The 72,089-nt window shown below is 36.4% G+C and overlaps 1 protein-coding gene and 2 pseudogenes across 7 annotated transcripts; 2 read left to right on the top strand and 1 right to left on the bottom strand.

Annotated features, from left to right (window-relative positions):
- Window positions 1–17,724: 17,724 nt before the first annotated feature.
- UAP1 (UDP-N-acetylglucosamine pyrophosphorylase 1) lies at window positions 17,725–61,426 on the bottom strand. 7 transcript variants are annotated; one of them, XM_077156724.1, is made up of 12 exons: window positions 61,219–61,242; window positions 53,227–53,288; window positions 50,808–51,143; window positions 34,666–34,870; window positions 32,469–32,644; window positions 30,429–30,601; window positions 25,896–26,089; window positions 24,788–24,928; window positions 23,875–24,063; window positions 22,732–22,782; window positions 19,087–19,153; window positions 17,725–18,286 (listed from the first exon to the last, which is right to left on the bottom strand). In XM_077156724.1, the coding sequence occupies exons 3-12, from the start codon at window positions 51,085–51,087 to the stop codon at window positions 18,194–18,196; spliced, it is 1,569 nt and encodes a 522-aa protein (XP_077012839.1). In that variant the 5' UTR covers window positions 51,088–51,143; window positions 53,227–53,288; window positions 61,219–61,242; the 3' UTR covers window positions 17,725–18,193. The 7 variants fall into 7 exon arrangements, with proteins under 7 accessions (XP_077012839.1, XP_077012838.1, XP_077012841.1 ...); XM_077156723.1 differs by lacking the exon at window positions 53,227–53,288 and having other exon boundaries at window positions 61,219–61,336; XM_077156726.1 differs by lacking the exon at window positions 53,227–53,288 and having other exon boundaries at window positions 22,732–22,779; window positions 61,219–61,336.
- A 631-nt stretch (window positions 61,427–62,057) lies between these two features.
- On the top strand, window positions 62,058–64,319 carry LOC143680176 (very-long-chain (3R)-3-hydroxyacyl-CoA dehydratase 2 pseudogene; annotated as a pseudogene).
- A 1,459-nt stretch (window positions 64,320–65,778) lies between these two features.
- LOC143680175 (ESF1 homolog pseudogene) lies at window positions 65,779–68,286 on the top strand (annotated as a pseudogene).
- Window positions 68,287–72,089: the final 3,803 nt, after the last annotated feature.

The following is a 72,089-nucleotide window of genomic DNA, read 5'->3' as shown; positions in this document are numbered from 1 at the left end:
CTCTCTCTCTTGTTTGGCTCACTCATGCTAAGGAAAGCCAGCTTCCATGTCACCAGCAGTCCTATGAGAGGTCTATTTGGCAAAGAACTGAAGCTTTTTTGCCAACAGCCACATGAGTGGGTCTGAAATCTCCAGTCAAGTCTTCAGATGATTGCAGCCTTGGTTGACAGTTTGACTGCAATGAGAGAACCTGGACAAGAACCATCTAGCTGAGCTACTTATAAATTTCTAATCCTCAAAAAGTATATTTGAAAATGAATATGTTGTCTTCAGTTGTGAAATGTTAGTACAATTTTTATGCAGTAATACAAAACTAATACAATGTAAAAGAGAGATTTTAGTTTGGAATTCTCTTTTCTTACATCTTTCTCATTTTGGCATTAGTATGATGTTTCCCTCATAATGAGATGGCAATGGATCATCAATTCTGAAACTTTGTATAGAATTGGTACTATTTCTTCTTAGAATAATTGTAGCATTCCCCAGTGAAGCCATTTGGGCCCAGAGTTTTCTGTATGGGAAGATTTAAAACTACAAATTCAGTTTCTTTAATAGATATGGAGCTATTCAAGTTGTCTATTTCATCTTGAGTGAAGTTAGGTAGTTTATATGTTTTCAAGGAATTTGTCCATTTCATCTCCATTTTCAAACTTATTGGAATAAGTTGTTCAGAATATTCCTTTTTATTATCCTATACAATCTCATTCTTGATATCAATAATTTGCATATTCTCTCTTTTCTGAATAGTCTTGTTAAAGGTTTAGCAACTGGGTTCCAAAAAGCACCTTTGGATTTTGTTGATATTCTCTGTAGTTTTTCTATTTCATTGATTTCTGCTCTGGCCTTTATAATTTATCTTATGTTACTTTGGATTTCATTTATACCTCTTTTCTTCTAATTCTAAATGATGGAAGCTAAGGTCATTGATTTGAGACCTTTCTTCTTTTACAACATAGACATTTTAATGCTACAGATTTCCCTCTACATACGGCTTTGGCTTCATCTCACAAAATGCAATGTGTTGTATTATAATTTTCATTCAACTTAAAATAGTTTCTAATTTCCTTTCTGATTTCTGCATTGACCCATGGGTTCATTTAGTAGGGTGTTATATAGTTTGCAAATGTTTGGGTATTTTCCAGATACCTTTCTATTATTGATTTCTACTTTAATTCTTCTGTTGTCAGAGAATATAATTGATATAGCTTGAATATTTTAAAATTTATTGAAGCTTGTTTTATTTCTCCGAATATGGTGTATCTTGGGAAATGTTCATGTGCACTTGAAAAAGAATATCAATGTTGCTGTTGTGAATGGTATTCTATAAATACTAATTAGTTCAATTTAGTTACTAGTGTTGAAATGTCTTGTATACTTACTGATATATTGCCCACTTGTTTTACAATTATTGAGAGAAGATATTGAAATCTCTGACTATAGTTATAGATATGTATATACCGTTCTATCAGTTCTTTCATCATGTATTTTGAAACTCTTGTTTGGTACATAAACATTTAGGATCACTGTCCTCTGAATTAAATGACCTCTTAATTATTATGAAATAACCTTCTTTATCCCCAGTTCCCTAGTAAAATCTGAAATCAAATTGTCTGATATTAATATAGGGCACTTCAATTTTCTTTCGATCAGTTTTAGTATAAAACTGTTTTGCATCCTTTTTTACTTTTAGTTATTTGTGTCTTTATATTTAAAGTGTGTTTCTTGTAGGTATCATATAGTTGGATATTATATTTCTTATCCAACCTGATCACCTCTGCCTGTTAATCGAAATGTTTAAACCATTTACATTTAAGTGACTACTGATGTGGTTGAGTTAAATCTACCATCTTGCTATTTGCTTTTTTTTGTTCAATTAATTCTTTTTTCTCATTTCTCTTTTGCCTCCTGTCATGGTTTGGTTCATGTGTCAACTTGGCCAAGTGGTGGCACCTGTTTGTCTGGTTGGGCAAGTGCTGGCCTGTCTGTTGCAATGAAGACATTTCATAGAATTAAATCATGATCATATCAGCTATATCCACAGCTGATTCCATTTGTAATCAGCCAAAGGGGAGTGTCTTCTGCAATGAGTAATGCTTAATCTGATCACTGGGAGCCTTTTAAGGAGGATTCAGAAGAGACAGGCTCTTCCTGTTTCGGCTGGTGAGCCTCTCCTGTGGAGTTCATCCAGACCCTCCATCGGAATCATCAGCTTCACAGCCTGCCCTGCGGATTTTGGACTCTGCATTCCCGCAGTCACGTGAGACACTTTTATAAATTTTATATTTGTGAGTGTTCCCTGTTGATTCTGTTTCTCTAGAGAACTCTAAATAATACACCTTCCTTTAGAGTAAATGAGTAATATTAATAATTCTATTTCATCTCCTTTGTTGACTTATTAGCTATAACTCTTTGTTATATTATTTTAGTGGTGGTTTTAGGGTCTATAATGGACATCTTTAACTTATAGTGCACCTTCAAGTCATATTATACTATTTTATCTCTAGTATAAAAAACTTATAGTACTTCCATTTCTTCCTTCCTAGCTATTATTATCATACATTTACTCCTATTTATGTCATAAACCTCACAATATACTGTTGTTACTGTTTTAAACACTCAATCTTATAAGGAGATTTAAATAATAAGGAAAGAAGTATTCATATTTACTCATGTACTTACCAATCTTTTGTGTATATTTGTATCAAGTTGGTATCTTCTTGAAGGACTTTTATCATTTCTTGTATGTTGACCTACTGATAAATTCTTTCATCTTTAGTTTTTCTGAAAAAATATTTTGCCTTTGTTTATATTTTCACAAGGTTAAGAATTCTGGGTTCACAGTTTTGTTTTGATTTTCTCATATTTGAAAGATGTTATTCTACTGTCTTATAACTTTCATTGATTCTGATAAGAACCCTGCTGTCCTCATTTTTTTTGTTCCTCTGTAACACTGGTTGCTTTTAAGATTTTCTCTTTTCACTGGTATTGAGAAATTTTATTATGCTATGTTTTAGTGTAGTTTTACTCATGTTTCTTTTCTTTGGGATTCGTTGGACTATTTGGGTCTATGATTATGGTTTTCATCACATTTGGAAAATATGTTGGCCATTATTTCATCAAATATTTTTCATCCCACTCCCCTCTGCCTACCTTTCAGGGACTCAAACAATACATATATTTGACTACTTGAAGTTTTCCCACAATTCACTAGTCCTCTATCATTTTTTTTTAAATCATTTTGTCTCTATGTGTTCATTTTTCATTTCTAGAAATTTGTTTCCATTGTCACATCTATTTTTGGCATTATTTATTTTTATGGTCACTTGTTTCTTGCCTCTATTTCTTATTTCCTTTTAAAAAATATGCCAAGTATGTTTATAAATATGTTTTTGTTACCTAAGTCCATTGTATGAAGTATTTGCAGAGCTGATTGTGCTTTTTTTCAATTGTTGCTTGCTCACGGTATCTTGTTTCTTTATGTGTTTCGTTATGTATCTTTATGTATAAGAGATAAGGTTATGGGAACTTGGTCTTTTATGCATGCTTTTTCTGTAAACCTACAACTTTGCTAAAAACTTTAAAATTAGGCATAAATTTAAAAGGAGAGACACTTGGCTTGTTTTGGGGGATTTTATGGGAATTATATGAGGATATGTTCATGTTTTGTCTTTTCAAATGGATGATGGAGGCTATCAAACGATCATGGTAATTTTATTCCATTGGATGCTTTTAAAATAGCAATGTAACAGTTTTATTTTTAAATGTCAATATATTTGACAGCTGGGAACCACATCATTTACAGTTATTTAAATTTATGATAAATTTTAAATGCTAACTTAAGAATGTGGAAGGCAGCTACACAGTTCTACAAAATTCTTTCAGGAGCAAGATGTTTAAGCCTCTGAGATGAACAAACAACCTCAAAGCAAACATCAGGTTTAGGGCCCCATAACTACCTTACGTTCTTCTTGCCACTTCAGCTCTTGGCCTCTGAGTATCTCGTTAAAATGCAAATGCATTTTAAAGGATTTTTTTAGTATTTTATTTTTGTGTGGGGCTGTTTTGTAGTAGGAGACTTTTCAAGATCTCTAATGGCCATTTAACAGAAAGGAAAGGCTGTAATCTCCCTCTAAGCCTCCTTTTTAACCTCATCGGTATTAAAGGGAAAGTATCTGTGCTGCCCTCAGAAGACCGCTGTCATGGCCAAATGATATATGGACATAAAGCTCTTAGTATAATCTTGCAATGCAATAAGGGCCCATTAAATGGTAGCTGTTACTTTATTTTCTCCTAAAGCATGTGTTCTAGTTTGCTAGCTGCTGGAATGCAACACACCAGAGACGGATTGGCTTTTAATAAAAGGGGATTTATTTTGTTGGTTCTTCAGAGGAAAGGCAGCTAACTTTCCACTGAGGTTCTTTCTTACGTGGAAGGGACAGGATGGTCTCTGCTGGTCTTCTCTCCAGCCCCCTGGGCTCCAACAACTTTCCCTGGGGTGACTTCTTTCTGCATTTCCAAAGGCCTGGGCTGAGCTGCTAGTGCTGAGATGAGGAATGCTGAGCTGCTTAGGCTGTGCTACAGTGCGTTCTCTCACTTAAGCACCAGCCAATTAAGTCAAAGGTCACTCATTGCAGCAGACAGGCCTCCTAGCTGACTGCAGATGTAATTGGCAACAGATGAGGTTCATGTACCATTGGCTTATGTCCGCAGCAACAAGACTAGGTATGCTCACCTGGCCAAGTTGACAACTGAATCTAACTAACACAGCATGCCTAATCAAGACCACACGCACCAAAGGTAAAATTGTCCTGTGAAACTTAACTTATAAATACAGACACATACATAGATAATTAATAGGTATGAAACAAAAGGAAGATGAGAAACATCGTTGCTGATTTTCTAATACTATTTGAGAAGAAACTAGGAGAAATGCCTGCTTTTGACACAATGGATCCTGGAAAACACATCACAAATTGGGCATGTTTTCTCATAGAAATGATCTTACAATTGGAATCAAAGGTTTGGAATCAAATAAATTAGAGATGCCATCAACAGTGTGCGCTTGATCAGAGAAACAATTTAACTGGTAAAGTATGCTTTAAAGCACAGAATTCTACAGTTCAAATGGACCTAAGAAATTATTTAACTCATTTACCCAAATTTATCCAGTGAATTAGTGGCCCATCTCAGTTCTCATGTTCCATTAGCTCATATTAATTCCCTAAAGAGTGTCCTAAGGAACATGAATGTACTGAATACATGTTATATAAGGATGGTCTAGTGTTCTATAAACGTGCATATAGCTATAAAAGTCAAATTTCATAGTATCATAAATTTGTCCTAAATTTTGTGAGTAATACCTAATAGACATTAAAACTCTTAATGAGGAGACAGGATTAATGTGAATGGCCTCTTTAACTTTTTTCCTTTTTTTTCATATATTTATTACAAACAGTAAACAACATAAACATTCTTGATATTCAAAGATTCTTGACATAAAACCATTCTTGTCATGGTTACAATCAATGGCTCACAATAAATATCACATAATTGTGTACTCATTGCCATGATCATTTTTTGAACATTTACATTGTGCTGGTTTGAAAGGAGGTATGCCCCCTAGAAAAGCCATGTTTTAATCAAAATCCCGCTTCATAAAGGTAGAATAATCCCTATTCAGTACTATATGTTTGAAACTGTAATCAGATCATCTCCCTGGATGATGTGATTTAGTCAAGAGTGGTTGTTAAACTGGATTAGGTGACGACATGTCTCCACCCATCTGGGTGGGTCTTGACTGGTTTACTGGAGTCCTATAAAAGAGGAAACATTTTGGAGAATGAGAGATTCTGCAGAGAATGCTGCAGCACCATGAGGCAGAGAGTCCATGAGCCGGCGACCTTTGGAGATGAAGAAGGAAAACGCCTCCCAGGGAGCTTCATGAAACCAGAAGCCAGGAGAGAAAGCTAGCAGATGATGCTGTGTTCACCATGTGCCCTTCCAGCCGAGAGAGAAACCCTGACCATGTTCACCATGTGCCTTTCCAATTGACAGAGAAACCCTGAACTTCATTGGCCTTCTTGAACCAAGGTATCTTTCCCTGGATCCCTTAAATTGAACATTTCTATAGACTTATTTTAATTGGGACACTTTCTCAGCCTTAGAACTGTAAACTAGCAACTTATTAAATTCCCCTTTTTCAAAGCCATTCTGATTCTGGTATATTGCATTCTAGCAGCTCTCAAACTAGAACATGCATCTTTCCATCAAAAGAAAGAAAAGAGAAAAATCTCATACATATGATACCCCTTACTACTCCCTTTCACTGACCACTAGTATTTCAATCTACTTCATTTATTTCAACCTTTGTTCCTCCATTATCTGTTTATTTCTTATCCATATTTTTTACTCATCTGTCCATGCTGTAGATAAAAGGAGCATCAGACACAAGGTTTTCACAACCACATAGTCCCATGGTGAAAACTATATTATTATTCAATCCCATAGTGAAAACTATGTCATTATACAATCATCTTCAAGAACCATGGCTATGGGAACACACACCTACAGTTTTAGGTACTTCCCTTTAGTCACTCTAATACACCAAAAACTAAAAAAGGGATATCTCTATAATGCGTAAGAATAAATTCTGCAAGTTCACTCTTTAATGTTAATTCATATCAATGAGACCATACGGTATTTGTCTTTTTGTTTCTGGCTAATTTCACTCAGCATAATGTCCTCAAGGTCCATCCATGTTGCTACATGCTTCATGACTTTATTCTGTCTTATAGCTGTATAATATTCCATCATATGTATATACCACAGCTTGGTTGGCCATGCGTCTGTTGATGGACATTTGCGCTGTTTCCATCAAACATCTATTTGTGTCCCTGACCTCATGTCCTCTGAGTAGATACCTAGCAATGGTATTGCCGGGTCATATGGCAATTTTATACCTGGTTTCCTGAGGAACTGCCAACTTGCTTTCCACAGAGGTTGTACCATTTTACATACCCACCAACAGTGGGCAAGTGTGCCCCTTTCTCCACATCCTCTCCAGCACTTGTTGGTTTCTGTTTTATTGATAATGGTCATTCTGGTGGGTGTCAGATGATATCTCTGTGGTTTTGATTTGCATTTCCCTAATAGTCAGGGAAATTGAGCATCTTTTCATGTGCCTTTTAGCCATTTGTATTTCCTCTTCTGAGAAGTGTCTGTTCATGTCTTTTGCCCATTTTTTAATTGGGTCGTTTGTCTTTTTTGTTGTTGAGTTGAACAATCTCTTTATATATTCTGGATACTAGACCCTTATCTGATATGTCGTTTTCAAATATTGTCTCCCAATGTGTAGGCTCCTTTTTACTTTCTTGATAAAGTTCTTTGATGCACAAAAGTGTTCATTTTGAGGAGTTCCCATTTATCTGTTTCTTTCTTCAAGGCTCATGCTTTGGGTGTAAGATCTAGGAAACCACCTCCTATTACAAGTTTTATAAGATATTTCCCTACATTTTCTTCTAAAAGTTTTATGATCTTAGCTCTAATGTTTAGGTCTTTGATCCATTTTGAGTTAATTTTTGTATAAGGTGTGAGATGTGGATTCTCTTTCATTATTTTGCATATGGATATCCAGTTCTCTAAACACCATTTATTGAAGAGACTGTTCTGTCCCAGGTGAGTTCACACTTGACTGCCTTATCAAAAATCTACTGTCCAAAGATGAAAGGATCTATATCTGAACACTCTATTTGATTCCATGGGTCAGTATATCTGTCTTTATGCCAGTACCATGTTGTTTTGACCACTGCAGCTTCATAATACACCTAAGATCAGATAGTGTGAGACCTCTGACTTCATTTTTCTTTCTCAGGATAGTTTTAGCTATTCAGGGTACCCTGTCCTTCCAAATAAATTTGGATATTGGCTTTTCTATTTCTGCAAGGTAAGTTTTTGGGACTTTAGTTGGTATTGCATTGAATCTATAAATCAATTTAGGTAGAATTGACATCTTAACTATATTTAGTCTTCCAATCCATGAACATGGTATGCCCTTCCATTTATTTAGGTCTTCTGTAATTTCTTTTAGCAATTTCTTGTAGTTTTCTTTCTACAGGTCTTTTATATCCTTAGTTAAATTTATTCCCAAATATTTTCTTCTTTTGGTTGCAATTGTAAATGGAATTTTTTCTTCATTTCCCCCTCAGATTTCTCATTACTAATATATAGAAACACTACAGATTTTTGAGTGTTGATCTTGTAACCTGCCACTTTCCTGTACTCATTTATTAGCTCTAGTAGTTTTGCTGTGGATTTTTTGGGGTTTTTGACATATAGTATCATGTCATCTGCAAACAGTGAGAGTTGTACTTCTTCTTTCCCAATTTTGATGCCTTGTATTTCTTTTTCTTGTCTAATTGCTCTGGCTATTAGACAATGTTGAATAACAATGGTGATAATGGACATCCTTGTCTTGTTCCTGATCTTAGGGGGAAAGTTTTCAGTTTTTTCCCATTGAGGATATTAGCTGTGGGTTTTTCATATGTTCCCTTTATCATTTTAAGGAAGTTCTCCTCTATTTCCTATCTTTTGAAGTGTTTTCAATAGGAAAGGATGTTGAATTTTATCAAATATCTTTTCTGCATCAATCAAAATGACCATGTGGTTTTTCTGCTTTGATCTGTTGATATGGTGTATTACAATAATTGCTTTTCTTATGTTGAACCATCCTTGCATACCTGGAATAAATCCCACTTGGTCATAGTGTATAATTCTTTTAATGAGCTGCTGGATTCGATTTGCAAGAATTTTGTTGAGTGTTTTTGCATCTATACTCACTAGAGACATTGGTCTGCAATTTTCTTTTCCTGTAGTATTTTTGTCTGACTTTGGTATGAGGGTGATGTTGGCTTTATAGAATGAGCTAGGTAGCCTCCTCTCCTCTTCAATTTTTTTGAAGACTTTGAGCAGAATTGGTACTAATTCTCTCTCGAATGCTTGGTAGAATTCACATATGAAGTCATCTGGTCCTGACCTTTTCTTTTGGGGGAGCTTCTTGATGACTGATTCAATTTCTTTACTTGTGATTGGTTTGTTGAGGTTGTCTATTTCTTCTCGAGGCACTGTTGGTTATTCATGTCTTTTTAGAATGCTGCCCATTTCATCTATGTTGTCTAGTTTATTAGCATAAAGTTGTTCATAATATCCTGTCATTACCTCCTTTTTCTGTGGGGTCAGTTGTTATGTCTTTTCTTCTATTTCTGATTTTATTTATTTGCATCCTCTCCTTTTCTTTTTGTCAGTCTTTCTAAGGGTCCATCAATTTTGTTGATTTTCTCAAAGAATCAACTTCTGATTTTGTTGATTTTCTCATTGTTTTCATGTTCTCAATTTCATTTATTTATGCTCTTCATTATTTCTTTCCTTTAGCTTGCTCTGGGGTTAGTCTGCTGTCTTTTCTCTGGTTCTTCCAAGTGAACAGTTAATTCCTCAGTTTTTGCTCTTTCTTCTTTTTTGATATAGGCATTTAAGGCAATAAATTTCCCTCTTAGCTCTGCCTTTGGTGCATCCCATAACTTTTTATTTATTTTTTAAAATTGTTTTCATCCCATAAATTTTGAAATGTTGTGTTTTCATTTTCATTTGCCTCAAGATGTTTACTGATTTCTCTCGTAATTTCTTCCTTTACCCACTGTTGTTTAAGAATGTTGTTTAGCCTCCATATATTTGTGAAATTTTCTGGCCCTCTCCCTGTTATTGATTTCCAACTTCATTCCTTTATGATCCAAGAAAGTGTTTTGTATGATTTCAATCTTTTTAAATTTATTGAGAGTTTCCTTATGACCCAGCATATGGTCTATCCTTGAAAATTCATAAACAGGAATTTGAAAGAATAAATAGAAAAATAGCAGATTTCACAGAGATTAAAGATGTTACAGACCAAATAAAAAGCATACTAGAGAAACACAACACCAGATTAGAAGAGGCAGAAGAAAGAATAAGCAAATTAGAGGACAGGACAACTGATTTCAAACATTTAAAGCAGCAAATGTCAATAAAGATAAAAAAAATTTGAATTGGATCTCAGAGAAATGTTGGACAAAACAAAGGGCACAAATATAAAAATTATTGGTGTCGCAGAAGGAGAAGAGAAGAGTAAAGGGCTAAGAAGATTAGTTGAGGATATAATGGGGGGGGGGGGGGGGAGATACCCAGCCCTTATAAAGAACATAACTATAAAAGTCAAAGAAGCTGTATGAACTCCAAATAGAACAAATACAAATAGATCTTCCCCAAGACACATACTTATCAGTCTGTCAAATGTTGAACAGAAGCAGAAAATCCTGAAATTGGCAAGAGGAAAAATATCTACATACGAGGGAAATCACACAAGACTGAATTCAGACTACTCAGCTGACACCATGGAAGTGAGAAGGCAGTGGTATGACATATTTAAGATCCTGAAAGAGAAAGACTTCCAGCAAGAATTCTGTACCTAACCAAATTTTCCTTCAAAACTGAGGGAGAGATTAAAATTTTCACAAACAGATCCTAAAAGAATTTGTCAACAAGAGACTAGTCCTACAAGAAATACTAAAGGGAGTATTGCCAGTTGAAAAAAAAAGAAAGGAGAGAGAGGTCTGGATGAGGGCACAGAATTGAAGAGTACCACTAAGGGTAATTTAATGAATACAAAGAGAAACAGAGGAAAGAATATATATAGATCTGACAAATAAAATGAAAAAGATAAGATGTTGGATTCACGAAATACCTTTTCAGTAATAACTTTGAATGTTAATGGACTAAACTTACCAACCGAAAGATACATATTGGCAGAATGGATTAAGAAACATAATCCAGCTATAAGCTGCTTACAAGAGACTCATCTTAGACACAAAGATACAAATAGATTGAAAGTGAAAGGATGGAAAAAGATATTCCATGCAAGTTGTAACCAAAAGAAAGCAGGAGTAGCTAAACTAATAATTGGACAAAGTAGACTTTAAATGTAAAGACATCATAAGAGACAAAGAAGGACACTAAAGGGTCACTTCACCAAGAAGATATAACAATCATAAATGTTTATGCTCCCAATCAAGGAGCTCCAAAGTATATGAGACAGACATTGGCAAAACTGAAGAGAGTGATAGATGTTTCAACAATAATAGTAGGAGATTTCAATATATCACTCTCCTCTATAGATAGAACAACCAGACAGAAGATCAACAAGGAAATAGAGAAGTTAAATAACTTGATAAATGAATTAGACCTAACAGACATATATAGGTCATTGCACCCCAAAGCACAGGGTTATACATTCTTCTCTAGTGCTCATGGAACATTCTCCAGGATAGATCATACACTGGGACACAAAACAGGTCTTTATACATTTAAAAACATTAAAATTATTCAAAGCACTTTCTGTGATCACAATGGAATGAAGCTGGATCTCAATAACCACCAAAGAATGAGAACATTCACAAATATATGAAGATTAAATAATACACTTTAAACAACCAGTGGGTCAAAGAAGGAATTGCTGGAGAAATCAGTAGCTACCTGGAGATGAATGAAAATGAGAATACACATATCAAAACTTATGGAATGCAGCAAAAGCTGTGCTGACACGAAAGTTTATTGCCCTAAATGCCTATAATAAAAAACAACAAAGAAATTTAAAAAAGAAAAAGAATTAATTTTTAAAAAAAGAGCAAACATCGAGGACTTAACTGCTCACTTGGAGGAATTCAAGAACAGCAAACTAACCCCAAAGCAAATAGAAGAAGAGAAATCACAAAGATTAAAGCAGAGTTAAGTGAATGGGAGGACAAAAGAAAAATAGAAAGAATAAATAAAACCAAAAGTAGGCTCTTGAAAATCAATAAAATTGATGGGCCACTAGCAAGACTGACAACGAAGAAAAGAGAGAGGGTGCCAATAAACAAAACCAGAAATGAGAAGGGGTTGCATAACCACAGACCCTGAAGAAATAAAAGAAATCATAAGATGATACTATGAACAACTATATGCCAACAAACTAGGCAACATAGATGAAATGGACAAATTCCTGAAGACACATAAACAAGCTACAATGACTCAATCACAAAAGATTCAATCAATCATCAAAAATCTTCCTACAAAGAAAAGGCCAGGGCCAGATGGCTTCACAGAGGAATTCTATCAAACATTCCAAGAAGAGCTGACACCAATCCTGCTCAAACTTTTCCCAAAAATTGAGGAAAGAGGAAGACTACCTAACTCATTTTATGAAGCTAATATCATTTTAATACCAAAACCGGGTAAAGATGCTATAAGAAAGGAAAACTACAGGCCAATCTCCATAATGAACAAAGATGCCAAAATTCTCAACCAAGTACTAGCAAATTGAATCCAACAGCACATTAAAAGAATTATACACCATGACCAAGTGGAGTTTATACCAGGAATGCAAGGATGATTCAACACAAGAAAATCAATTAATGTAATACAACACATTAACAAATCAAAAGGGAAAAATCACATGATTATCTCTATTGATGCTGAAAAAAATTAGACACAATTCAACATTATTTTCTGATAAAAACACTTCAAAAGATAGGAATCAAAGGTAACTTCCTCAATATGATAAAGGGCATATATGAAAAACTGATAGCCAACATCATGCTCAATGGAGAGAGACTGAAAGCTTTCCCCCTAAGATCAGGAATGAGAGAAGGATGCCCACTGTCACCATATTATTCAACATTGTGCTACAAGTTCTAGCTAGAGCAATCAGGCAGGACAAAGAAATAAAAGTCATCCAAATTGGAAAGGAAGAAGTAAAACTCATTATTTGCAGATGACATGGTACTATACTTGGTAAATCCTGAGAAAGCTATAACAAAGTTACTTGAGTTAATAAACAAATTGAACAAGGTGGCAGGATATAAAATTAATGTGCTAAAATCAGTAACATTTCTATACACAAGCAATGACCTAACTGAAGAGTCAGTTAAGGAAAAAATTCCATTCAAAATAGCAACTAAAAGAATCAAGTACCTAGGGATGAACTTAACTAGGGACATAAAGGACTTGTACACAGAAAACTATGTAACATTTCTAAAAGAAATCAAAGAAGATCTAAATAGGTGAAAAGACACTCCCTGCTCATGGATAGGAAGGTTAAATATGGTTAAGATGTCAGTTCTACCCAAATTGATCTACAAATTCTATACCAATAAAAATTGCAATAACCTTCTTTGAAGACTTGTATTCATATGTCACATTAAGCCTCTTGCAAAAAGGCTTTATCTCAAATTGCATTACCTTGAATTCATACCATATGTTTCCTTCATACATCCCTCTGAATTAAAGAATTGTGCAGGTTTGAAGATGTTATGCACCCTAGAAAAGCCACGTTCTTTTTCTTAATCCAATCTTGTGGCAGCACACCTATTGTTTAGGGTGGAAACTTTGATTGCATTGTTTCCATGAAGATGTGACACACCCAATTGTGGGTTGCATCTTTTGATTAGAAGGAGATGTGACTCCACCCATTCAAAACGAGTCTTAATTAATTTACTAAAGTCTTTAAGAGAGCTCATGGAGAGAGAAAGAGCTCAGAAGCGACACAGATACAGACATTTGGAGATGCTTGGATAGCCAATAAAGAGAAAACTTAGATGCAGACATTTGGAAATGCAAAAGCTCCAAGAGACATGAGGACATGAGGGAGCCAACAGAAACTAGACAGGAACCAGAGCCCAGCGGACGTTGCCACGTGCCTTTCCATGAGATGCTAAGCTAAGAGATAAAACCCAGAGTTTTACCCTGGAGCAGCTAAGTCAGGACCCACAGACACCTAAAGAGAAAGTCAGCAGAACAGGGAACAAGGACCAGCAGACTCCAGCCACATGCCTTCCCATGTGACAGACATCAGCCTTTCTTAAGAGTCCAGGTATCTTTCTCTGCCGTAGTTTGGATGTTTTTAAGGCTTTAGAACTGTAAATGTGTAACAATAAATCTCCTTTATAAAAGTCATTCCATCTCTGGTATATTGCATTATGGCAGCTTTAGCAAACTAAAACAGGCATTATCATATTTCACAAATGAAGTAGCTCCATTAAATATTTAATGTCAGAGATAAAGACCATATTGTCTTACACTGCAATGGTACAGTCAACATTTCATTGTCTGAAAGTACTTTTCCATCCCAGATCCACAACTTCACCATAGCCAATTTTACTTTCAAGGTCCCTGACAGTTGTACCTAATTGGTTAATTTGAACACTGTTGGTTTATTTTTCCTTTGAGCCTTTAAAAAAGATAACAGTGCATCATCCCAAATTTATGAAAGGAAAAAAATCCCAGGCATAATGTCATCACCTATGTACATCATTTTACTTTTTATTTATCATTCATCATTAAACTGGTAATATTTTCAAGCCAAAATATTAACTACTCCCTTTCTCTTCCTGCCTCCCTACTCCCACCCTTTTCAATATGAGTCAGAGAGATAAAATTTAGAAAGAATCCTATTTAGGATGGTTCTATTGGTCTGAGATATTTGCAAAATGGAATCATCACCTGAATGAGCAATGTTTGTTTCCCAGCCCCAACCTCCTCATCCTTTGCTTGTGCTGTTCTTCTAAAGTAAAATGTATTTCTCTCCCCTTGTCTAATTTTTCAGAAACCAGAACATGTCCAAAGTCCTTTATCCCCCTCCCTAAACTAAGACCTGGTTGATTCCTAAACTAAGTCTATCCTCCAGGTCAGTGATTTTCAATCCTAACTGCACTTTGGAATCACCTAATATTTTTATAAATTGGATCCCCAGGACTTTGACCAGACTGAGAATCGTAATCTCTAGAGGACTAGCGTCCAGAATTTTTAAGAAATCTCTCCAAGTGATTCAGATGATCCAAAATGTCTAGAAACCATTTTTTGTAGCAATTACAGTTCTCCTGATCAGGTCTGGCTGGTTCTATCTTCCTTTCTTTTACCACCATCAACCGCCCCTTGGAGTTTGAAAGAATAAAGCTCGCCGAGATGTGAGAACAAACATATTTGTTTTCTGTCTTAATTTATTCTTGCCCTAGGAACACCAGTCTCTCACTTTCTTCTCCCAGTTTATGTCCCCATCTTGGTACAGTCCTTGAACTTTTTACTTAGTCTCTCTGGATTCTCTTGGAGCAATGGTTATCAAACTTCAGTGGGTATCACAATCACCTAGAGGGCTTGTTAAGATACAGATTTCTGGGCCTTCCCCCACAAATATGTAGTTCAGTAATTCTGAGAATTTGCATGTCTGAGTTTCCAGATAATACTGATGTACCTGGTCAGGGGATCACACGTAGAGAATCAATGTTACAGCTTTCTGATTAACCCTATATCTTGGGCATCAGCTGGCATCTTGACAGTTAATGACTGCTCTTCTCCCCAGAATAATTATGAGTCTTCTTTTAATATTCCATTTTTAAGTCACAATACACATTTTTATTTTATAGTAATTAAATGGAATAAATCCAAGTTAATAAAATATTTGAGTACTTACTATGGGAAAAAGATGTTCTGATTACTAAAATATCCTTTGATTTTCTATAATACATGTTATAACTCTGAAGGTATATTTATTTGTTAGTACATAGATCTCTGACCCCATTTGAGAATGGAATAGCTCTACTCTCAAAATGAGGGGCTTCCCTGTTGAGTTCTACCAAACTGTAGCACAGTTCACAATGGTCACCTTTGTTTAACTAAACTTAATTCCATACATTTTAGTATTAAAATAGCTGTCATTGTATTATTTGGGTTAACTTTATCTCTTAAACAGAATCCAAGCATTGTAGGGAGGGGACTCAAATTTCGTATCCCCTATCTGATAGTGCTGGGTGTGTAAGGCATTCAATCCTTACTAGCCGATTCATTCACTCATCATTTCCCAACATGTTTTCCTAAGCCAGGACTGGAAAAAGGGCCCTGAACTCCAAAAACACCCATCACAGCCAACAGAAAAACGCATTTCCAAACCAATTAAATGATTTGTGTTTTAGTCACTTTCCTAGATTATTATACATATTTCCTTGCTTTTTAATCTGGATAACTCAGATCTGACTGTACCATGATGTGTCATAGAGAGGAAAAGCTGGAGATAGCCATTAAGGGTTAGAAATGAAATCACCTACTACCAATGACAACTTTCTGGGAATAGAAGGGATAGAAATTGAAAATGGAATGTTTTCTTGTTCATCTTCCATAAGTGCCACTAACAATTCCCTTCCCAACATCAAATCTGGATAAAACTTGAGGCAAGGGGGAAGCTGAGAAACAAAAATCAGATATTCAGAAAACATTTATCTTTGGGCTTATATATTTGTAACATCAGTAGTTATTAATGCAGTGTCATCTCAAGCAAACCTGATTGACTCACATCAATTCTACCATGCTGTTACTAAATAATTCTATTTCTTTATAAATATTTTACCCAACTTTGTATTTTCTGAATTAGGACAATTATGTAATAAGGACTCATAAAAATACATAATGCTATCACCTCTCAGACTCTTTTCCCTTACTCTATCTAATGTTCCCCAACTATTGTGCCTCCCCACTACCATAATCCCCTGCCTTCATTCCTCCCCTTCCCTGGCATTGCTGGTACGATCTTAAAGATAGGGGCAGAGGAAATAGCAGGTAAAGGTTCAGGAAAAACCTGAAGGTTCAGGTTAAACAGGTATATTAAAACTCGACAGTTCTGACTTCACAATCCATTTGGAGTTTGTTCCAAAGAGAATTCAAACCTCACAAATGTTTTTGAGAATTGGAATGGATAACAAAAGCAAAACTGGGCTGTAACTAAATTAAAATAAAACATAAAATATGCTAGCCACACTATTTAAGCCTTAGTACCAAAAAAAAAAATTTAGGTAAGTAGGTACGTAGGTAGATAAATAGATGTACTTATCACACGCTCTTAAAATTATAATCCTTAAACTTTTACTTCTCAGAACAAAGACCCAGACATACCATTCTACCATGTGACAACTTAATGGAAAATAAAATTTACTGATCTCTTCTCTAGATATAAAGTCTTTCATTTATTTCAAATGTTAATTTTTCTCCTTTTGAAATACTTAAATCTTATGTAAAATATATTTTATATACCCATTATTTTTTCATGAAAACTGTATTTTGGATATACAGAACCCTTAATAATGACCAATGATCTATGGCCCATATTTAAAGAACCATCTTTCTCTATTTTTTAATCCTCTAGCTGAATATAGCTGGGATGGTAGTGATTAGCTTGTCCAAGGAAATCCAGAAACTATATTAATTCTTAAGTATCACCAAATACTGAGGCAAGAGAGAAACCAACGATATAAAGCAGGGTTTGGAACCTTGCCGCTACTGACATTATGGGCTGGATAATTCTTTGCGGGAGAGAGGGCTGCTCTGTGAGCTGTAGGATGTTCAACAACAGCTCTGCTTTCCATCCACTAGATGTCAGTAGCACCACCACACTCTCCAGTTGTATCACCCAAGAATGTCTCCAGACAATGCTAATCCTTGGTTAAGAGCTACAACTATACAGTGAAAGAAAGGAAGTCTTCGCTAGATATTCATTGAAAAAAGTTTTGACTTTGCAATCTCACAAAAGGGTCAATTTGTTTTTATGCACTAGCTCAAAGTTTCTTTCAACTTTCATATTTTCCTAATAGTATAATTTCCTCAATGTACAAATGATACTCCAGAGACATGAAGAAAAGTTTATTTAACTGTCCAATAATTTTTTGAAAAAGTTTAATGTTTGATAAAATAAAACGAACTTTTAGTACCATAGAAACCTTCAGACGTGTACTATGACATATTATGACTATGTGTTTCCAGCTCCAAGTAAAGTGATGTTGAACACCCTAAACTGCATTTAAGTTGACTATACTTAAGTGGTAGGAAATTTCCTTGCTTTGGGAAAAACATTATACAATTGAAAAAATATAAATAAGACTTTCAATGAGTTGAAAATCAAAAAATGCTCTCTGAGCTCCAGTTATGTGGACCTTGGGGGGGGGGGGTTGTAGTAATTATAAGGGTTCAACAGGCAAAATGAAACCCTGTGAATGCTTGAATTTGATCTGCCAGGAGAGGTCCTTTAGTTTCAAAGTCAGTTTATCAAAAATAAAAGCTATACTTCTTGTGGTAGAATATGGTATCTGGTTCACATTCCATTCTTCACCAACTCATGGACTCCATTCTCATCAATGATTAAAGGTGCATGGAATTCTTTATCTGCCACATAACTTTCTAGTCCCTAAAAGAAGGGTTGAAATGAATCACAGTTAGAAAATTGTTAAACATTTATCAAACAATGCTAGACTGAGAAGCCATAATAAATTATATAAAGCATGAATGCCAAAAGTTGGGCTGAGATATAAAATGTAAAAGTCAATAAAAATCTATTTCGTATAATGTTTTATTTGGGTTTCATGACCTATTTCTGGAAGCATAAAACAAACAATAAAAAAGGAAATTTTGATTATAATTTTGAAGTCAATAAGATGATTTCATTCTTCTTATAATTATCACTCAGTACAGTCAACTTTCTAAGCAAGATGGCTGTCTCTGATGTTTGAACTAAACAATACCATCAAGGATCTCCAGAAAAAAAAATTACACAATCAGAAAGGTAGGGACCCCTAAAACTCTAGATTTTAAGAATAAGATTACATGTATTTTGTATATGAACAAAACAGACTCTTTGAGAGGGAAAATTATATTGCATTAAAATGAACCAGCTGATTTATCTAAAAATAAGTCTGATTACATATTTTTAAAAAGCCCATTGTATTTCAATGTATAGGAGAACTGGCCTAAATAGTCAAGATCTCTTTTCATGGCACTAAATCCATTCGAATAAGATAGATGCCAATCCATCACAGGAATTCTCAAAGATTCAGAATAAATAAATGCAGCTTTCTCAGTTTGTTCCCAGGAGCTCCTAAAGGCGGGTCCATCAAAAAAGGCTTCATTTTCTCTAAGGGCAACTTACACACAAAACAACACCAGAATCCTACTTCGAAAGATAAAAGGAGGAAAGCAATGCAAACTTACTTCTCCAGCATAGGAAATAAGAGGAGAAATTTCACACTGGATTGGTGCATCATTGGCATCCTTCAAGCTTTAAACAAAACAAAACAAAACAACATGTTTATGATTTTGTTTCCCATATTACCTGCAAGAGTGAAAATAAAAAACATAACTTCCCTCTGAAAAGCTTGCAGATAACAAAATTCTCCTAGTTAAACAAATAGAAGAGATCCTACCCTGATAATTACTAAATTTTCTGAGGATTAAGTTAACATGAAATTATCATAGAGAGACAGTATGTGGGGCAAGTGCCAGTAATTACTGATAGCTCTTTAAAACACTTCACCAATGCTGATATACTATCTCTATATATGCACATCTCATTTTTGTCATTTCCAAGTTTAAACTGGATAAAGGAAGAAATTATTTGTTGAGTATATACTACGTGCCAGGCCCAAGGATAGGTGTTTTAAATCCTTCATAGTTTATTTTAAACCTCACCACAACCTTGCAAGTTAGATACTAGTGTTGAGAAATATTCTAAAGTGGCACTAATACAGTAGCCGCTTAAATTGAATTGAAATTAAAATTAAAAAAAATTCTGTTCCCCAGTCATAATAGGCACATTTCAAGTGTTCAATAGCCATGAATGGCTAATAACTATTGGACAGCACAGATACAATATCTTTTATTGCAGAAAGTTCAACTGGAAAGTACTGTTCTAAAGGTCAGTTATATTATCTTCTAACACACGTGCTTCTGTATACCCCAAATCCCCTAGATTAGATGAGCTGATTTATTCATATGTTTCAAAGTACCTTGGTTACTTTTACCAAGTTATTTTTTTAAAGAGCTAAGGTAAAATGCGCCCAAATGAAGGAAAGGCTAAATTCGACATTTGCTTCCTCTGGGTCATGATATAACATTTATAGCCATTTGCAACACTTAGTTTCTAAATTCTCTAACACAAAAGTCAATCAATAGTGTTTCCAATAAGTTTACAGTAATTTGACCTCTAGATTATTCACTATTCAAGAATTTTACCAACAGGACACAAGGCACACAAAAATCTAGTCTCCTGCACTATCAAACTAGTTTTTTTCACTTTACCATGTAGTTCCAGACTTTGGTGGAGTCCTCAAAATCAGAGGGCTTCTGAGTTCAGCCACAGGCCAACCTTTCTCTAAATAGAACCCTTAGGCCAGGCATTCCAGGTGCTCTATTTCTTACACCAACTTAGTTATTATCCTGCTGCTACTTTCCACTCAAACCAGGCCAACAGCGCTCTCTTTGCGTTACTCCAAGCCATTCTCAACTATGCTCTCTTTTTACCCACCCATCCTCCAAGACTTAGCTCAAGTCAACCTTCCCTTAATCTCTACAGTTCACAGTGCTTGTCCCCATTCATTTATTTATACAAAAATTTAAAATAAGTTTATTGGACAACTGCCAAGTCACCAACCTACTAAAGTAATTACTATTTGTACCACACATTTAGCATGTAAGCACATACCTCCTGATAATGTTATTTAACTCATATTATGTATGTGCATCTTAAACCTCCTAGAAGGTTGTGAAAAATAACTTACTTCTCTTGTGTAATATACCTCAGCACAGAGCACGTTGCTGAGGATGTTAGCAGGCCTACTAATGTTTGTTGGCTGAATGAATACATGAACTATGTAAGGAGATGATGGCAGACTAATGCTGGAGAAAAAAGGACACACAGAATGGACACACATCTCTCTAGACCCAGACCCTCTGGTCCAGACTCCCTGGGACAGCTCAGAGTTATATTGAACCAAACTAGAAAAATGAGGGCCTATCCTCTTGAGAAGATACATTCAGTCCTGCCCCATCTGCACCCTCGGGGGATTCAGTATACTGGGATCAGAGAGTGGTTTTGGTCTTGAGAAACACATAGCTGGTCTGAATATAATTTTTCTACTAATGCAACAAAGATATCCCCAAGAAACCAAGAAAGAAAAACTTTAATATACAAATGGACACACTAGAAGGTAGAAAGCAGAAGCTACCATCACCAAATGTAAATCTCAGGATACAGACAAATGAGCCCAATAACACTATTGTCTCTCCCGCCTGTTGAATTTTTTAACCAAACATCCTTTTAGTATCTAACACTATACAGTAGGCATTAAGGTGAAAAATAACATTTTGAAAAAACTCAGCACCCTTTCTTCCACTGCTTCAGAATTTCAGAATATCTCCAAGCTGTTTCTTCCTTCTTTTCATAAAATACTTCTCTTTCATCTCCCACTTTTCTTTTTCCGTTTTTCCACTGAGGGCATCCTATGGTGGTAAGGATTTCTACTGTTTGAGTCTATGAACTCATTTGGAGTCTAACTGTCATTTCAGTTTAATAATTCTAAAAATGGCTGAAAGGAAGTAAATGGGGGAGGGAGGGAGGTACTAAACAAAAGATCACAAACAAGAACTAAATAATGTTTAAAACTTTTTGTTATCTTGGCTGGGATAGCAAGATGCTGTTTTCAGGTATATAATTAAGAAACTTTCATTTTTTTAGGGTACACAACTGTGGTTCAATAAGAACGAAACTTAGGATGAAGAACTTTATTTCTTAAATTATAAAAGCAGCTTGTTTCCAAATATCAAAAACAATAGATGGGACACAAATGTGACAAAGGTTTTGCATCCCAGTACCCATGGCATAAAGGGTAGTAGCCATCTATGTCTCCTAAAAGAAAGTAACCAGGTCTGTAAATCCTCTTCCTTGTCTACGGCCCCGCATCACAGAAGTGTGGGCACTCGCATGGACTTGTTGCTATGGGCAAAGACGAGTGGCATGGCAGGAAAAACCATGCGGATAAAACAGACGTGCTACTCTATTTTAAAAATAATTTCTATCTCCAGATCCTTTGTCCTGTACACATTTCCTCAATTATCTTAAAAACTTAAAATTTAAACCAATTAAACCTTTAAATTATGGCAAGAATATCAAACCGTGTCTTTAGCTAGAATAATAGCGTTCTCAACCTCTTTGTGAGTACTCAAAGGAAAAGGATATGTGCTTTGGTTCCCGGGGCCTGCCCACGCAAAAGAAAAAAGGATACGTGCTACTTCTAAAATGACCTACCACAAGGACAAAAAGACATTTTCTTTATGAAAGAATAATAACTGAATAAAATTAATGTACAATGACCAAAAAAGAAGAGCTGTTTGTGTGAGAATTAATCAGAAGAACATTTTTCTCTGTATTAAGAACTATCAGACATGTCAGAAACAGGTAACCTTTTAACAGGCTCAGTAAAACACATCTTCAGAATGTTATTTTTAATCTAAGCTTAAGCATATGCTAAAAGGGGTCATCTGGGATCCAAATTTGTTCATCCCGGCTTGTACCTTGCACTGGATCTTACCTACTACCTATAAATTTGACCCAACAAGCTCAAATATCTTCAGTCAGATTATTTAGTAAAGCATGCTCCCCATTTCCAGCATGCACAGAGGTTCTGAGTTAGTGTCATTCAGACAGATACCTGCCACCAATAAGCAATGCAACCCCAACAAATCTTCAACCATCCTCTCCCCATAGCCCCAAAAGGCAAGAGCACTAAACTACAATGCCAGTTAGTATGGAGAGAAGCACAGCCCCAACACCATGCACTGCAGGCAGGCTGGTATATTTACTTGTAATTGACATCAGCTGTGATGGTCTCTGACTTTCCATTTGTAGCACTGCTATGTAGGAATAAATAAGCATTAATGGGAATGGAACAAATCAAACAATAGTAATGAAATGGCCTTGCAAAATATATTTGACTGAATGGATGTATTTATGGTAAATCAAAAAAACTGGGCAAAGGAGACCTGAGAGGGGAGAAAAACAAACTCAATGGCCAAAGATGAAGCATGAGGGAGGGCAATATGACATGCCACAGAGCAAGCTTATTGACAAGACAGAGCCTAAAAATGGTCTTGAACTGTGAGACAGAGGCTACCATGCCCCTACTTATGAAAACACAGTTATGGAGGGGCAATGAATTCCAAGGCAATGTTCTAACATTTACCAAGGTATTCTAGCACTTTTATGCATGCAACCAGCCATTTTATCCATTAAGAATAAAAATTACATGGCAGAATGTTTTTTACATAATTACAGAAACAACGAATGATTTAGCAAGGGAAATTCTAGGTGCCAATGAAGGTTTTATGATAAAATATAAGAACCTTTCTGCTTAAAAGTCATTATTTTATATTTGAATAGCTTGAGGCACCCTTTTTTAACTTCAAAAATTCAAAATCTTTCTAAAATTTGAGTCTCAGGAAATGTTAACTGGCATTCACTTCTCTTCTTGTCACCCGAAGCAACCATGGTGAGAACTGTGTTGGGCCTGCATCTGTAGGTGGCCTGTGGGTGGTGGACCTCACATAGTACTTGTAGTGAGGCCACAGATACACAGGCAGCAACAATCAATTCTCTGTAACTCAAGCATTTACAGCACAGGGACTCAGCCTGTGGTATAGTGCACTACTGACAGGCTTTAATTATATGGCACACCAGAAGAATAGCTTCTGACCACTATTCAGTAGAAGTCATTTCACTGACACAGTGGAGACATGTATCCAAAAAACAAGAGATTCTTCTTTAAGAGGAAGTAAAACTATCATTCTGTTGGTAATGGGCAAAATGCCATTTCACATCAGAACTGTCCACACACTAATACATGTGCTTTAAAAAAAAAAACCAAGACTCTTTTCAAATAGAGAGGAGAAAGAAATCCAAGAGGAAAAGACCAATCAAGCATGCACAAATAAAAGATATTGACTTACCGAGGAATTGCTGGAAGGCGAGAGCCATTTTCATCAATGAAGTGGCCCCCAGCATTGAGAACCCAGCAGTGATGAAGGGACATCAGAGCATGCCTGGCCGTGGTAGGGTTGTCCTTCCCATTCTGACTGTCTGCATTCTTTAACGGGGAAAACTCATCTTCCCGCAATACTTCATACACCACAAACTTCCTTGAGTGGAACCATACAAAGACTTCTTTATTAGGAAATGAAATCGCATGCATAGCTTTTCGACTCCTCTCTACATAGCAAAGCCCTTGGTCTTCAATAATATGCTCTCGCAATGTAATTTCAAATAAATGCTGAATGAAATAATGCTCATCCTTAGACTAAAAAAGTTTTAATTCTCTTCTCCAATGCAAAACTGATAAATCATTTCCAACCCCAGATATAAAACACTTCATCTTAGGTTCAGAAAGATTAGAAATATTAATGCAAAAAGATCACGAGTATCTGTTCTGTGGGCGGGGTGGGAAAAAAGCAGAAAGAAGAATTTAGAAATACATATGGGAAGATTAATCTTGTATAGCTAATTTGTCTTCATGTTATCATAATGGTCAAATTCACATATTGGTCAACTGTGATCTTTTACAGAGGGACGTATAATCTCAGAATATGTTCACTGAAACATTTATCATAGGTAAGAATTACATCTTAAACACAAAATGGGCCAATCCTTTCTATCTCAAACTTTTTAATCTCTTAGACAAACTATTTTAACAATTTTGCAGAAGGACCAGAAAATGAACTAATAATAGATAAAAACTCATGATCAAAATGCCATGTCTGACATATGTGCTATCAAATATCTCTTTAAAGCAGTTTCCTCTTGAAAGAGTAAAGAACAGCATTTCAGGACATATATTTAATCTTACTGATACTATTCAAAACATACTTTGCAAACTGGAAGATGTCAAAGACAAATTTTTCCATCTTTATTCCATTTGGTTTGTCCGGTTTAATTAACTGCCCTTGGGAATCCACATATGGAATCTTCTTTTGAGCCACATGGTGCTGCAACTGAGGTTCGTAAACACTGGAAGATGTAAGAAAAAAAAAGATATCATTTTCCAATTTAAAATGCTAGTAAACATGAAAATACTCAGGGGCAAACGCATCAACAACCAATACTAAGATCTTCAAAATGAAGAGCATTTGTTATATCTCTTCAATAACTCCCATGCCTTTTGTAAATGTCTGACTATGCCCCAACTTTCCCAAATGAGATCCCTTTAAGTATAGGATGTAAAGATGAGTATTAACAGTCACTATGCATGAATTAATACCATAGCTATAAAGAACAGTGGAGTGGGAAATATTTTGAAACTAGAGTTGACATTATAAAGTAGAGCTCGCTAACTTTCAAAAGGAAGAAAGCCATCTTGAATATATAAAAGCTACCAAGTGAAACATCAGATAGCAAGCATGTTGTTCATTTAAAAATCTGGTAGAATAAAACACCTCTGATTTTATCCTTAATAGCACTATTAGCTGAACTTTTATCTAGGGCTCAAGGTCTTTTTTCTTTATTCTTTAATGCCCTTGTTCCTAAATGCTAATCTGGGTATCAGCTGCATGAGAATTTTGTGCAGTTTAAAAAAAGAAAAAATAACAGATGCCCTGCATCTTCCTACAGAAATTCTGATTCAGTAGATATAGGACAGACACCTGTATTCTTTAAGAGCTCCCAGTTGTTGTGGGAAGAGGACATTTCATTTCTTATTCTTTGCTTCTTCAGACCTACCTAGTTGAAGGGGGATTGTGGGGGTGGAGAAGAGGAATGCTTTGAACTCCAGTTAAAGTATTGGGGAATGGGCTCCTACTGATTTTCACCCTATGATATATATGTTACTGAACACAATTACTTTAGATATTCAGATTTGATAAAAGTAATCCTCAGGAAAGAACCTGAATTCTGTGGGACATGGACTTAGGTGTCTAGTACAAATGGGTTTGAAATTAACAATAAATAAAATAGGAAAGGGTCCCCATCTTGCCCATACTTGACTACGTCTCTCAGAAATGGTATGGTGAAGAAATGGTTGGCAATGTTCCCAGCGTTGAACAGCAGCCGTCCGTCTAAGCTTCGTTTTTGTGCTGTTGCCAGAGAAATCTCACTATATTCTACCACCTGGTATACTCCATCCACTCGGCAAACCACTCCAACTGGTTCCGTAGGGTTTGTTTTCTCTACCACCTGTCCACAAAAGAAAGAACAGTAAAAGAAGAAATTCAATCAAATGCTATTGGGAGATTTCCCATTCTCTAAGGCCACATTATTATTTTGCTTATATAGTCTTTAAGATACTAGGTCAAAAGGAATCTTAAACTTTAGATAATCACCTAACCATCTTTGAATTCTTTGATAGACTACATTCGCTCAACTGGAAATGAGATAATATATCTTTCCTTACTTACACTCAGCTAAGCCACGCAGCAGAAACTTCATTGTATAGATAGCCCACACGAAATGACAGAAATAATGAAATGAGGAATCTATGTCCCCCAAATATTTTGTATTTTTAAATTTAATTTATCCTTAAAACCACACTCAGCTACTTTGAGAATAAATGAAATAAAATTTCACTGGAATTCACACCAAGGTGATTACAGAAATAAGGCATTTCGTCTCACATTGTATATTACTCAAATCATTACTGTATTTGAAAATGGTATTTCTTTAATTTCCATTCATGAATATGGCATATTCCTTGTTTTTCAGGGATCTGGATTAGAAGTAGAGAGATAAGAGAGGGCAGGTCCTGCCTGGGCTCCCACACCAACTTCAAATCAAAAAGCCCACTCATATTTATCTGGTTTACATACTGGAGTTAGTTTGAAGTAAGAGATTCTGTGCTTTAAAAACAAAGTTTGAAAACAAGTGATATGATAATCAGTGGCTGGCTCTAGACTTGTAGGGGAGCTGAGAAAAGGGCATTTATTAAAATCAGAGGGAGAATGTAAGAGTATGCAGTTCGAAAAAACCTTACAGGTGATTACCCCATACAAGAATCACTAACCCACATTAAGTAATTAGAAGAAAATTATGAAAAAATCATACGCAACACACTTATATTTAACCAAGGTTCTGATGAGATTATGACCCAACACAAGAAACAAACAATAAAAGATATTTGCAGTTTTTGTTTGTCCTGTCTATTTAACAATTCAGCAGCCTACAGAATATTTCTTAAAATCTGTCCCTAATTTGAAAAGTCTGTCCTATATACACATAAAATTATACCAGTAAGTTATAACTTTTCTTCAGTAAATGATTTCTTAAAATAAATACAACCAGTAACAGTCTCTTCCAGACAAGTAAGGCCACTATTGAGAACTTCGTTTACACAGCAATTAGAGATACAGGCAATGAATCTAGCTCAGTGAGGTAAGGCTACTGGATATGTAAGCCTGCTGTGTAGTTTCACTGTTTGCCAGCCTGAAAGGAGCACATTATTCAATGAAAAGAAACTTTCTACCAAGGAAGTGGATTAAACTAGAGGGAAACATAATATAGCAAAATAATTTTAAACCAATCATGGGCCTATTTGTAACTTTTGAGTATCACCCCATCACCACGTCTTACTTCATATTCTCCACAGTGGGTAATCTTTCTAGACAAGGAATTTGGAATAGATTCATTCCTATCATTCCCAAAAAATAAAAACAGATTTATTTTTCAGTCTCTTCTATATATCCCTTTTCTCCCAACCAGCTGTGAAAAAGAAAACTAAGCAAACTCATATTTTACATCTCCAAAGTGTTAATCTGCTAGTGAAAGTTTTAGTTCTATGACAATTATGAACCTCCAAAAAATGTTATAAAAGTCTAAATCACAGAATAAAGCAGTTGTAAATTGCATAAAGTTGGAAGTCAATTTATACTATACAGAAAAGATATACAGTATAAAATTAAGATGTTTCTTCAACTTTCCACATGTTAAATCCTGAGAAGCGGAGTTCAAACTAAATTATAACCTCAAAGTTACAGTAACTGCTTTACAAAGCGATCTGCAATTAACGATGGTTTCTACCCTTTGAGTGCTGTGCTTCTGCAAACCACCCCACTCTTTAAGCCTCTTTGCAAAGCTTTCACTTCATAAAAAAATAAAATAAAATAAAAAAACCTTAATGCACCAAGATAGGTGTCTATTAAAGTAGTACTGCAAAGAATTCTATTACCACATCCTAAGCCACTCCCAAATTCGGGTGTTTTAAAAAACGTATTTTAATGCCTTGATTTTCTTATTTAAAAAAAGAGGAAGCAAATTATTCAAATAGTTTCTAACATTTCTAAAAGTTTTTTAACATATACTGTCTTGTCATATTTTGGTGCCATCTGAATGTTTATTTATTCATTCACTGAGTGACCACCACATTATGGGCCAGACACAGGGGTGAGCAGTGAGTCCGCAAAGACTGACTAGATTTGTCCTAGAGCACAAAGGTGGTAAAGATGAGTGACTGGTTAACCCTTGTTTTCTTCTGTGTGATTAGTGGACTAAAAAAAGCTAGTGCACTAATTTCAAGTTTGAGCTGTTGGCAAAAACGTAATTAATCTAAAGAGTTTGGTTTTATAATGTGGTATGGTAGTAAGACTAGGAGTTAGGAAACATGAATACTAATCCTGGCTCGATCAATATGATGAATGACCTTAAGCCGAGGACTTAAAAAGTACCAGAATGCAATGTGCTCACTTCTGAGCTCAAAGGGTCAACCAGATGATCTTAGATGTCCCTTCCAGGTTCAACACTCTCTAATCATATAGAATTTCAACTGATATTGAAGCTCAGAGCAGTAAAATTTCAATTTCTATTTTAGAAAGAAGACTGACACCAAGTGGAACTAAGTCAGAAATACACTTTTTTTTTTTAAAACTTAGTCACTTACAATCCAATACACTTTGTTTCTTTTATAGTTTAGCAGCACTTACAATACAGCACAGATATTCACAGACTATTGGAACAGACAGAAGTCTTAAATAGACCAACAGTTTTGTTACTGTTAAAAACCAACTCTTACTTTCAGAGTCAGGAGTCATCTTATTAAATCTATTAGTTCAATCTCTCTATAATTTGTATTCGCAAATTTAAGACTTCAACTTCTAGATGTGACTTTACATAAGATTTATAGATTAATTTTGAGACAAATCACATCTTTATAACAGAAAATCGCTAACCAAGAATATGGTATGTCTTTTATTACAGCTCTTTCTTTTAATCCACGTATTTCAAATTTATATGTAGTCTGATTTTTTTTTTTTAAATCAGAAGACTGTATGTTTCAGCTTTTAGTGGAAAGGTCTTCCTTTTACATCAATATCAAAATTATTCTAAATTTTTCACTACCAGTTTCATGGTTTCACTTTTTCCCCTTAACTTTATAATCCATTGATTTTGTTATGAACTTTGGGACAGAAATCTTATCTTAATTTTAGTCAGTTATCCCACTTCACTCACTGAAAGTGCATTCTTTCCCCTACTGATTTAAAATATCATTATTTTTATATACTGCTTTCTTTTATATACATGCATTTGTTCCTGCTCATCTATCTTTCTATTAATCTGTTACTCTGTTCTGGTGGCAGTACCACACTCCTAATTACTTTTTTCTGACAATCCATTTTAATATCTGGCAGACTGCTTCTAACCACCTCTCCCCTATAAGTTATTTTTTCAATGTTTTCCTGGCCAATTTTACATGTTTGTTCTATACTTTTCAGCTTGTCAAATGTTCCCAAAACAGTTTCATTAGATTTTAATTAGGTTTGTGCTATACTTTAATTTGGTAAGAATTGATTCCTTTACAGACTTAAATCTCTCCATCCAGGGAAGTAATATTTACATGTTTTTTCTAAATATTCTCAAATATTTTTAAGGTCTTGTGTGTTTCCTATTTCATTCCTAGGTATATGATATATTTTACTTGCTACAATAAAACCATGCCTCCTGTATCTTCTTCATCTACATGACTAAAACAAATATCAAAAGACACTGTCAAGGACAGGGTATGTTTGCAAACTTCCTTCATCTCAATGTCAGCATATTTGTGGTCATTCAAGCAGTTATTAATCTCCTTAATTGTCCTCATCCCCAGCCTGCACATTTTCACCTTATTAACAAGACTATCATGAGATACCTTGTCAAATGACTTGCTGAAACCAAAATCTGCTGTTTCTAACATATTTCCCTTATGTAGTACTCCAGTAACTGTCACAGGAAGAAACTGGCTAATCTAATCAAACACCACTTGGTATGAAAGAATCTGTCCCAGGCTAGTGATGATCATTTCCTTTCCCAGGGACTTTCAAATCATTTTCACATTTTAAACTCTTACTTAGGATTGAAAAGTGTGCAACATTATTTCTGGAATCAGATGTTGCCAATTTAAGAAGAAAAGGGGGTGTGGACAGTTTAATTACCTTAGAAAGGTTCAGAAACATTCAAATCACCTTAAAAAATCTAGTTTGGTTCCTGAAATACATATACTTACAGAGAAAGACCATTTAAATCTCACTACAACTGAGATAGCAATTACCTTTGCTCCACAGTCTGCTCCTTTCTGAATGCAAAACCCAATGAACCGTGGGTCTGCCACTTTTACTAATATGTTATCAACACAATAGACGTGAATACTCCAAATGCCTCTTTGCTCCATATCTTCCACGATATTCTGGGCTGCAAGAGCCCGATAAAGACCACCATTTCCATCTGGAAAATAAAATAGTCCATTATAGCACACCAAAACCTGTTAAGTTACCAACTCAAAGATTGTTTAATGTCTCAATACTGGGGTGAAGATATCTGAAATCTACAATTTCCTATTACAGGTTCAAAAAAACTAAGTATCTTTAAGGAAGGATTCCTCAAAGTTTGATGTCAAAGGTTAAACTTCATGCTTCTGAACATTACGATGGTAATATCCAGAGAATAACATTATTAATATAGAACCAGACAACACTGAAGATCATACTTTTCTTTTTAACTCAGTCCTTTTAATAATCTGGCCTATAATTTATTATGAAATATAAAATTCTTTACCAGAAAATGATTATTTCATAACATTTCAAGTTTTACTCATATCTGTATGATTCAGTTAGCTGTGTATTGAAAACTGTCCCAACACTGAGTTTCTCCCATCTCAAAACAACAAATACATGAGCATTTTATATCAAATAATTTGTTACGAAATCAATTATGAAGGCCTGTGATTTAAACTAAATATAACTAAAAGCTTTTAATCTCACCATCTATTTTTACTGCTGTTTTCATCTACTTCTCCCCTCGACAACCTCAGCCCCAGCTTAAATGATGAGGAAAACTTAGATAACGTCACAAAAGAGCTAAGAGCAGTAAACTCTTCCACTAATTTAAAACAATGATGATGAAGTAAAAGCCTACATCTAGAGGTCACTACTATTAATACTGCTGTTTATTTCCTTTCAGTCTTTCCTCCAAGTATAGGTTCACATAGATATGAATCTGTCAGTATGTCTAGTTTGAAATTAGGATCATACTCAGGGTCACTGCACATGGCTACACGGCAGTATGCACCCAATTCCATGGGGTGCCATTAAGAAATACAATGTGCATGAACTCCTGAGATTATGCAAAATGGTTGTTCTAATCAGATGGGCATGTAGTTTTCTATCTCGTTTCCTCTTACTTAACCTGCTGAAACTACTTCCCTTTGTCACTTAATGTCCCCAAACAATTATTTTAATACTGCTTAATAGTTAATGCTACATAGGAATTGCTATACATAAAATACTAAACAAACAGAATGAATATTTTGAATACTGCTCATATTGCTCTCTAAACAGACTTCCACAAAAAAGTATATAAGAGTGTCCATTTCAGCTCTGGGCATTTTTTTTTTTCAATCACTGCCAAAATGAAATATAGATATATATTAATTTTTAACATTACCATATTAAAAAGAAAATCGAAATTTAATGATTTATGTATAATCACATCTAATCACCATTAAATAAGGACAGTGTTGAAACCATTGTGTACTCCAGAAAAGCTATGTTCTTTAAACCACATTCAGTATTGCTGGGTGGGATCTTTTTGATTGTTTCCATGGAGATGTGACCCATCCAATTACGGTAACTTTTGATTGGATGGTTTCCATGGAGATGTATCTCTACACATTCAAGGCAGGGTTGCTTACTGGAATCCTTTAAGAGGAAACTATTTTGAAAAAGTTTCAGACCCAACAGCGCCCACATAACCAGAAATCTCTGGAGATGCAGAATGAAAATGCCACCAGGGAAGCCTTATGAAATGTGGAGAGAAAGCTAGCAGATGTTGCCGCGTACCTTCCCAGCTGGGAGAGGTGTCCAGAACCCAAATATCCCAGCAGACACTAGCCACGTGACCTCCCAACTGACACAGCTGTTCTGGATGTTCATTCGGGCTTTGAGGTGAAGGTAACCTCTTGCTGGTGCCTTAATTTGGACATTTTCATGGCTTTAGAACTATAAACTTGCAACTTAATAAATTCCCTTTTTGAAAGCCATTCTGGCATACTGCATTCTAGCAGCTTAACAAACGAAAAGAGATGGTTACAAACCTGGGGCCATAGAAACTTTGCTCTTCTCTTCCAAAATAATTTTTCCATCAAACTTCAGAGCAGGCAGCATTCCCTGCTGAAAAAAGATTACATTCTCTTTTTTTAAACCAAAGTACTTGTGCTTTATGAAGAATTCCTTTGTAGCTTCCATTGTTCTGCCACTGGTCATTATATACCTTGCAAGAAAAAAAGTAGAGCTTCTAAGCAATAGTGCTACATAAACTAGCCAAAATAAAATTTCTATTTCCTAAGCTAAAAAAAATCTTTGAGAGCAGGGCTTCTTGTTTTGAGTTCTTCATCCTTTTGTGGATCAGACACATTCCTTAGAACTGCCCAAAGGTAATTTCTTCTTCTAGTAATTGCATCAATCCTTATATATAAAATAAATCTAGCTAATATTATTAAACATATCTCCTCCAACAAAGAATCTATAAGTGGTTTAAGTGTTTTAGAATTCTTTGAAAAGTGTATTCTAAGTTTAAAACTCCTCTTCTAAATAAATATAATGCATTCTAATTATTTCTTATGGTTCTCATTAAAATTGTGAAATCTGCTCACTCTCCATTTAGAATCATAAAAGTATAATTACACCCTCTGTTGTCACAAAATCTAACCCATGCTAGTTTGACAAAAAAAGAAAAAAATGTCATCTAAAACCACAATTAGTGACTGCAGTAGCTTCTGTCCTTACTAATATGTAAACTATGTTTAAGTATAGGGATTTTGTTTGTTTTATTACTGTATCCCAAGCACCTAGAAGCAGGCACTCAAAACATTTTTTGAATGACTGACTGAATGAAGAAAATAATATAATTTCTCATAGTAGGTATACAGCTACTTAACAAAATATCCTGGGTACTTTGAACTCAAGTATAAAAGAGTTGGGCATGATTAAAAAGGAGATGTCAAAGAGACTGCTAATCTGCCTACAATAAAAGAGAACAGCAATTTAGAGTTGTGAGGAACTGAGAGAAAGAGAAAGGGAGGAAAGCCCAACATAGTGGGAGGCCAGGACTATAGGTAGAATATTGGCTTGCTAAGAACAAGTCCCTAAAAATCCCCATAGGAATCAAGATGAAAAAATAGCTCACAGCAGGCCAACCCTTGTGTTAAGAACTAGAAAAGCTGGGGAAATCACAGAAACATATTTTTAAAGGCATCAGAGAATCGTGGAAGCAATGTGAATTGGAATAAAATTCAAGAGAAGAAGAATCTTTCAAAGGGGAACTGAGGATATGCAGCTGCCTTTTCCAGGGGGCATTTGCTGATTTTGGTAGTGGTCATTAATAGAAACTGGGCTTGGATAAAGCAGAAAGTCCCTGGCGGAGGACAGAGAAACGAGCAGAGATTTGTTTGTCAAGGGACTTGAAAAGCCTCAAACACAGGATTTAGTCACCCCCCATCCCCCCCAAAAAGGAAGTACTAAACCTCCAAAGATGCTCTGGGGGGATGGAGATTAAAGAGCTAAACCAAAAACTTCTAAAAAGTAGAACATAATTTCCTATCATCTTTTGTGCTAAAAATACCAACAGTGGTCAAGGTAGGGACCCTGAGAAAACTGAATACTAGTAGAAGCTGTGAATCCAGGTTTATCCTTTAGTAGAGAAATTAGCAGAGCTTTCAGTTGGTAGAAATGAAGTCTGGAGTAACATTTGCTAAATTTTGAACTGTACTTGGCAGGAAGCTAGAGAATCTGATTCTTAAGAGTATGAGTTTCTAAACTGAGAGAGCCAGTGCAGTGGTTGAAAATAGACTCTTAACATATGATCATGAAATTTTAGATACTGAAGAAAAGAGAAGACCCTAATGTTTTCAGAGAGAGAAATAGAAAGGCTGGAAATCAGAATTGCATTAGACTTCTCTCAACAATGCTGAGAAAATAAAGCAATGCCTTCAAATTTCAGAGAGAAAATGATTTTCAATCAGAAATTCTATACCTAAACAAACTATAAATCAAAATAAAGTTTCTAGACTGAGAGGATCAGGTAGGAATGTAAAATTGGGTGTGAGTATGTATTGCATAATTGCTATCAGGATCATCTGTCTAGCTATAATAATTAGCATATATAGTAAATTATACCTTCCAAGAAAATCAGTTGTAACAGAAAATATGCCCACTTATAAAGTCTATAGACACTTTGAATATTAAAGATCAATATATGTTCTGACACCTTCCCATAATTATGAGACATCTTACCATGGAATGATGCATTTTTTGCCATGATATTTTTCAGCTAACTGTTGTAGCTTCAGGATACGCTCTGCCTGAATCTGAAAAAGTGTTTTATGGGATGGCAAACCAACATCATACATCCCCTTAGGATATGCAACGCCGAGTCTTGTCCCCTGACCACCAGCTAGAAGAAGAACTGCTACTTTGTTCTGAGAAATCTGGAAAAGTCCTAGAAGAGAAAACACTTACATCACAAAACCTCTTTAATTTAACATTTTAGGATTACACCTACACAGCTGGCAGCAAAGAGTCACCTTATCTGCATAAAGGACAAGGAATTCCCACAGAATCATGAACTTACTATCTTGTTAATAAAACCTTTTCATGATTAAAACACCTGAATTTACATAACCCAACCAACCACCAAACAATGAATGGACATATTTTAACTAATAAATTATTTTTTCTGGTAACATTAGAAAGCAAGGACCCAAGAGATGTTATAGACGTTTTGCATGTACTTGAATATTCATTAGATGTGTCAGGTCAAGAAAAAGATAAGATAAAAGATGATACCGAGGTTTAGGAAGAATGATGATGCTGTTAAATTACCTCCAGCCTACCAATCAATCAATCGATAATAAATAATCAATGAGCATGCACACATACCAGGCAAGCTACCACCCAATAAACGTAAGGAAAAGAAACCCTCATTTAGGAAAGCAGTATAGTACAATGGGTAGGAACACAGGCTCTGAGGTCAGGATACCTGGGTTTAAAACTCAACTCAACTTACAGGCTTCAGGGATTACCTGCAAAGAGGAATGAGGGGACTTTGTGGGATGATGGAAATATTCTTTATCTCAACAGTAGTTATATGGGTGTAACATTGTCAAAATTCATAAAACTAGTACATTTTTTTTTTGGCAGGGGGGAGAAATGCATCATCCAGGATAATCAAACCCGGGTCTCCCACATAGAAGGCGAGCATTTTGCCGTGGAAACTGGTGCATTTTATAGTACGTAATCATACTTCAATAAAATTTAAGTGCCTTTTTTAAAAATGTCCTATTATTTTCTTCATTTTGGGCACATGCATTTTAAGTTCTCTTAATTTTAATGGGGCTTTAGTCAGTCTTTCTGACTAATCTTTTGTTACTTTTACTCAGTCCAAAGGTAAATTATTTCTTTCAGCTTCATTCCTGAATAACTTTATAGCAATACTCCCAGAGACAAGCCATATCTTAGTACCATGTCTAAGGCTCCTGCTCTTTTTTTTAAATCTTTTTTTAGTTTTAACTTTTTTTATTGTATAGTAAAACATATATACAAAGCAAAGAAGTAAAAAGTGATAGTTTTTAAAGTACTCTTCAACAAGCAGTTACAGGACAGCTCCCAGAGTCTGTCATAGGCTACCAAATGATCCTCTCACATTTCTCCTCCTAGCTGCTCCAGAATATAGGAGGCTAGAAGGACTTAAATTTTTTTTATCATCACAATCGACTTTTTTCCTTCTTTTTTGTGAAAAATAACATATATATATATATATATATATATATATATATATATATATATAACGTATAAATTTCAAAGCACAGCACCACAATTCGTTGTAGAACATATTTCAGAGTTTGACATGGGTTACAATTTCACAATTTTAGGTTCTTACTTCTAGCTGCTCTAAAATACTGGAGACTAAAAGTGATATCAATTTAATGATTCAGTATTCATATTCATTTGTTAATTCCTAACTTCTCTGTATAACTCCACCATCACCTTTGATCTTTCCATACCTCTCTTTAGGGCTGTTTGGGCTATGGCCATTCTAAATTTTTCATATTGGAAGGGTATATTACTAATACAGGGTAGGGAGAAGGAACTATCTGATGTCCTGGAGAGGATATGGCCTCTAGGTTTCAGGACTTATCTCGACCAGGGACCCATCTGAAGGTTATAAGTTTCTGGAAAATTACTCTAGTGCATGGAACCCTTTTGGAATCTTATATATTGCCCTAAGTGTTCGTTAGGATTGGCTGGAATGGTCCTGGTTGGGGTCCGTCAGGTTATGTTAGGTAGCAAGGTCTAATTGAAGCTTGTTCTTGTAAGAGCAACCTCCAGAGTAGCTTCTCTACTCTATTTGAACTCTCTCTGCCACTAATACTTTAACTTCTCTTCCCTTTGTTCGTAAGTACACACCATCATTCACCAATCTACTTCTCCGTCAGAGCATCCTTCAGCCACTTACATTCATCGGGCATCATATAGAGGGCTCGAAGTCCACAATCCATTAATGTTCTCAATTTTAAATAATTTCATTGTTCCCAAGAGAAAGAAAACCAATAAATACAACCTCACCAAACAGGAAAACTAAAAATCCTCTTAACTCTTGTCCCTTACACCATTATTTGCCTCTACTGTTGATGTGGTAGCACTGATGGTTTCCTTCTGAACATAGCTCATAGTGTGCAACAGCAGTTTTCCCCTTGTACCCTGGACTTAAACACTCTTTGTACAAGAATCATATCTTTGAAGTAATTCTTATGAGAACTAATCCATATTTCTAGTGCGAATCAGTGGAACACATAAGTGTACACAACCCCTTTCAATCTTGTCATCTTCAATATGGTTAATATTACTTACAGACCCACTAGAAAAATACCTTTACTCCTATCTATTCCCTTCCATTGGAGTTCAACCTCATTAGCTAACAGTTCACCCATCTCTAGCTTCTATGTATCTAAGTCCCCTATATTCTGTATTATAAGCCTCTGAGTATACCTTTACGCTGGTCATAAAAGTGGAATCATACAGTATCTGTCCTTTTGTGTCTGGCTAATTTCCCTCAGCATTATGTCCTCAAGGCTCATTCATGTGCTTCAGGACATCATTTTGTCTTACTGCTGCATAATATTCCATCATATGTACAGACCACATTCTGTTGATCCACTCGTCTGTTGATGGGCATTTGGTTTGTTTCAATCTTTTGGTGATTGTGAATAATGCTGCTATGAACATCAGTGTGCAAATATCTGTTGTGTCATTGCTTTCAGCTCTTCTGGGTATATGTCAACTACTGCTATTGCTGGGTCATGGGGCAACTCAATATTTAGTTTTCTAAGGAACTGCCAAACAGTCTTTCATAGCGGTTGCACCATTATACATTCCCACCAGCAGTGCATAAGTGTTCCAGTTTCTCCGCACACTCTCCAACATTTATAGTTTACTGTTTAATAGCAACCATTCTTATTGGTATAAGGTGGTTATCTCATTGTTGATCTGCATTTCCCTTATAGCCAATGAAAATGAGCATCTCTTCATGTGCTTTTGAGCCATCTGTGTTTGCTCATCAGAAAAATGCCTATTCATATCTTTAGCCCATTTTATAATTGGGTTGTTTGTTCTTTTGTGGTTGAGTTGTATGATTTCTTTGTATATACAGGAGATCAAAACTTTGTCCGATATGTGATTTCCAAATATTTTTTCCATTGAGTTGGCTGCCTCTACACCTTTTCCACAAAGTCTTTTGAGGTGCAGAAGCATTTGATTTTGAGGAGTTCCCATTTATCTATTTATTTTTGCTTTTGTTGCTTGTGCTTGGGGTGTAAAGTTTAGGAAGCTACCTCCTATCACTAGGTCTTGAAGATGTTTCCCTATATTTTCTTCTAGAAGCTTTATGGTGCTAGTTCTTATATTTAGGTGTTTGATCCACTTTGAGTTAATTTTTGTGTTGGGTGTAAGATAGGGGTCCTCTTTCATTCTTTTGGCTATTGATAACCAGAGTTCTTCCATGCCCAATTATTGAAAAGACTATTTTGTCCCAGTTCAGAGGATTTGGGGGCCTTGTTCAAAATCAGCTGAACATAGATTTGGTGGTCTATTTCTGCACTCTCAATTCAATTCCATTGGTCAATGCTTCTATCTTTGTGCCAGTACCATGCTGTTTTGACCACTGTGGCTTTATAACAGGTTTTGAAGTCAAGGAATCTTAATCCTCCCACTTTGTTCTTCTTTTTTAGGAATGCTTTTAGCTATTCAGGGTCTCTGTCCCTTCCAGATGAATTTGGTAGTTAGGTTTTCCAAATCTTCAAAGTAGGTTGTTGGAATTTTGGTTGGTACTGTGTTGAATCTGTAGATCAATTTGGGGGGAATTGACATCTTAACTATATTTAACCTTCCTATCCATGAGCAGGGAAAGTCTTTCCACCGATTTAGATCTCCTTTGCTTTCATTTAGCAATGTAATGCAGTTTTCTGTGTGCAAGTCCTTTACATCCCTAGTTAAGTTCATTCCTAAGTACTTAATTCTTTTAGTTGTTATTTTGAATGGAATTTTTTCCTTAACTGACTCCTCAGCTGGGTCATTGCTTGTGTATACAAATGTTACTGATTTTTGCACATTAATTTTATATCCTGCCACCTTACTGAATTTATTAGTTCAAGTAACTTTGCTGTAGATTTCTTAGGATCTTCCAAGTACAGTATCATATAATTTGCAAATAATGAGCTTTGTTTCTTTCTTTCCATTTGGATGCCTTTTATTTCTTTGGCCTGCCCGACTGCTTTAGCTAGAACTTCTAGCACAATGTTGAATAATGTGGTGAAAGTGGGCATCCTTGTCTTGTTCCTGATCTTAGAGGGAAAGCTTTCAGTCTCTCTCCACTGAGTACAATGCTAGCTATCAGTTTTTCATACATTCCCTTCATCATAGTTACCTTTGATTCCTATCTTTTGGAGTGTTTTTATCAGAAAAAGATGCTGAATTCTATAAAATGATTTTTCAGCAACAATCAAGATGATCAAGTGATTTTTCCCTTTTGATTTGTTAACATGCTGTATTACATTAATTGATTTTCTTGTGTTGAACCATCGTTGCATTCCTGGTATAAATCCCACTTGGTCATGGTGTATAATGCTTTTAATGTGCTGTTGGATTCAATTTGCTCATATTTTATTGAGAAATATTGCATTCATGTTCATTAGGGAGATTGGCCTATAATTTTCCTTTCTTACAGCATCTTTACCTGGTTTTGGTATTAAAATGGTATTACGTCATGAAATCAGTTAGGTAGAGTTCCTTTTTTCTCAATTTTTTGGAAAAATTTGAGCAGGATTGGTGTTAGTTCTTTTTGGAATGTTTGATAAAATTCCCCTGTGAAGCCCTCTGTCCCTGAGCTTTTCTTTGTTGGAAGATTTTTTGATGACTGAATCTCTTTACTTGTGATTGGTTTGCTGAAATCTTCTACTTCGATCCTGAGTCAATGCAGCTTGTTTGTGTGTCTCCAGGAATTCGTCCATTTCATCTAAGTTGTCTAGTTTGTTGGCATATAGTTGTTCGTAGTATCCTCTTATGATTTCTTTTATTTCTTCAGGGTCTGTGGTTATGCACTCCTTCTCATTTCTGATTTTATTTGCATCCTCTCTCTTTTTTCTTTGTCAGTCTTGCTAGTGGTCCATCAATTTTATCGACTTTCTCAAACAACCAACTTTTGGTTTATTGATTCTTCCAATTGTTCTTCTGTTCTCCTATTCATTTATCTCTGCTTTAATCTTTGTTATTTCTCTTCTTCTATTTGCTTTGGGGTTAGTTTGCTGTTCTTTTTCAAGTTCCTCCAGGTGCGCTATTAAGTCCTCGATTTTTGCTCTTTCTTGTTTTTTTAATATAGGCATTTAGGACAATAAATATCCCTCTCAGAACAGCCTTTGCCGCATCTCATATGTTCTGATAAGTTTTATTCTCATTTCACTCATCTCCAGATAGCTACTGATTTCTCTAGCAATTTCTTCTTTCACCCAATGGTTGTTTAAGAGTGTGCTATTTAATCTTCACTTATTTGTGAATGTTCTCATTGTTTGGTGATTACTGAGATCCACCTTCATCCCATTGTAATCTGAGAAAATGCTTTGAATAATTTCAATGTTTTTAAAGGTACAAAGACCTGTTTCGTGCCCTAGCATGTGATCTATCCTGGAGAATGTTCCATGAGCACTAGAGAAGAATGTATAACCTTGCGCTTCGGGGTGCAATGATCTATATATGTCTGTTAGGTCTAATTCATTTCTCAAGTTATTTAACTTCTCTATTTCCTTGTTGATCTTCTAGTTGTTCTATCTGTAGAGGAGAGTGGTGCATTGAAGTCTCTACTATTATTGTTGAAACATCTATCACTCTCTTCAGTTTTGCCAATGTCTGTCTCATATACTTTGGAGCTCCTTGATTGGGAGCATAAACATTTATTAGTGTTATATCTTCATGGTGAATTGACCCTTTAATTAGTATATAGTGTCCTTCTTTGTCTCTTATGTCTTTACATTTAAAGTCTATTTTGTTCAATATTAGTGTAGCTATTCCTGCTTTCTTTTGGTTGCAACTTGCGTGGAATACCTTTTTCCATCCTTTCACTTTCAATCTATTTGTATCCTTATGTCTAAGATGAGTCTCTTATAAGCAGCATATAGCTGGATTATATTTCTTAATCTATTCTGCCAAACTGTATCTTTTAATTGGTAAGTTTAGTCCGTTAACTTTCAAAGTTATTACCAAAAAGGCGTTTCTTAAATCCACCATCTTATCTTTTTAATTTTATTTGTCAGATCTATATATTCTTTTCCCTCTTTCTCTTTGTATTCTTCAAATTACCCTTAATGGTACTCTTCAATTCTGTTCCCTCTTCCAGTCCTTCCTCTCTCGTTTTTTTGTTTTTCAGTGGGCAGAACTCCTTTCAGTATTTCTTGTAGGGCTGGTCTTTTTTTTTTTTTTCCAGATTTTTTAATTTTTTTTATTTTATTTTATTTTTATTATTTAAAAAAAGAATTAACAAAACAATTAGAAATCATTCCAATCTACATGTACAATCAGTAATTCTTAATAACATCACATAGTTGCATATTCATCATTTCTTAGTACATTTGCATCGATTTAGAAAAAGAAATAAAAAGACAACAGAATAAGAATTAAAACAATAATAGAAAGAAAAAAAAACAAAAAAAACAAAAACAAAAAACCTATACCTCACATGCAGCTTCATTCAGTGTTTTAACATAATTGCATTACAATTGGGTAGTATTGTGCTGTCCATTTCTGAGTTTTTATATCCAGTTAGGGCTGGTCTTTGGTTGACAAATTCTTTCAGGACCTCTTTGTCTGTGAAAACTTTAATCTCTCTCTCCGTTTTGAAGGACAATTTGGCTGGGTACAGAATTCTTGGCTGGAAGTCTTTCTTTTTCAGGAAATTGAGTATGTCATACCACTGCCCTGCTCCTACTCTTTTGAAAGTCACCCAACACCAATTTAATTATTTTCTACAGGTCTGAACCAGGCATCAGAATAACCCTTTATAAACTTTTCTTTTTCTTGGATCAGTCAACAACCCTAAACTATTCCTTCATTTCAGTTTCCCAAATTTCCCAATTTTAAAGCTTGCTGGGCAGGTCTTCAGGTTATGCCTCTCATTTATGAGCAGACAGATAAATAAGAGGAACAAAAGCAGTCCCTAGAGTATCAAGAACTAAATGAGCTATAGCAGATGTTAACAATATCAAATTGTGTGTATACTGGCTGAAGTACTCACCCGTTTTGGCTGTGTTACTACAATAAAGCTGCAATATTTATCAAAAGTATGTGACACATAAATGAGTCTAATATATACATAGATAGATAAAAAATATATACATAATAAAATATATATGTATATGTAGATAAAATATTGCTTGAAATTAAGTGGGTCAATAAAATTCAGTGTCATTTAGTTATATGGCAATAATACTTTATTTTAAACTGTACTGGTCTTTATCATAACATAAATTTGATATGGACAGCATCGAAACTATCTGAAGAAATGTTAATTGATTATAAATGTACTTAACTAACACATTTGACAACTAGGAAATTATGAACTTCTTCTAATCCAAAACTACTTCTGCATAAACACACAAAAAAAAACCCTGAAAAGTGCATCACAATATCACCTTTTCCATCTCTCCATTATGAAACACAAGAGATAATAACTTTCATAAAGGTCCCCTCAACACAGACGAAATCAGATGTTTAAAAAAAAAATTCCAAGCCAAAGTGAGATGTTTTCAGGGTTGGAATATATTTCTCTACTTGGAAAGTCATACATTACTTGTTCAACATAATCTGAGTCCTTTTTCTGATAACATTTATAAGAAACAGAGGAGTTGGCAGTGGTCCGTCAAAGGACAAATACTTCCTGGATAACTTCCTGCTTGGACTAGTTCCTCCTACACACTTTAATTTGGGTATATGCCTGAAACAAGAAGGATGGTACAAATGCTTTTTATGTAGAGCACTGCCAGAACTTTCATTTAAATTGTCAGCACTCTAGGACAAGCAGTGGAGTATACAGGCTATAAAGAAAAACCATCCAAAACAGTTAGAGGGGCTATTTCAAGGCTTTAACGTTTAATTATATTTCACAGCTGAAACTTATTCTATAATTTAACCATTTTCCCAAAATGTAAAGCACAAAGAAGAGACTAAATAGGAAAATTTCTATTTGAACCAGGTATTAGATACTAGGGAGCTATCATGATTTTCATTAGATACAATAATGGCATTGTGCTCAGTTAACACAATCTCTATATATTTAGAGATGCATACTGAAGTATGTGGGGGTAAAAATAACATGACATTTGAAATTTGCCATAAAAAACTACAGCAGTTTAATTCCCGGAGGCTGTCCATGCCAAAAAAAAAAAAAAAAAACCTACAGCAAAGAAAAAGAAAAAAGGGGTAGATAGATAAAAACTTGTAACTGTTTACTCAAGTTGATGCATTATGTCAGGTTTATTATTCTATTTCTGTCTCTAAATACTTGTTCTAAAATATTAACTATTTTCATCATAAATTCTTAAGCAGATACAAAATTGAACATAAATCATAATCTCAATGTGTTCAATATGTGCGTGTGAAAGAAAATACTATAATATATTACTGGTAAGTATTTATCTCTGGATGTTGTGATGGCAGAGATTTTTTATTTTTTCCTTTGTAAATTTTGGTATTTTACAAATCCTCCAAAATATGCATGTATTGCTTTCAAAATAAAACAAGCTATTAAGAAATATCACTGTACTTGATTTCAGAAAACAGAAGAGAATGTTGTGAATACATTTATTCTAAATGGTCCATTTACTTTTCTACAGAGCACTGTATGATTGAGAAGCACCATAAAGAACAACAGAAAAATGTCTTGTGGGGAAAAACAAGTTAATATTGAATAATAACTTGTTCTTACAATGTAAAATTGGAAAGCTATCTTTTGTTCAGTATAAGCAAAATACTGGGGCTTTAATTAAGCAAACATGTTTTCCAATGTGATTATCTTTCCTAAAATGACAGTCTCATCAAAGTTTCTAATCACTTAAGATCTCAGCTTTGTAAGTCAGAGATTTTCCTGTTGATCCTTCACATTCCAGTTTCTATAACTGGACAGAACATTTCAAAAATTGAGTTAAAATGATTTGTTTTTCAACAAAGAGCACAGTGATCATTGTCACTTACATAGCCATCACTCAGAAAAGGAATTTTCCATTTACATAGTAAAACATCCATTAAAGTGTCAACAATAGATACTTTGAAATTACTGTAAATGTCTTTATCCCCTATCCCAGGAAAAAACAATATTGTCCTTAATACAATTACCACAGTATTCTTACTATCTGAAATATAATTCCCCAATTTTCACAATGGTAATCTCATCATTTTGATAATATTCTGCAGAAATCTCATTTTGTTCACATGGCAGTTTCTGCCTAAGTGAAAAGGATATCATGTCAGCTACAAAGTCTCCTCCACCCCTACTGTTTAAGCTACAAATATTGTTTCCTTGACACTAAGCCAAGAGGAAGTTTGCTTTGCACCTTCTTATGCTGTTCTTGGTTCTGACAGTTCCGGACTTCAGTTTAAATGAAAAGTCATAAACCTAGACTAAATGTAGACTAGTTTCACGGATTCTAACAAAGAGGTCATAAGGAAGCTAGGAAGCATTACCAACAGACTCAAAGTATAGGAGATCTTGATCTTTACTTATGTATCTCATTATACAACGTCAAAGCTTTGACTTTCCATAAGAATCGATTCTAAGACTTCATCTATTTAAAACCCTAAGGAGAAATATTGGCAGCTGGGACACTAGAGGATAAGAAGCCTCTGTATACAGGGACCGGATCTAGATGGCAGAATGAGACACTTACGGTTCTATCCCCCCACAGAAGCTTTAAACAACCAGCAAGAACTGGCAGAAGTAGCTTTCTCAAAGCTCCAAAAATAGTTAGAAGACTGCAGTAACAGCAAGGGCCAAATCAAGAAAAAGGCTACTAAAAAAGCAGGAGGCTTTCCTTGTGCCCTGGATGGCCCCCCACCCATCTCTCACTGTCTTGGCGCAAAGACATAAAACCAGTTCTGGAGGCAGTAAAGTTGCAAATACTGGGGGCATGTATATCTGGCCCAATCTGTCTGGTGGTGACCTACATGCACAAAACATGCTGTGCACATAGTAGGTAGGTCACAGAACTCCCCTTAGGAACACTGTAGGAGAGTAGTCAAGTTGATGTCCACGGCAAGGAAATGCTACCTGTAGGATATAGAGTGCAATTCTTGGACCATGAGCAAACTGTTCCATAGGAATATGGGGATATTCAGAACCACATACACAGGGAAATTCCTAGGGTTACACACACATGCCCAAGATAAGATGCATGCCCAGAAAGACTCAGGCAGGCCCCTATGCTTTTGCCAAGAGCTATTCACTAAACTAAACCGTATGGATAAGTCTGAAGAAGAGTACTCATAGGTCAATGTGCAAAAACTAACTGGGAAAGGTGTTTTCTTTTTTCCCTTCTTTTTTTTTTTCTCATTATTTCCTGGCATTCAAGGACTCAAATGTCATGAAACTCACTGGATACATGCTTAAGGAACAGATGCCTCAGAGTCTAAATTCCAATGATAGCATTAAGATATCAAAATGTCCAGATTTCAACAAAAGATTACCAAACATACAAAGAAACAAGAAATAATAATCTCCAGGCAAAGGAGATTACAATATTAGAAATGGTCAATCAGGAAGAACAGACCTAGAACATACCGGACAAAGATTGTTAAAAAATCATCCTAAATATACTCGAAGAGATAAAGTAAAACATGGGCAAATAACTAAAAGAAATCAGGAAAATGATAGTTGACCACAAAGAGAATATCAATTAAAAGATGGAAATTATGAAAAGGAACAAAACAGAACTGAAACCACAATAGCAAATTAACAATTCCCTAGATGTATTGTAAGGTGGGAGTAAAGTTCTTTGTTATAATCATATGTTCTCGGTTAAATGCCAGAGGAGTAGCAGTCATTTATTTTAAAATTTTAGTATTTGCTTTCTCTGCAAGTTCTAAATAACAGTTTTATATAAAAACTACCGCAGATTTAAGATTAATGAAGATGACTAGGATAGTTGTTTGGACTAACAGATCTACCTAAAGAGAATCAGATTTTTAGTTTCCCTAATTACCTTTCACTGCTATATGCAGAAAAAGGAACAGGTTTTTTTTTCTTAACCTTTTTTATTATATAGTATAACATATATACAAAGCAAAGAAATAAAAAAGCAATAGTTTTCAAAGCACTCTTCAACAAGTAGTTACAGGACAGATCTGAGTCTGTCATGGGCTACTGTGTGATCCTCTCATATTTTTCCTTCTGGCTGCTCTAGAATATAGGAGGCTAGAAGGCTTAAATTTTTTAATTAACACAATCGACTTTTCCTTCTTTTATTGTGAAAAATAACATATATGCAAAAAAGGTATAAATTTCAAAGCACAGCACCACAATTAGTTGTAGAACATATTTCAGAGTTTGACATGGGTTACAATTTCACAACTTTAGGTTCTTACTTCTAGCTGCTCTAAAATAATGGAGACTAAAAGAGATAATAATTTAACGATTCGGCATTCATATTCGTTTGTTAAATCCTATCTTCTCTGTATAAATCCACCATCACCTTTGATCTTTCCATCTTTCTCTTTAGGGGTGTTTGGGCTACAGCAATTCTAAATTTTTCACATTGGAAGGGTATATCACTAATGTGGGGTAGAGATAGAACTATCTGATGTTCTGGAAAGGCTGGGCTGGGTTTCAGGACTTATCTGGACCAGGGACACATGTGGAGGTTGTAGGTTTCTGGAAAGTTACTCTACTGCATGGAACCCTTGTGGAATCTTATAAATTGCCCTAGGTGTTCATTAGGATTTGCTGGAATGGTCCTGGTTGGGGGTTGGCAAGTTATGAAAGGCAGCAAGGTCTAATGGAAACTTATGTAATAGCAACCTCCACAGTAGCCTCTCGACTCTATTTAAACTCTTTGTGCCACTGGTATTTTATTAATTACACTTCTTTTCCCCCTTTTGATTAGGATGGAATTGTTGATCCCATGGTGCCAGGTCTGGATTCATCCCTGGGAGTCCTCTCCCATATCACAAGGGAGACTTCCACCCCTGGATGTCATGTCCCATGTAGGGGGGAGGGCAATGATCTCACTTGCAGAATTGGGCTTAGAGAGAATGAGGACACATCTGAGCAACAAAAGAGGTCCTCCAGCAGCAAGTCTAAGGCATGCCTATAGATAATCTAAGCTTCTCTGCTATATACATAAGTTTCACAAGAGTCAGCCTCATGATCAAAGGCATGCCCTACTGATTTGGGTGTCTCTAAAGTTTGACACAGTATCAGGGGATTCCTGATAAGGTTTAATCCTGGTAAGGTTTAATAGTTCCATATTCTTTCTCCTCTCCCTCAGAGGACTTTGCCAATACTTTTTGATTATCTGCTTAAGATACTCTAGGATGTAGGAACAGTAGGAACTGTTTAAACTGTAGGAACAGTTTAAAGTACAGTACAATAATAATTCAGGGTGAAAGTCTTAAAATTAATAGACATGATATGGATTAAACAAGTCAAAAGACTTGGTTTACTGGTTTGTTAGAAAAATAAGCTATGTGTACTTTTGGAAAACTAAACCTGGTGCTGGTGCTCTAACAATTCTATAGGCAAAGAAGATAATTTCCTTTTAGAAGTATCTATTAAATATTTTGTAAACACTAAAACAATGAATGAGAAAATATTGGCCATGGGGGATATGTCACTTTTGATTATGATTTATCTGGTTTTTTAAAAAGCATTTTATGAAAGCATTTTTATGAATGCCTTGTTTTTCTTAAGAATGGTTTCTCTTGCCTTTTCTTCCCTCTACCTCTACCTAACACATTCTCTTTGGAAACTACATGGTGCTTACCATGACGTTTCTGGATACTTTATTAAATATTGCATGTGTCTACAATGGGAACTTAATAAAATAATAAGTACTAGTTCAAAACGGGAAACCACAGGACCAAGGCGAAGATTGATGGTATAAAATGCTTTTCTCTCTCCCTAAGTGTGTATGTTTTCTCATACCATCTTAGATATAATCAGGTACATGCTGAAAGGAAAAGGAATCACAGAATTTGCACTATTAGTGGAGAATATTCCTCTACCCAGAGCCATTCAAGTAACTGTCTCTAACCTGTTTTGGCTAAGATGGTCCTCCCTCAGGGAAGGATGATTACTGGGGTCTTGGGTGGGTAAGGAAGAGACATAACGAAGTAAGCAAAGTATCAACAGACCTAACACAGAGGCTTACATATTATTTATATTACAAAATGATATACATCAGTGACAGCAGAACAGACTTCCTATGGAAAATAAATCTGGGAGGTGAATCTGTGAGAAGTTCCCCATTTAGTAGTCATGAAGTATATAAACAGCTTAGGGACATAGAAAATATATTCATTTTATTATTTTGAGCATTGAATCAATATTTGTACCTAGCCTATTTGAATAATATATTGTTCTCAAACAGATGGTTTCAGTTGGGACATTGTGTATATAAACCACTATCATCGATCTGCTCTGTCTTCTCACGCTGTATAGTACTAAAAAAAGAACCTGAATGTTCTTGAATTTGTATGTTTAATAGTTACCCTTTTACACTAAAAAAAAATTCCCTAGAAAGTTTCAACAGTAGATTGGTGCTGGCAGAAGAAATAATCAGAGAACTGAAGATAAGACAATTGAAATCATTCAGATTGAGAAGCAGAAAGAATAGTGAGGGCCTGAGGAACCTGTGGGACACCATCAGATGTACTAATAAATAAAATGAAATATATATAGCTTCTGGGAGTCCCAGAAGGAAAAGAAAGAAAGAAAGAGAAGAGCGGATATTCAAAGAAATAATGGTTGAGACCTACTAATTTTAAGAAAAAGACAGAATATACATATCCAAGACACTCCAAGAACTTCAAACAGGATAAACTCAAAGAGACCTATGCTGCAACATATTTCAATCATACTGTCGAATGACAAAGATAGAGAATTCCCAAAGCCACAACAGAGAAGCAACACGTCACATACAAGGGAGATACAATAAGATTAAGTGCTGATTTCTCATTGGAAACTATGGAAGCAAGAAGGTAGGGAGTGGATATATTTAAAGTGCTCAAAGCAAAAAGCTGCCAACCAAGAATTCTACATCTGGCAAAAGAATCTTTTAAAAAAAAAGGAGATTAAGACAGCCCCAGATAAACAAAAGCTGAAGAGAGTCTGTTACCACTAGACTAGCCCTACAAAAGATGCTAAAAAGAATTCTGCATGTTGAAAGAAAAGGACAATAGACAATAGATTGGAGGTATATGAAGAAATAAAGATCTCCTGTGAGGGTAATATCATGTGGGGGGGGGTGGCGCCCAGGGGCAACAGAGCCCGAGGGCAACTGACAAGTGTACCTTCCTAGCTGACAGAAGTGTTGTAGAAGCATCGGCTTTCCTTGAATTAAGGTATCTTTCCCTGGATGCCTTAGTTTGGACAATTTCTCTTCCTTCCTTGTTAACTTGTAACTTACTAAATTCCCCTTTATAAAAGCCCTTCTGGTTTGGTATATCATATTCCAGCAGCTAGTAAACTAACACACAGGTTTTAGGCAATTTCTATATCATAATGTTTATTTTCATATTATTCTTGCAATAAAGTAATGATTTTGACAAAACTAAGAAAATTACTAATCCAATCTACTCATTCTACAGTGGAGGAAATGATTTGGTAAGGAACATACATAAAACACTCAGGGCTGCAATGTAGAGTCAACTTTTTAAATATGGAAGAGTATTCAATTTTAAAAACTACATGTCTCCTTTCCACCAAAAAAACTACACTTGAGTACTATGGGAACAGATTATGTGATATACTTCAGAAGAAAAAACACTAGGGTAATTCAACAAACATTTATGGATCAACTGCAAAGCCCTATTCTAAATGCTATGTCACATATACAGACAACTAAGATATAGGGTGTGCTCTTTAAACATTTACAACGTAATGAAGAAGACAGACATAAACAACTCTTCATATAAGATGGAATGAAACAGAAACGTGAACCACTAACTTCAACTTGGGACACTGAGGAAAAGGTCATGGATCAAAGAGTATATGTGGTGAACCTTAAAGAATGAGTGTAAGTTCACCATGTGGCAAAGCTACTGCACTGCATAACTCCAGAAGATGGCCTTACAAGGTGACCCAGCTGGAAAGAGAAGGGACAAAGGACACATCAAGCTAAGGATAAGTATAAGCAATGGCTGGACAGGCTTAAATAAATCTTCAGGCAAAGGTGAACTGTTTGGTATGGCTAAAATGCATGGATAATAAGAGCAGGGAGAAACAGAGACAGGATTGGAAATATCAACTAGGGCCAACCAAGCCAGGGTAGCTTTTCAGATAAAGCCAGCATAAACTGAAACATTTAACTTGTGCTCAAGGAAAAGAGATCTAACAGAAGTAAGGGAACTGAGAAAAAGAGTCTAGAGAATAATAAGACTTGAATGAGAATAGCCTTGAATCAGCCATCAGGAATAAAAAGAACATGAGACTAGAAAAGGGACAAGTGATAGAACAAGTCATGGAAGAACATTGTAGAGGTGTTGGCAATACAATCTGTCACTTTCTGAAACATCTGATTTAAGGTAGTATGAGACTCAAAATATTCAACACATGATCCAGTTACTTTAACAAGTTTAGCATCTATCATAGTAAACCTTAGAACAAATATGCACATGCTCAGTACCTTCACTTTCCCAGGCCTGGAGCTGATCTTGATCCCTGGTAGCACTGCCCAACACCTCCCGAGGTACAGGTTCCATTCGTGCATCTACTTTCTCTTGATAAGAAGACTGGTTAAACTCCTCAACGGCCTTTTGGAAAAATAAGTTCAGTTCCTCAAAGTTCATGGCCTGGAGCTCTTCATAAAGTTCTACTTGTTGGGCTTCTTCCAGCTCATTCCAGAACTGTAGCAGGTGTTCTTGCCCAGCTTTGGACAATCTGTGTTGGAGGTCATTAACATTCATAATGCTCTGCTAGCCAAGTTCTGTGAAAATAAGGCGTAATTTCTGCTCCTGTAAGCCTAAAAGAGGAACGAAATTAATAGCAGATAGAAGTCCAACCTCTAAACCTGAAGTTGTCCCTACTAAAAATAAGTACATCAAAAAAAAAACTTGTTAAAGAAATTAACTTTTACTTTTCAAATACTCATTATTAGTAAGAGATCAAATTTTAAGACAACAATTAGAATTAAGTATTTTACCTACTCTGATTTACTCTTCAACACCTCTATGACATCTGTGCTACTACTATCCCTATTTTACAGTTTAGGACACTAAGGCACAGAACGATAAACAAACCACCCAATCGGTAGTGCTGGGATAGGAACCCAGGTGGTCTGATTTCAGGGCTCACACTCCTTAACTTCCACATTTAACTGCCTCAGTTCGATTCCTCTGACCGCTAAGCTACCCCTGAAAAAAATACTCAGCAGCTTATATTTTCAGCTGTTCTCCTTTTATATCCAGGGTTAGAATTAATTCTGTTCTGTTCAGAATACGAGATTCAGGAAGACAAGATCACCCATAATCACGAAAATACATTTTATTTCAATAGAAGTTTCTGTATAAAAGCAACATGCCCATTATCTCTACTTAAACCTCAGTTAAAGAGACAAGCAATACACACATAACAACACAAAATGCTAAGCTTAATAGTGCTAAAAAAAAGTTTTTAATCTAGCAGCCTAATATAGATAAATGCAAAAGACAAGCATTATCTAGAAAGAGTTCAAAAAGTGATCTAGCTGGGCTTCCTGGGTAGAGCAGAAAATTAGGAAACAAGCAAATCCAAGGTGGCAATGAGAAGTAAGCATGTGTGAAAAGAGTAGTGAGAAAATTGAAGTTTTATGCAGAATTATGGGAAATTATGTAGTAGTATAGGGCTAGGCCATGGAAAGCCTTGAAAATTGAGCAGAGAATTTATTATCTAACATATTCAGTATTAGGAAACCAGCGGTAGATGTTAGGAAGCCAGTGGTAGATTAGTAACCAGTGAAATGTCACCATACTTTTAGAAGATGGGAGACAGGAACATTTGCACAGGATAGATTGTAAGAAGGACAGCTAAAAGCAGTAAATAAGTTAAGACAATGGCAGGTATGAAAAACCAAGGCTCTGAACCAAATTAGTTGCAGAGGAAATAAGAACGAAAGGGATAAATTTGAGGTCATTGTAAATAACCACTGCTGCATTGTAGCTGTTTGGACATGAGGGATAGAGGGAAAGCAAGTCCTGAAGAAACAAGAAAATGAGGTTCAAAAAAGTTAAGTAATTTGCCCAAGGCTACATATGTAATAGGTAAGAAAACAGGAATTTTAACCTAAATCTGACTCTCAAAGCCTTTGTTTTTGCTATACCGTGCCTCTCAAAGAAAGCAGTGCAAATACCAAGAAACCAATCCAAGGTGTAATTTAAAAGAGAAGTGGTAACCAGCATTGGGCTCTGGAGTCAGATTGGCTGGGTTCATATCCTAGCTATAAACCTTTCTAATTTTGTGGCCTTGAACAAGTTACTTAACTTTTCTGTGCCTCAAATTTTTCACATCTGTAAAATGGGGATGATGACAGTACTTACCTCATATGGTTAAGTGAATTAATAAGTTAATATAATGAACAGTATTTAAAGCAGTACCTGGCCTAGAAACCCTCTATAAACACTATTAGCTACTATTATATAAGTGAAATTTGTGCTCTTGATCACTAATCACAACCTCCAAACAAGAAGAGAGCTACTCTCTGAGTTGGGCATTGAAGGAAGAAAAGAAGTTTGCCAATGATGCAACTGGTAAGAGTAAATCCAGTCAATCGAAACAGTATGAAAAATGTCTAAGAAAGTAAGGAGGTATTCAAGGAGCAAGGCATAACACCAGGATATGGGTGGTAAACGGTGACAGATGAGGCCAAACTTTGATCATTTCTGCTATTTCTGTTGCATGAAAGATGATGAGTCCACAGCCAACCTTCTCACTTACTTATGTGAATAAGTTACTCCTAAAAATTCCCTTTTAATGTGCAAAGATACATTAACAGACAATGTATGAGGAAAACTGTTTGACATTCCTGTGTCCTTATTCATTCATTCAGCAAATATTTAATGAGCACTTACTGTGCATCAGGCACTGATCAAATATCACAGCAATGAACAAAGTGAAGTGTCTACCCACAGTCCTGTGTGAGAGATGGACAGACACATAAAATATTAAGACAGCAAATAAAGTGGGATAGGGGCTAAAAAGCAATGGAGGTAACGACAGCTATTTTGACAGACAAGTCAGATAGGGACTCTGTAGAGCTGACATCTGAGAATACAAGCATACCTTGTTTTAATGCACTTCAAATGCACTCCAAAGATATCGCATTTTTTACAAATTGAAGGTTTGTGGCAACCCTGCATCGAGCAAGTCTACTGGCACAATTTTCCCAACAGCACTGTGCTCATTTCATGTCTTTGTGTCACATTTGGGTAATTCTCACAATATTTAAAACTTTTTCATTTTTATTATATTTGTTATGATGATTTGTGATCAGAGATCTTTGTCACTATTGTTAATTGTTTGGGGGTGCCACAAGTGGCACTCATATAAGATGACAAACTTAATAAATGCATGTGTTCTGACTGCTCTACTGATCAGCATTCCCTCTCTCTCCCTCTCTTCAGGTCTCCTTATTCCCTGAAATAACAATATTGAACTTAGGCCATCCAGTAACACTACAATGCCCTCTAGGTGTTCAAGTGAAGGGAAGGGTCGCATATCTCTCATTTTAAGTCAAAAGTTAGAAATGATTAACTTTAGTGAGGAAGGCATGTTGAAAACCAAGAAGAGCTGAGAGCTAGGCCTCTCCACCCAGTAAGCCTAGTTGTGAATGCAAAGAATAGTTCTTGAAAGAACTGAAAAGTGCTACTCCAGTGAACAAATGAATGATAAGAAAGCGCAACAGCCTTTCTGCTGATAAGGAAAACATTTTAGAAGTCTGGATAGATCAAACCAGCCACAACACTCCCTTAAGCCAGAGCCTAATCCAGAGCAAGACTAAATTTTCTTTAAGTCTATAAAAGATGAGAGAGGTAAGGAAGCTGCAGAAGAAAAGCCTGAAGTTGGCAGAGTTTGGTTCACGAAGCTTAAGGAAAGAAGTAGTCTCCATAACATAAAGGTGCAAAGTGAAGTAGCAAGTTCTGATGTAGAAGCTACACAAGTTATCCAAGAGATCCAGTTGAGATAATGGATGAAGGTGGCTACAATAAACAACAGGATTTCAATGTAGAGAAAACAGCCTTATGTTGGAAGAAGATGCCATCTAGGACTTTCATAGTTAGAAGTCAATGCCTGGCTTCAAAGATCAGGCTGACTCTTATCAGGGACTACTGCAGCTGCTGACTTTAAGTGGAAGCCAGTACTCATTTACCATTCAAAAAAACCCTAGGGCCCTTAAGAATTATGCTAAATCTTCTCTGCCTGTGCTCTATAAACGGAACAACACAGTCTGGATGTCAGCACATCTGTTTACAACATGGATCACTGAATATTTTAAGCCCACTATTGAGATCTACTGCTCACAAAAAAATATTTCTTTTCAAAATATCGCTGATCATGGACAAAGCACCTAGTCACCCAAAAGTTCTGATGGAGATGTACAAGAACAGTGTTGTTTTCATACCTTTTAACACAACACCTATTCTGCAGCCCAGGATTAAGGAGTCATTTTGTCTTATTATTTAAGAAATATATTTCATAATGCCATAGCTGCTTCAGATAGCAATTCCTCTAATGCACCTGGGAAAAGTCAATTAAATACCAGCTAAAAAGAATTTCCCACTCTACATGCCCTAAAAACATTCGTAATTCATAGGAGGAGGTCAAAAATACTGACATTAACAGGAGTTTGGAAGAAGTTGATTCCAGTCCTCATCAATGACGTTTTCAAGGGGTTCAAGGCCTCAGTGAAGTAACTGAAGATGTGGTGGAAACAGCACGAGAACTAGAATTAGAAGTGGAACCTGAATATGTGACTTGAACAGATGAGGAACTGCTTCTTATGGATGAGCAGAGAAAGGGATTTCTTGAGATGGAATCTACTCCCAGTGAAGCTGTTATGAACATTTTTGAAATGACAACAAAGGATTCAGAATATTCTATAAACTTAGTTGATATAGCAGCAGCAGTGTTTGAGAGGATCAACTCCAATTCTGAAAGAAGTTCTAACTGTGGGTAAAATGCTATCAAACAACATTGCCTGCTACAGAAAAATCTTTTGTGAAAAAGAGTCAATCAATATAGCAAATGTCACTGTCATCTTATTTTAAGAAATAGCCACAGCTACTCCAACCTTCAGCACCCACCACCCTGATCTATCAGCAGCAATCAACATCAAGATAACACTCTCCACCAGTAAAAATATTATGAATTACTGAAGGCTAAGAGTATGGTTAGCATTTTTAGCAATAAAGTATTTTTAAATTAGGATATGTACAATCTTTAAGACATAATGCTATTGCACACTTAACAGACTACAGTATGGTGTAAACATAACTTTTATATGTACCAGGAAACCAAAAATTCATGTGACTCGCTTTACTGCAATTGTCTGGAACCAAACCCACAATACTTCCAAGGTGTGCCTGTACACATGAATGAAGAAAAGGGACAAGTTATGAATCTGGGGGAGGAGCACTCTAAGTAAAGGAAACAGCAAGTACAGTAGTCCCCAGACAGAAATGTGCTCGGCATGTCCGTGGAAGAACAAGAAGGCCCACGCAGCGGAAACAGAGTGACTAACAGAGTGATCAGAAATGAGGCTGAAGGAGTGGACAGAGATAGATGAGGCAGAACCTTGTGGGTTAAGTTAAGGACTTTGGGTTCAGGAAGCCACTGAGGAATTTGACCAGGGGAGAACCACAAACTGATTTAAGTTTCAAAAGGAAACTTCTGAAATTCTGCTGCTACACTGGAAAAAGACTGTCCACCAGCCAGCAACCTTCAGAGATGAAGAAGGAAAATGTCTCCCAGGGATCTTCATGAAACAGGAAGTCAGGAGAAGAAGCTAGCAGATGACACTGTGTTCATCATGTGCCCTTCCAGATGAGAGAGGAACCTGACCATGTTCACCATGTGCCTTTCCAGATGAGAAACTCTGACTATGTTCACCACGTGCCCTCTCACTTGAGAGAGAAACCCTGAACTTCATCGGCCTTCTTGAACCAAGGTTATCTTTCCCTGGATGCCTTTGCTGGACACTTCTATAGAGTTGTTTTAACTGGGACATTTTCTCAGCCTTAGAACTGTAAACTAGCAACTTATTAAATTCCCCTTTTTAAAAACTATTCTGTTTCTGGTATATTGCATTCCGTCAGCTAGCAAACTAGAACAGACTAATTGTAATTGAGGCAAAAGTTAAACTACTGCAATAGAATAGATCAGAAAATCATGGTCATGTTAAGTATGAGATGCCTATTACACATCCAAGTAGAAATGCTGATTAGATAGCAAATGTAGTCGTCTGGAGTTCAGAAGTGATAGTGGAGCCAAAGATAGAATTTTCAAGGTCATGAGCACATATAATGTTAAGTTCTAGATTGAATGAGATCCCCTAAAGAGTATAGACAGATACAAAAGAACAGGCAGGAGACTGAGCCCTACACATTCATTACAACAGTAAAAAACATTTCTACTGCTTTATATAGGTCTCAAGAGAGATGATGTGATTATTTTTTAATTTAAAAAACATAAAAAAGATAACATTTATATTAAATTCATCGAAAGATTATGGTCTTACCTAACATCTCATTTACACTACTGTATTTGCTCAGAGTTAAGGGAGTATGTTGTCATGAAAAGACCGGGTAAGAGATTAGTCCTAGTTCTTGGTCTATCTCCATCACTTGACACTGTGCACATCATTTTACAATGCTTGCAGACATTTCTTCATCCTTACAATGAAGATAATACAACCAGCCTTTCTCATACAACCTCAAATGAGAATAAAGAGTGCTCTATTAAAAAGCATACTTAAATATATTTTAAGATATAAATCAAAATTCTCTTAAAACGTCTTAGATAACCATCTATCTTCAAATGCTTGAGAAAATGGATTCATGCAAATAAGACAACTATCTTAGTCTGCCAAAGCTACCAGAATGCAACATACTAGAGATGGATCAGCTTTTAATAATGGGATTTATTTAGTTAAAAATTTATAATTCTTCATATGGTCACCTTTAGAAAACGCTTGTAAGAAAACAGGGGCCTAGATTGTAAGCTTTTAGAGCAGACACATTAAGTCTGGAGTGGAAATGATTATTTCTGGATTCTGAGAGGCTGTTATATATATATATATATATATATATATATACACTATATATATATATATATACACAATATATATATATATACACAATATATATATATATACACAATATATATATATATATAGATACACTATATATATATATATATATATATATATATATATATATATATACACACCTGATATTTAAAGATAAAAACAAAGCCGAACAGGTTGGGGTTAAAGCACTTCAGAACATAGGGGTAAGGAAGACAGCACTAATTTTAGAACTACACATACCCTTTGAGACCAATGGAAAAAAGTTTTATTCAGTCTGGAACTGAAATTTCTGTAGTGCATAATCTAATTCAACCTATCTGTATAGTTCAGTTGAACAACTAAAACACAAGGAGCCCAGGATAAGAAAGAGGTCCTTTAATCCTGTATAGATTATTGTAACGCCTAAATACATCCTAGAGTATATTAAGCAGATAATCAAAAAGTACTGGCAAAGTTCCCTGAGGGAGGGGAGACAGACTATGAAACTATTAAACCTTACCATCAGGGAATCCCCTGATACTGTGTCAAACTTTAGGGAAACTCAAATCAATAGGCCATGCCCTCAATCAGGAGGCTTACTCCTGTGAAGCTTATGTAGGTAGCATAGAAGCTTAGACCACATATAGGCATGCCTAAGAGTTACTTCTGGAGGAGCTCTTTTGTTGCTCAGGTGTGGCCTCAGTCTCTCTAAGCTCAACTCTGCAAGTGAGATCATTGCCCTCCCCACCACGTGGAACATAACATCCAGGGGTGAAAGTCTCTCTGGCAACATGGGAGATGACTACAGGGAATGAATCCAGACCTGGCACTATGGGATCAACAATTCCATTCTGACCAAAAGGGGGAAAAGAAGTGTAAGTAATAAAGTATCAGTGGCAAAGAGAGTTCAAATCTAGTCAAGAGGCTACTCTGGAGGTTTCTCTTACACAACCTTCAATTAGACCTTGCTATCTATCATAATCTGCCAACCCCCAGCCAGGACCATTCCAGCCAATCCTAAAGAACACCTAGGGCAATATATAAGATTCCAAAAGGGTTCCATGCACTAGAGTAAATTTCCAAAAATCTACAACCTCCAGATGGGTCCCTGGTCAAACAACTCCTAAAACCTAGAGGCCATACTCTCTCCAGAACATCAGACAGTACCATCTCCTTACCCCATATTAGTGACAGACCCTTCCTATATGAAAAATTTAGAACTGCCATAGCCCAAACACCCCTAAAGAGAGGGATGGAAAGTTCAAAGGTGATGATGGAGTTACACAGAGAAGACAGGATTTAACAAATGAATATGAATGCTGAATCATTAAATTATCTCTTTTACTCTCCAGTATTTTAGAACAGCTAGAAGTAAAAACCCAAAATTGTGGAATTGTAACCCATGTCAAATCTGAAATATGTTCTACAACTAACTATGGTGCTATGCTTTGAAATTTATAGCTTTTTTGTATATATGTTATTTTTCACAAATAAAGAAGGAAAAAAAGTTGATTGTGCTGATAAAAAAGTATTTAAGCCCTCTAACCTCCTATATTCTAGAGCAGTTAGAAGGAAAACTATGAGAGAGTTGTATGGTAGCCCATGACAATCTCTGGGATCTGTCCTGTAACTTTTTTGTTGAAGAATGCTTTGAAAACTATTGCTTTTTTATTTCTTTGCTTTGTATGTATGTTATATTATACAATTTAAAAAGTTAAAAATAAAAAAAAAGTTTATAGTTCTTCAGAGGAAAGGCAGCTAGCTTTCATCTGAAGCACTGGCCTTCTCTTCTGACTTTTGGGTTCCAGTGTTCTTCCCCGGGGCAATTCCTTTCTGCATCGCCAACTGTCTGGGCTGAGCTAGGAAGGCTGAGATGAGGTATGCTGAGCCACTTGGGCTGGGCAGCACTGAGCTCTCTTCTAACCTCTGTCTTTTAAGCCTCCAGCTAATTAAACATCACTTGTTGCAGAAGCTAAGTGCAGATGTAATTAGCCATAGAAGAGTTTCACATGCTAATGATTCAAGTCCACAACAAAAGATCTAGGCATTGAGTGGGTCACAGCGGCTCAGCAGGTAGTATCTCGCCTGCCCTGCCTGAGACCTGGGTTCGCTTCCTAGTGCCTGCCCATGTTAAAAAAAAAAAAAAAAACTAGGAACCATCAACTGGCCAAATTGACATCTGACCCTAACTACCATAAAACTAATTGGTTAATCTTTGATATCTAGGGCTAGTCTGTAGATAATCAGTAGTTGGCAAATGTTGACCAAGTTACATGTGCTCATTTACATATCGTGTGAATGCTCACAAGGAAATCGTACTTGAGATGTGGACAAGAATAATTTATCCATGATGTTTATCTTGAGGCAGATGAAACCACCTACATGTCACAAAAATGTTTCCCATTAATTCTGTAAGAGGTGTATATGTGCTATGATAAGAGCAGTGAATAGGGAAGTCCAGCTAGAATTTTACTTTGACAACCAAAGTCTGAAAAAGTTGAAGATCTGCTCTGGAAATTATGACAGATTTTGGTACATGCCCATAGTCTAATGCAATAACCTCAAAAAAAAAAGATAAATTTGGTAACAATCCACCATTATCAAATACCTTTACTAGGATTTAAATACAAGTATTAAAGAAACCTAGTATTTCCCCTTCTTTTCTGGTCTCCCTCCTGCCCCTATCTCTGCACCTACAAACAGCCCCCCAAATTGGTAAGTAAACCTCTTAGAGCTTCTAAAAAATAGTCTTTGGGTCAAGCCATGAAAACAGAATCCAGTAACTGCTTGGCAGCACAGCCTATGAAGTCTCTCTTAATCCCAGTTAAATTAGCCAACTGACTAATAGTGAAGGAGTAGACAAGTGCCTTCAGTTTCCTGCAAACCCTTCAGTCCACACCCAGTGAATTTCACCTAAAAGTTCTGAACCTATAAGCACTAAACAGAGATACATATGTATTAATATAATCACTGTCACCTGATTTCAGATTTCATAAACCATGTACAAATATCACAGTTAGGCCAAATTTGATAAAATCTTCAGGAAGCCATATGTTCAACACATGATGTCCTTTCAGCCCTCCAATCCTATCCTTCTGCGTGGCCAACCCAGGGGAAACCCAGAAATTTCAACCCCCTCTCACTACCAGTGTTAAAACAAAAAAGTGGCAAGTACATTTTGTCCCATTCTCAGGTCTCCCCACTGGTATCTCCTGTCCTAGACGGCGGCACTCAGAATTCTTTTCCTCATACATTCAATTCACCCCAACTGGCTCCCACCAGGCAGTCCCAATCACTATCCTCACCGGAGGCTCCCCCAGCTCCCAGTTTGGCATAAGAGCCCCCTGCAACCCCCTCCATAAGGACCTGCCTCGAGAACCTCTAGGCCCTTATCCACCACTAGCGAGGCCCCGCCCCCAACCCAAATCGCCGTGACACCCCCCTGGACGGCAGGCATTCGCCCCAGACCTCCTCCCCATCTGGCTGTCCTCAGCCACCGAGCCCACCACCGAGCCGGCGGCCCAGGCTAGCCCCACTCCGGCCGGGTCGGACTGCGAGGAGCACACGGCCGGTTGCGGGTGTGCTGGCGGGCGCCTCGGCGCGTGACAGGCTGGCCGCGCTGTGCACCGCGTATTCGCGCCTGTGTGCGTGGCTGTGGAAGCGTGTGTGCGGCCGGATCAGGCCCTCCGCCCGCCCCCACGGCTCCCGAGCCCCGCCATCCCCCTCCAGGGCTGTGGAGGAAGGAGGCGACACCCGGGCTGGGGGCCCTCTCACCCACCTCCCTCCGCGCGACCACGACTCGGCCCGGCTCCGGCTCCCTCTACGCGGCCACTCTTCAGCGTCCCGCGCCGGTTCCGAATATATACCCTCATCCGGGGGGGGGGGGCCGGGGCCGCGGGGCGGGCCGGCAGCGGGGGCCGAGAAGAGGTCGGGGCCGGGCCACCCCGCCCCTCTCTCGCCGCGTTGGGAGGCTGCGGACGCGGGAAGGAGCCGCCACCGCCCGCCCCCGACACGTCAGCCGGGGGAGTGCAGGCGACGAGGCGGGCGCTGAGAGGGACGCTGCGGCTGGGGGCGGGGCCTATGCACGCCACTCATTCTCTTGCCCAATGGGGATGCGGACGGGCGTCCTGTTAGCAGATGGCCCCGCCCCTCCAGCGCGCTCGGGGCTGGGGGAGACAAGTACGCCCACTAGGCGGGTGGAGGCCGAACCCCCTGCTAGGGAGACGCCGGGCGTAGTCCTAAGAGCCCTGACGTCACGGGGTTGTACAATGAGGTGCCGGGGCGCGGCTGTTAATCGTCCCCTAAGACCAGGGACTTGGGGCGCACACCCTTCTCGGAAGAGGATTTCGTAGTTGCGCCGGGCGCTGCATCCCAGGGAGGGCGGATTTCCGACCGCCCCCGCCGTTAGCTGGGAAAGCAGCCACGGGTTTCTCGGCGGAGAATCCTCTAGGGCGGGTCGGACGCGCCCTCTGGCCTTGAGCATATTGGTTCGTCCCGAGTTCAGCAGACGCGTGGCAGGATTCAGACTGTCTTTCGGTTTGGTTAGATTTTAGGACCCAGGGAGGTGAAGCCTGGCCAACTTGCTTTTGCACAGGCAGGAGCGACTGGAGAGCGGAAATGCAAGCAAAAGTAGTGAAAAGCGCGCTAGTGAAAGTGAGCCCAGGGGCCAGCTTTGTGTGACTTGAGGACCTTGCTGTCCCTCGGTTTTCGGCACTAAAATGGTGGCTGGAGTGGATGACCTCTTTATAGGTGCCTGTTGTGTAATATCTGCCCTGTTAAATAACCTTGTGTGGGTGGCACATGGAGACCAGAAGCTGTGTTTACTTTGAAGGTATTGCACTTTTCTTTGCACAGCTTTTGCAAGAAATCCAAACACCTGGATTTTACATAACACCCATTGTAAAGACGTTCGGGCATTTAGGTCCTTTATTCTATCTTTTGAGGGCAAGACCGTTTTCATTGCCTTTATCAATTGCAAAATCAGCCACCACATCAAATAACAACAGAACAACTTACAGTTGATAAGCAATGCTATAGACATACCTTCAGGAGATTGAATATTCTCCATCTTTCATGATCGCAGAAATTCATCCATTGGAAAGTTTTATATAGGGTAGTGGTTAAGAGCAGGTGATCGTGAGCTAGTTAACTCTTGTACACTGGTTTTCTCATCTATAAAATACAGATAATAACAATACCCTTAGGGTTGTGAGAATTAAATCAGTCTGTACAGGTGAAATATTTAGAACAGAGTAAAAACAATGAATTTTAGTTATGGATATCTGTTGAGTGCTTACTCTGTTCAAGGTTCTGGATACCTTGATGTACTTATCATCATCTAGAATACCTTTCTTTAGATCCCTGATGCCATAAGGAACACTTCTCTCAAATCTTTCTTGATAATGAAATCATTCCCATTTTAATGATCCCAAGGTCCCACGTAAAGAGACCCAGAAGTATGCCCACAATGGTGTAGCCGAAAGTACCATCGTGATGTTTAATGATGGAAAGAGGGAAGAGAGTTTAAGACAGTTGCTTTCTAAAAATGCACTGACTTCTTCTACACTTGGATTCCCTGAGAAAGAAAGAATCAGGGTTTAGAAAAATAAGAACCAGGAGCCTAGCTTCAAAAACATAATTCTGTGCTTAGTGGTGGTATGACCTTGGGTGAGTCATTCGACCTCCATAAACTCCAGTTTCCTCCTTTATAAAATGAGGATTATATCTGTTTCACCTGGGTGTAACAAGAATTAAATGAGAAAGAACATGAGAGTACCCGGCCTATTATAGGCATTCTATATATCTTAAATGAATAAATAAATAAAGGGTGCAATCATTATCAAAGGGTGATTTAAAGGAGAAAAGCTGGAGTCCAGCACTAGTGTTTTTAATGAACTATTGTAAAATCACATTTTGACTTTTATCCTTTTGGTTAGTTTTCTGTTCCTAATCATTAGGCACAAAAAAATAAGACCTTATTCTCCCCCTGCCAGCAAACTATTCAGAAGCTTCTTACACCTAAGGATTATTTCTGTTCTTCAAAAATATTTATTATATACCTGGTCTTTTAAGAGCTAATGGTGGAGTCACTGTCCAGTCCCGGTCTATGGTGCCGGTGCAGGAAGAGCGCGCCCTGGGCGGCTTGACTTGACTGGCGGCAGCTCAACGACTACAGCGATGGAGGGACGTGGAGGGGACGGTGGCCAGGGAGGGGCCCCCAAAGCCAGTGGCACGCGGAGGAAGAAGGGTCTGGGGCTTCTGGCCATGGCATTCCTGTCATCTACAACGTGGTAATGATGGCCGGGTGGCTCGTTATAGCAGTTGGTCTGGTCAGAGCCTATCTGGCTCAGGGCAGCTACCATAGCCTTCCTTCCAAACTGGAGCCTTATTGGAGATTTTGCATTGTGCAGCAGGAATTGTTTCATCTTCTGTTGTCCTGACTTCTTTCCAGGTGATGTCAAGAGTTCTTCTGACACGGACGGTAGCACATAGCATCAGAGAGATGCAGAGTGAAGGCAGTGTCCTCCTGTTTGCTGTTTCCTGGACAATTACAGAAATTATCCATTACTGCTTTTACACATTCAGTCTGTTAAACCATCTGCCTCACCTCATCAGGCGGGCCAGTTTTTCTCCAGTTATACTTCCATATGATATACCAGAGAGGAAAGGTCCTTTCTCATACTCTTCAGTCATCTTCAACACAAATTCTTGTATTCTTCAACGCAAGAAGTCTGAATGGTTCCTGCTTTCCATCTCCCCCCCCATAAAAACTCTTCAGTGATCAAAAAAATGCTGCAGCTGTTTTTGCCTTCCCAACATGTTTCATAGAACATAAGGACTTTTTTAAATATTAAGAAATAAAAATAAAACCAAAATCCACTGTCATATGGGCCTGGGACATTTTTTTTTTTAAAGCTGTTACATAAAACATCCTGACTAGTCTGTTTCAGAATGCTCTTTCAACCAGAAATTCCTGTTATGTACGATGTCAATAGAAAGAGATTTGGTATTTTTATATCCTCCTATTTCCTGTCTGTATCTGATAAAGACCTGTCAATACTAAAGAGTTACAGTCTTGGGTACTGATGTACCAACTGAATGACCTGCTGGCATAAATTGCATGCCCAGCTCGCAGTAAGTTATGTCTCTGTCTGCAGTGTGTTTAGCTTTCCCTTTTCAAACTTGAATGCATGCTGGAAACTATTTTCAAAGGGACAAACTTTGTTCTCTGGAATGCTCTGAGGTTACGACTGGGATCTGTCCTATCATATCTAGTGAATAAATTAAACTGTATTTGCCTGTGAAGCTTTGGGGTAGTGCCCATAAGCAGAAAACAGCTTGAACCCTTTTGTTCGTTTTCAATTGAGTCAATACTGCCTGCCACTAAGAAGTGTGCTTGAATTTAATAAGTTTGTGTACTGTGAAGAACCTACTTTATCGAGGCTCAGCCTCAATCATACGTTAATAAAATAACAGTTCTCAGAAAAACAAGGATCGATAGCTACAAAGTGATGAGTACCTTTCACAGTACCATTCTCAGAACACCTCTGAATAATGTATTTGCCAATATCTTATTCTTATTTATAGACCTGGAACCAATGCCGTCACAGGAATAGGGAATCAGTTATTGAAAGCATATGGAAGATGTTGCTTTAGAAATATAATCTGGAAAAACGCTAAGGAATAATTTGTTATAATTAATATAATATAGTAATAGTTGTTATTGATACTATACTTTTAATTTTCATCCTACTATTCTATTTGGATACTTTTCCTAATTTTACCTAGATGTTCAGGATGGGCAGTCATGAGCTAAAAGTAGTATCATCCATACATGTAGTAGCAGCCAATAAATATTTGGTTCAGATGGAGGTTGTCTAATTAAAATAATATTTTCATGCCATTTAAATGCTCATCTGTGTATTTAAAACCCTTCAAGGAAAGGTCGGATGGAAATGTAAACCCAAGTTTAGATGCTCACTAGATTTTAATTCAGTGTGTTTTTTGTGGAGCCCTATTTCAGAGATTTTTGTGGTGTGGGTTGATCTTTAAAACTTTAAAAGTCTGTCTTATTGAGTAGACAGATAAAATCTAAAAGGAAAAAATGGTTGAAATATCTGAAAGGAAAAATGGTTAAAATATAATTACTAATATCAGAAGACTCTCACAATGGAAAAATATTTTAAATGTTTATTTCATAGAAGCTTGAAAATTAAGACAAAAATGAGAAAAAATATACAGCCTAAAATTTAATGCAGGGAAGTCCCATGTGAGACTTGGAGAGGACTAGAGTAGTAATTGGTTTCTTCAAGCATTTGTCCAGTACAGACGTTTAAAAATGGCATACAAACAAGAAATAGTGAGCAACCAGTGGTTTACCAGGGTTACTAGGAACCCAAGATTTTGGGAAATGCCAGAGAAGGATAGAAATGTCAAAATTGGTAAGAGATTTAGAGTCATGTTTCATGACAAAAAGTTCAAATTGAACTATGCTGTGGATAAAAGAAGGCACCCCTTCAACCACAGCACTTATGCAGGACTTGAAACGCTTTTATGACTTTTCATATTCTGATTCACATCTCTCGGAGGAAGAGCCTAGGACCAAACAAAGCCTAGGACCAAAACAAAATGAAGAAGAAGAAAAAAAAAAATCCCAGCCTACAAAAGGAATAGATCAAAAAATCTAGTTGAGGAGAAAAAGAGAAAGAAAGCAACCAGGAAAATGAATCTGAAGGATTCTGGAAATAAAAATGAATTAGATAATTCTGAAAGAATACAGAAAATGAAAAAGTCACATAAATCTAAGAAGATAAATGCAAAAATAAGTCCCAAGAAGAATAACAAAGAATTTACACACACAAACACACACACAAAAAAGTACAAAAGAGAAAAAAGACATTGCTCTACAAGGTACTAACTTGTTTCCCCGAGAAAAATTAAGGACAGTAGTCTCTGGCATTACTGAAATTGTGAAATCTCCCAAGGTCAAGTGCCCTGAGACAAGAAAAGAAATGCAATCAGAGACGAAAACGCAACAGATCGTGAAGCATTTGATTAAGATACTCCAGAGAAAGATTCAGGAAGTGCTAGTGAAATGGAAGATGATGAAGACTCTGAAGATGAAGTAGGGGTTGGTGCAGGTCAGATGCTGCTTTTGCTGATGAGGAGGATGAGGAGGATGAGGAGGATGAAACATTCTTGTAGAGAGTTAGATAACAATGCTTCTCGGGCTGATGAGATTACACATCGGTTCTGCACTTTGCAATGTGAATTGGGATAGATTAAAGGCAAAAGATTTGCTGGCTCTGTTCAATTAATTTAAACCTAAAGGAGGTGTTGTATTTTCTGTAAAGATAAATCCTTCAGAGTTTGGAAAGCAACGGATCAAGGGAGAGCAGGTTCAAGGACCATTTGGATTATTAAGCATTCCCAAAGCTGCCCATGAAAAGGACTAAACCTCTAGAGAAAAATTGAGAGATTAGCAATTCAAAGAACTGAAGCACTATGATGCAGTAGTAGCCTGATTCTCCTGAAACAGCTGGTAGAATTTATTCCAGGCCATTGTGGTGGCCTGGATTTCAAAAGTAATTGTTCCTTCATAGATCAGATGATATTACTTTGGATGATGCGCCCAAGGACGTAGCCTCAGAAGTGGATTTAACAGCATATAAACCAAAATATCTCACATCTGCTGCAATGGGAACATCTACGGTGGAGGTCACATGGCATGAGACTGACGGTGAAAGAATCACAGCACTTAACAGGAGAATTAAAAAGGAAGAGCTTTTGAACATGGGTTTTCAAGCCTACTTAGCTTCCTGTAGTGAAGATGAAGAGGAGATGGAGGCAATATAGAAGATGATGGGAAAACAAAGAAAAGTTAAAGGGATGATGAAGAATAAATTGCTAAATATAGGCAGCTTTTGCAAGGTATTCAAGAAAAAGAAAAGAAAGGCAACGAAAACAATATGGAAAAGGAAATTAAATGGGTTCCAGGTCTTAAAGAGGGAGCAGAAGAGGTGGTCAAAAAGCAACTGGAAGGAAAGGATAAACTGACCCCTTGGGAAGAATTCTTAGAGAAGAAGAAAGAGAAAAAAAGACTGAGAAAGAAACAAAAGTTTCTTGCTGAAGAGACCAGTGACGATGACCTGCCCCTGATGTTGATTGGAATGACTCAAACTTTGCCAAAGAAGTTTTAAAAAATAGGTATAAAGAAAAAAATCAGTGAAATCTATGAAAGATGGCACATCTCCAGAGGAAGAAATTGAAAGAGAAAAACAAAAGGCTGAGATGACTTTGCTTATGATGGATGAGGAAGAGGGCAGCAAGAAACACTTCAGTTACAAGACTGTGGAGCAAAAAGAAGAAAAAACAGTTTATGTAAAAGAAGGAATCATTAGAGGATGTCTCTGAGGTAAGTATTAAAAATGCTTGGTTTCAAGCAATGTATACTTCCCACTTGTTCAATTTGGATCCCTCAGATCCCAGTTTCAGAAAAACAAAAGCTATGGGGGAAAAAATCCTTGAGGAGAAAGCCCAGCAAAGAGAACAAAAGGAACAAAAACTTATTCAGGCCATAAAGAAAAAAGAGGTCGAGATTCAAAAGGAATCACCAAAGAAGTCCATTGATCCTGCTTTGTCGATGTTGAGCAAGTCTGTAAAAAAGAAAACAGAGCCGTTTCAAGCAAGAAAAAAGCAAAAAATAAAAAAACCTGGGTGTTACTTCTTTTTTCTTCTCCCAACATACACAGAAATAGTGAGGGAATATTTATTGGGAACAAAGCTACCTTTCAAGAATATGAATAAAATATCCTCTGATCATTGTAAAATTCCTACCCATAAATAATTATTGGTCCTAATTGTAGATGGTTGAAAGATTTGTACTGTAGATTCTCATAGATGAACCGTAATTAATTTGAATTATCCAAATTAAAGAATTTATACATTTTTTTTAATGAAACTCAGTTCATACTAATAGAATGTTATCTCTTTTAGAACTATTTTCAATTCTCTGTAAAAATTAGAACCGGGTCCAGTTAAGTCTGTGTAAGGATTAGGGACAATTTGAAAATATGTATTTGTAATACATTAATTTCTCTGGAAGCGGTAGACAGATTTAGATATCTATTAAAATAATTTATTTTTCTAATCTTAAAGGATGGAAGCTAAGAACTTTCCTTTGTAGTTTGGACATATTTCTTATAGTTTATTAAATTAATAAATAAAAGTGCAAATTATTCATTAAAAATTAATGCAGAGAGGTGTACAATACATTATTTTTTAACTGAACACTAAAATTCTGCTTCTTAAATTCAGCACCGTGGGTGTATTGTTATTAGAACCTGTTCTTGAACTCATAAGAAAAAACATGTCAGAAAGATAATTTTTCATGCTTCTCTTCTTTTAGATTCTCAAAAGATACTTCCAGTGTAAAATAGAATCAGTTTGGGTTAGATCAGTCTTATTATTTTACTTGGTTAAATGTTTTCCAATTTTATTTGGGATGGTTGTAGAAGAAGGAATAAAAATGCAAGTTTCCCAGGAGTAGTAAGACTGGATTTTTACTCTGTCCTCTTAGAATCTGTCACTATTTGTGAAAAACAGGCTGTCTCAAACAGTGATATTATTTGAAACTGAATTTTGGTAACAAGAACACAGAAAACAACTCCCTTTTTAAAAAGGGTCTCAACCTCATGGTGTATTTTTGCCCAGCATTTAAAATACTCGTGGCAGATAAGAAACACATTATTAGAGGGTATCGTGTCCTTCAGTAACCTCTCTTCATAACGGGTTTCTTTATCCCTAACATGAATTAATTTCTCATTTGAAGTGGTGGTGTTCTTTGATAAATTGAGAACATCCAACACCACCAAACATCACATCTTCTCACAAAGTGCAAATGAAGAATGGGATGTTTTGGTGGGTGTTTCATCAGACTTAGCAGTTTCGTTTCAGGGCATTGTCAGAGGCATCATCTTCACAGCTACACACCTGATGACATGTTTCAGATCCCCCTGCCCCTCCCCCATGCAGGAGTCTTCTGGCACAGAAAATTCTTGGAGGTATGCATTAGTGCTTTGTAGATAGAAGCTGTTAATCTGCATCTTGCAGTGTTCTGTCTGCTGGGATAGGGATCATTCATTTAACATCTACTGACCATTGTCAAAGGCACCGTTGAGAGTTAGGGAATAAAGCACTATCCTCCCAGATGAAAAGGTTCATCTGGAGCGAGGAAAAGTTTAGAAGATGTAGAGTTAAAGAGATCATTCCCTCATATTATAATAATAGGTTGGCATTGATGTGGTCCAACCTGCAAATTATTTTCAATTCTGAGTCTCAGATAAAACACCAAATTCAGTATATACTGCTCCCTTGAAATTTGGGTAAAAAAAAAATTATACAACCATTTATACAGCCATTTTTTGTATTTTTTCTATGTTGTGAAAATCAAAACTGTAATTTTATAAGTCTTCGATTCACTAAAATTATTTAATTTAAATGTATTTTCTGTATATTTAGAAATAAGGAATTCACAGACTATGCTTACACTTTCTATGCATGCATTTGGAACCTATTTTTACCTGATAAGGTTAATCTAGTAAAAAGTTGTATTCTTTAAATAGTGATCTGTGTTAAATTTTAAAATAAACTGGTATGTGCTCTGTCTGGATTTAATTTAAAAAAAGAGAGAGAGAACTAATGGTGAAGAATGAGGCAAGGACACTCACTCTACCTGTGATAAAACAATACACGGAAGGCATCAGTCGCTGCAATTAGATATAGAGAAATCATAAGAGACTCAAAAATTAGGAAAGAATAATAAAACTACTTCTATTTGCAAGTGATATGAGATTATTCCTGGAAAACCCTAGAGAATCAATGATAAGTCTAATTCAAACTATAAAATAATTCAGTAAGGTAACTGGCTAAATAAACAGAAATCAATAGCTTTCATATATACAAACAATAATCAGTTAGAAGATAAGGTAAGGAAAGTCCCAGTTACAATAGCAACAAAAAATTAAATAATTAGGAATAAAACTAGCATAAAATTTGTAAAACCTTTATGAAGAATACTGTAAAACCCTCCTGAAAGCCACAGAAGATACTTGATCAGATGGAAAGACGCACTTTGTTAATTTATAAATTAAACACAATCACAATGGAATACCAACAAGCTTTATATAGAATTAGGCAAGTTGATACTAATGTTCCAATGAAAAAATAAACATTCAGGAATAGCTAGGAAAACACTGAAAAAGGAAAATAATGCCGGAATAAAAGATAAAACTAGATCCGTACTTCACACTATGCACAAAAGTAAGCTCCAAATGGATCACTGATTGAAGGGAAAATATGAAGTCAAACAAATAATAGAGAATATGTAATATTATACAACAAAAAAAAAAACAGAAGAAGAAAAAGAAAAGAAAGAGCTCTATGAACCGATGGAGTGATTTTCAGGATAAATCATTACATGAGAAAAAGTAAAATGCAAAGAAAGTATACATAAAGGAATGAAGAGAAAATAAGAAAATAAACAAATATCCACTTATTTTTGTGAAAAGAAACACAAGAAGAGAAAACAGAAAGCAATGAGAGCAAAATGGGATGGGTAAAAATCTATTGGAAGGAAGGGGGGTGGATAGACACTTTTCTAAATATACCTTTTATATACTTTGCCTTTTGGAATCATGTTAGTGCTTGATATATATTAATTTAATTAATTATTAATTTAATATATTTAATGAAAATCAGTGAGGAAGGGGGTTGAACCCTGAAATAGAAAATGTAAACAAATCAGCTTAACCATGTCTTAGCTACCACACTGCAGGGGGAAAATGGAGCTAACCCAAGTAACTTTTGAACATAGTATTTTTTTTACAGCTTCATGAGTTATCTTACAATATACCACAGATATTTAAAGTGTATAATTTGATGAGTTTTGACATATTAATACACCTGTGAGGGTAGTATTTTCGTGATATCCTCTCAATCTAAGGACAAAAGAAACTGTAAACAAATTTTAAACTCTATTACTTTTGCTTTTCACAGCGGTATGGGCTAGCAATTTCAAAACTGTTTTTGGTATATTGTAGAATTGAGCAAATGATTGGAAATACAGAGGATAACAAGAGATGAGATTTTTTTTACCAAAGAAAATTGCAAATATGGAAAGAGGGAGAGACTGGAATTAATTCTTAAGTGCAAGATTAGAATTAGAGTTAATATGAACTCATAGTATTTAATTTAAATATGTATACATGATAGAATTGTGTGTGTGCATATATATATGTATATACATACAAATGCACACTTACTTCTCAGTTCTGCTTCCTGAGAGGGCCTCAAATTACCACTTTTACAGTAGCAATGAGCACACCTAGTGCTCAGGTCTTAGTTTCTAAATACCATTGCACTCTAAAAGGAAACAAGTTTCCTTGGAGAAATGTCTAATTTCAGACCTAGAACACTGAGCAAGAAAGTCAGGAAGTGCCCCCCAAGATAATGGAAACATGCAAAAATGGCACAGTAACCAGCTTGAAAGGACTGCTATCAGCCATACTGATGCTCAGACAATTTGTGCGTCAATATTAAAAAATTACAGTAATGTTTTATAACCCATTGAATAAAATATGATTTCATGGA

Source organism: Tamandua tetradactyla, chromosome 4 (genome assembly GCF_023851605.1).
Source record: "Tamandua tetradactyla isolate mTamTet1 chromosome 4, mTamTet1.pri, whole genome shotgun sequence".
In the NCBI taxonomy this organism is placed as follows: Eukaryota; Metazoa; Chordata; class Mammalia; order Pilosa; family Myrmecophagidae; genus Tamandua; species Tamandua tetradactyla.
This window is presented reverse-complemented; position numbering and strand designations above follow the sequence as displayed.

Excerpts from the sequence above, each read along its gene's own strand:
- UAP1 (XM_077156723.1), bottom strand. The coding sequence starts at position 51,087 with ATGAATGTTAATGACCTCCAACACAGATTGTCCAAAGCTGGGCAAGAA. Across the intron at positions 32,645-34,665 it reads AAAAAATGCATCATTCCATG|GTATATAATGACCAGTGGCA; the intron begins GTAAGATGTCTC and ends TTTTCTTGCAAG. Across the intron at positions 19,154-22,731 it reads ACAGCTGATGTCAATTACAA|CTTGAAGGATGCCAATGATG; the intron begins GTAAATATACCA and ends TTTTGTTTAAAG.